Genomic DNA, 72,089 nt, shown 5'->3' with positions numbered 1-72,089 from the left:
CATCGACGACATACTTATTTATTCCAAAAGCCAAAAAGAACATTGTGAACACTTACACGTTCTCTTAACTCTGTTAAGAAAAGAAAGGCTTTATGCCAAATTCTCAAAATGTGAATTTTGGCTGCAAGAAGTACAATTCTTAGGTCATGTGGTAAATCATGAAGGTATCCATGTAGATCCTGCTAAGATAGAAGCCATTACAAAATGGAAAGTTCCACAAACAGCTATGGAGATAAGAAGTTTTCTAGGCTTAGCTGGATACTATAGACGATTTATCAAAGATTTTTCTAAGATAGCCGTACCTTTAACTAAGTTAACCTGTAAAGCTGCTAAGTTTGAATGGGGACCTAGACAAGAAGAAGCCTTTAAGATTTTAAAGCATAAATTGACGAATGCACCAATCTTAGCTTTACCCGAAGGAACAGAAGACTTTGAAGTATATTGTGATGCTTCAAAATTAGGATATGGATGTGTGTTAATGCAACGCAATAGGGTAATTGCGTATGCTTCTAGGCAACTGAAAAAGCACGAAGAAAATTATACGACTCATGATCTAGAACTAGGAGCCATAATTTTTGCCCTTAAGATATGGAGACATTATCTGTATGGAAGTAAGTTTACTGTTTATACAGATCATAAGAGTTTAAGATATATATTTGGGCAAAAAGAGTTAAACATGAGGCAAAGAAGATGGATGGAGATGCTAAGCGATTACGACTGTGATATCCAATATCACGAAGGAAAAGCAAATGTAGTTGCAGATGCCTTAAGTCGTAAGTATCATGAGAAACATAAACGAGTCCGTGCTTTGAGATTAAATCTCCAGATAGATTTAATGGCACAAATCAAAGAAGTTCAGAAAACAGCAATCAAAGACGATGCCGAAGGAATGAAAGGTTACCTAAAAGAACTAGAACAAGGAAATGATGGAATTTGGAAATTCCATAAGAAACGAATTTGGGTACCTAAACAAGGAGAGTTAAGAAATAGAATCTTAGTAGAAGCTCATAAATCTAGGTATACCATGCACCCAGGAAACAATAAGATGTACCAAGATTTAAGAAATCATTTTTGGTGGATAGGAATGAAAAAGGATATAGCTGAATACGTATCCAAGTGTTTAACTTGTTCACAAGTTAAGGCAGAACACCAGAAACCTTCAGGATTACTTCAACAACTAGAAATGCCTGTATGGAAATGGGAACTCATAACAATGGATTTTGTTACTAAGTTACCCAAAACCAAAAGAGGTAATGATGCGATTTGGGTAATTGTAGACCGATTAACCAAGTCAGCTCATTTCTTACCAATAAAAGAAACCTTTAGCATGGAAAGGTTAGCACAACTGTACGTGGACGAAGTAGTATCCCTACATGGAGTCCCACTCTCTATTGTATCAGATAGAGATAGTCGTTTTACTTCTCATTTCTGGACAAGTTTTCAGAAAGCAATGGGAATTCGACTAAATCTAAGTACTGCATATCATCCACAAACAGACGGACAGAGTGAAAGGACAATACAAACTCTAGAAGACATGCTCCGAGCATGTGTAATTGACTTTGGTGGTAATTGGGATAGCCATTTGCCATTAATAGAATTCTCCTATAACAATAGTTATCATTCAAGCATCGAAGCTGCACCATTCGAAGCACTGTACGGACGCAAATGCAGAACTCCAGTATGTTGGGCAGAAATCGGAGAAAGTCAATTATCAGGTCCTGAAATAGTACAAGAAACTACTGACAAGATAACTCAGATTAAGGAAAGATTGAAAACGGCTCGAGATCGTCAGAAGAGCTATGCAGACAATCGTCGTAAGCCTTTAGAATTTCAAGTAGGAGATAAAGTACTTTTTAAAGTTTCTCCTTGGAAAGGAGTCGTACGATTTGGTAGGAAAGGAAAACTGAGTCCAAGATATGTTGGACCATTCCCAGTGATTCAACGAATAGGACCAGTAGCTTATCGTTTACAACTACCAGAAGAGTTAGCTGGAGTACATGATGTATTTCATGTATCCAATCTCAAGAAATGTTTATCAGATGAATCCCTAGTAGTACCTCTTCAAGATATAGAGGTAAATGAAAAGCTGAAATTCGTAGAGAAACCCCTACAAATAGAAGACCGGAAGATCAAGTTTCTCAAGCACAAACGACTAGTGCTAGTAAAAGTCAAATGGGAATCCAAGAGAGGACCAGAGTACACTTGGGAACTGGAATCAGAAATGAAGCGAAAGTACCCTCATTTATTCCAATAAATCTCGAGGACGAGATTTTTCTCAAGGTGTGGAGGATGTAACAACTGCCACTAAAATCAATAATTAGAACGATAATTAGTTAATAAGAAAACCCTAGTTAAGACACCCAAGTAATTTTGCACTAACCCTAAAATTTTCATAACAAACGGAATCAGGATCAGGGCCCCTAAAACTCAGGGGGGATAAACCCTAGTTGGTAATATCTTAACGAATTTTACGTGGGAGCTAAGTTTCAGTCGAAACCAACTCAGCAGGCCTATACCCACAACAAGGCTACTCTAGGCTAGATGGGTTTCCCAGGCGAGTCGCGACAGAATCACTGTCATCTTACGCGACACGCGGGCGGGTTAAATTTTTAGTATAAATAGAAGGGGTTGGGACTTGAATTCAGACGTTCATTCGACGTTAAAACTCATAATATACACTGAGTTAGACGTAAATTACTATCAAACACACACGAATCACGAGGTACTGCCACAATCAGGGTAATAACTCGATCGCTATTACGATTCAACGTCCGATCGATTATAACTATCCAATGATAGTCCAGGTGCTGCTCAATTGAGCTTGTACTTTGATTATTCGTCGTGATTTCGACTTGAATATTTGAGTGCTGTTCGAATTCGGACTATACTCTGTTATTCGTTGTGAATCCGATTGAATTATCGAGTATTGCACTGATTAATCGTTGTGAGGGTTTAATCTCGTGAATTGACGTAACTGCTGTATTAGTTATTAACCTGTCTGTGTGTGCATTGTGTTAAACTAGGTGTAATCAAGGCTAATCAGTAGGCTTATATCTATTTGCTCGTTAATCTGCAAAGTGAGTCATTCTCCTTTTTAAATTGTTTTCTCACAGTTTGTGAGTAAGTATTACAATACCTCAAATTATTTTCAAGGTTATAATTACAGGGATTAAGTCTTTGTAATCACCAAATTACAGCTGGTATGTGGGGTATTGTGCACATTACTATTTTTATCACTCTATGTGAGTGAGTATTACTCTATGTGAGTTAAACGTCACTATTTGGGGCGACGGGACCCAATAGTGGTATGACCACAGTCACAGATCCGGTCGAGTGACAAATACCCATTCTTGATAATTGGTTGATAAAAACATTGTAATTCCCCTTAATACTGTAATTTATAACTAACAGGTCGTTTTGGAAAATGGAATGATTCACTCAGTATTTCCCCGCTGACAAAACCTTTTTCAAACATGTTTCAGGTGATCTGTGTGATCCAGGAAAAGTGCAGTAAAGCACTATCAAGCTCAGAGAAGTGGCTCAGTGTAAATAAACCAATAAAACGTGTTTTGAAAAATAAAGATTTCTGTGTGAAATCAACTTATTGTAAACTATGGGATTCATCCCTTAAAACTTTGTGTAATATATTAAACGAGCAATTTACGGTGAAAAGATCCGGTAATAAAAGACTTCCGCTGCCGCATAAATTAAATACCACAGGTATCACTGAAATCTGCCCGCGGCCCCCGACTCCGTCCAGGGTAGGGTCGGGAGCCGTGACATAGGAGCTTATCCAGGGTTAGATCCTCAAGATCCCTACAACATTAGTGATGTATACGTTAGGGAAATTTTAGAGAATCCATACCCGTACCAGGCCCCTATGCCTCCGTATCAGGAACCCGTACCTCAGTTTCCAAACCCAGTCCTAGAACCTGCACCCCCAATGAGTGCAGAAAATGTCTAGGAATTTAGGACTTTTGGGGAGGAAATTTTAGAAAGCAGTGATCGTATGCGACAGGTGGGAGAACGCCTCGTATGGAAATACGATGAGCGTAATATGGATTTTTGGATGAATCCATATCAGTGAAGGTGATGGCAGAAACGGTAGTAGTAATAATAATAATAATAAAATAATATATGTGTGTATGTGTTAAAAAAAAACTACGGATGCTTATTATTAGTATTGTAGCTTTACATTTCAGCCGGTATTGTAATTTAAATTTCAGTACTAGTGTGTAATGATGCATACTATATAAATAGAGTAAAAGTCGCAATGCTCGACGTTTTTGGTTAAACGTGCATGTCATGTAATTGGCTATACTCAAATATTAATTGTGATATTAATATTTGGTAAATTGTTTAAAATTCAGATGGCCGACGAAGGAAATCAAGATAATCTGAATAACGATAACCAGAGTAACATTAACATGGTTAATGAGAATCCGGACAACAATAACAATGGAAACCAAATGGATAATAGTGCCGTTCAACATATAGTGGCACAAGGAATTATAGATGCAATGCCATTTATTATTCAAACGGTTCAAGAAGCGAATAATAAAAGTAAGCATAGTAGTAAGCGACCAAGTGAACCGGAACACAGCGTGAACAATGGACCCGTACTTCAAGCGCCCATTCCCAAAAGAAGAAGAACCATGTCATATGGTTGTTCTTACAAGGAATTCTGGTCCTGTAAACCAATAGAATTCTCGGGCAATGAAGGACCCATTGCAGCTCTACGCTGGATGGAGAAAACTGAGGCCGTTTTAAAAATAAGCAAATGTGCTGAAGAAGATAAGATAATGTTTGCTTCAAATCTGTTTAAAAACGCAGCCTTAGAATGGTGGAACACTATCCTCCAGTCAAGAGGAAGTGATAGGATTTATAACATGGAATGGGAGGAATTTAAGAATATGATAGAAAGGAAATTTTGCCCTCCCAGTGAAAAGGAACAAATAGCAAATAAGTTTCTGAATCTAAGAATGACCGGAGTAGACAGTAAGGGTTACACTACCACATTCTTTGAATATGCTAGGATAGTACCTACCCTTGCATCACCTGAACCGGTATTAATCTCCCGTTATATCTGGGGATTAATTGGAGAGATTAGACATGTAGTCAAGGCAGCTAGACCCCAAACCATAGAGGAAACTGTAGAACTAGCCAATACCTTGACAGATGAGTTAATCCGTACTAGAGAAGAAGACCAGAGGAGAAACCTAACCCAAAGGCTTACCCAAGAATTCCGTTCTGGGAATTCCAATCGTAGGAATGTAGGTTCTACCTCTGCACCCTACTGCAAGGCCTGCAGAAAGAAGCATTCTGGAAGATGCTCTACTTACTGTAATTTTTGCAAGGCCCCAGGACACAAGGAAGAGAATTGCAAGAAGAAATCCAGTAATGGAATGTGTTTCAATTGTGGAGAAAAAGGGCACATTAGGACAAACTGTCCGAAATTGGCTCCAGCTGCAACCAACAAAAATCCTAAAAATGCTAGAGCATTCGTGCTAACTGCAGACGAGGCTAGACTAATTCCGGACGTCATTGCTGGTACGTTTTTAGTTAATGATATTTTTGCTAAAGTATTATTTGACTCTGGTGCCAACCAAAGTTTTATTAATACTTCATTTTGCAAACTCCTAAATCAATCATTAACTAAACTACCACAAGAATGTCTAGTAGAAACAGCAAATGGAGAAACCATTAAGATTTCTGAAATCTTGCAAGGAGCAAGAATAGAAAATTTTAATCAAAAATTTATTGCAAACCTTTACCCAATGAATTTGGTAGGATTTGATGTCGTATTAGGAATGGATTGGTTAATAGCCAATAAAGCCAATATCTTATGTGATCAAAAGTCAATACAGATAAAATCACCAAGAGGTGAAAAGATCACAATTAAAGGAGATAAATCATCTAGATCCACTAAATTCATCTCTGTAATGAAAACTGCAAGTTGTATAAGGAAAGGATCTATAGTGTATTTGATTTCTATAATCACTAACACTAAAGGAAAAGAATTAAAAGACATTCCAGTAGTGTCCCAATTTTCAGATGTCTTTCCAGAAGAATTGCCAGGACTACCGCCAGACAGGGAAGTTGAATTCAGAATTCATCTGTTACCAGGAACAGCACCGATTGCCAAAGCACCTTACCGTTTGGCACCCGCTGAAATGCAAGAACTAAAGAAACAATTAGACGAATTGTTGGAGAAAGGATTTATACAGCCAAGTTCATCGCCATGGGGAGCGCCGATTTTATTTGTTAAAAAGAAGGACGGATCAATGCGTATGTGCATTGACTACCGTGAATTGAACAAAGTCACAATTAAGAATCGGTATCCATTACCGAGGATCGATAATTTGTTTGATCAACTTCAAGGAGCTCGATTTTTCTCTAAAATCGATTTAAGATCAGGATATCATCAATTAAAGGTACAGGAAGAGGATATTCCTAAAACCGCATTCAGAACAAGGTATGGTCATTATGAATTTACTGTCATGCCATTTGGTTTAACCAATGCCCCAGCCGCATTTATGGACATGATGAACCGAATATGTAAGTCATATTTGGATAAATTCATAATTGTTTGCATAGATGATATTCTAATTTACTCTAAAAGTAAAGAAGAGCATGCAAAGCACTTGCATTTACTTTTAAGTCTATTGAGAAAGGAAAAGCTTTATGCTAAATTTTCAAAGTGTGAGTTTTGGTTAGAACAAGTACAATTCCTCGGACATTTAGTTAACCATGAAGGAATTCATGTAGATCCAACAAAGATCGAGGCAATTACCAAATGGAAAACCCCAGAGTCACCAACTGAAGTTAGAAGTTTCTTAGGATTGGCCGGTTATTATAGAAGATTTATTCAAAATTTTTCTAGAATAGCCATTCCTTTAACTAAGTTAACCTGTAAATCTGTTAAGTTTGAATGGGGACCAAAACAAGAAGAAGCCTTTAGAATCCTTAAGCAAAAATTAACCCATACACTCATACTAGCGTTACCAAAAGGAACTGAAGACTTTGTAGTCTTTTGTGATGCTTCTAAGTTAGGTTATGGATGCGTATTGATGCAACGTCAAAAGGTTATAGCTTATGCATCTAGACAGCTTAAGAGTCATGAAGGAAATTATTCGACCCATGATTTGGAATTAGGAGCCATAATTTTTGCCCTTAAGATTTGGAGACATTATCTTTATGGTAGTAAGTTTACCATATTCACGGATCATAAGAGTTTAAGATATGTCTTCGGGCAAAAAGAATTGAATATGAGACAGAGACGCTGGATGGAATTACTTAGTGATTATGATTGTGATATCCAGTATCATGCAGGAAAAGCCAATGTGGTGGCTGATGCTTTAAGTCGAAAATATCACGAAAAGCCAAAAAGGGTCCGTTCTCTTAAATTAAATCTACAAGTAGATTTAAACAATCAAATTAGAAAAGCACAAAAATCAGTAATCAAGGAGGATACTGAAAAATTAAAAGGAATGATTAAGGAATTAGAACAAGGAACAGATGGAATTTGGAGGTTCCATAAAAAGAGAATGTGGATACCTAAATTAGGAAATTTACGTCACCGTATATTAGAAGAAGCCCATAAGTCTAAATATACGATGCATCCAGGAAGTGATAAAATGTACCAGGATTTAAGGAAAAATTTCTGGTGGATAGAAATGAAAAAGGATGTAGCAGCTTATGTTTCTAAATGTTTAACTTGCTCACAAGTTAAAGCTGAACATCAGAAACCCTCAGGATTGTTACAACAATTAGAAATACCAGTTTGGAAATGGGAATTGATAACAATGGATTTTGTTACCAAATTGCCTAAAACAAGGAAAGGTAATGATACAATCTGGGTGATTGTAGATAGATTAACCAAGTCAGCTCATTTCTTACCAATGAAGGAAACCTTTAGTATGGAACAATTAGCCAAATTGTATGTAAATGAAATTGTTTCATTACATGGCATTCCTTTATCAATTGTTTCTGATAGGGATAGCCGTTTTACCTCTCATTTTTGGTCAAGTTTCCAAAAAGCAATGGGAACCAGGTTAAATCTAAGCACAACTTATCATCCTCAAACGGACGGACAAAGTGAAAGGACAATTCAGACAATGGAGGACATGCTTAGAGCTTGTGTAATTGATTTTGGAGGTAATTGGGACGAACACTTACCTTTAATAGAATTTTCTTATAATAACAGTTATCACACAAGTATCAATGCTGCACCATTCGAAGCACTTTATGGACGAAAGTGCAGAACCCCAGTCTGTTGGGCAGAAATTGGGGAAAAACAATTATCTGGACCTGAAGTAGTACAAGAAACAACTGACAAAATCATTCAAGTCAAGGAACGACTGAAAGCAGCACGTGATCGACAAAAGAGTTATGCCGATAACAGACGCAAACCATTAGAATTTCAAGTAGGAGATAAAGTATTATTGAAAGTCTCTCCCTGGAAAGGAGTGGTAAGATTCATCAAGAGAGGAAAGCTAAGTCCTAGGTATATTGGACCTTTCAAAATTCTTAAAAGAATAGGACCTGTAGCCTATCAGCTACAACTGCCAGAGGAAATGGCAGGAATACATGATGTATTTCATGTATCTAATCTCAAAAAGTGTTTAGCTAATGAATCACTCGTAGTACCTCTCAAGGATATAGAGGTTAATGAACAACTCAAATTTGTAGAGAAGCCTCTACAGATTGAAGATAGAAAAATTAAAAATCTCAAGCATAAGAGATTAGTTCTGGTCAAAGTGAAATGGGACTCCAAAAGAGGACCTGAGTACACGTGGGAACTGGAATCAGAAATGCAAAAGAAATATCCACACTTGTTCCAGTAGATCTCGAGGAGGAGCTCTAAAACAAGGTGGGGAGGATATAACAACCCTCGATAAAACCGACGCCCTCATAATATTTCTAAACACCCTAATATATCCTTAAATATCTCAATATGTCTTTATATGTGCCCCGTATGTGAAAACCGAGCCCAAAATACAAAATAACATATAAAATAAATTAAAAACAATAACTATTAAGTTGAGGCGGGCCGCATAGACCCACCCCAACATCTAACGCGGGCCGCGTGAGGATATAGCCAGACTTCGCCAAAACCATAAGTTAAGGCGGGCCGCGTACAAGACTGCTTAAGTCCATGCGGGCCGCGAGCGTCCTGAATTGTGGCGCAACCTTGGGCCGCCATGTGGCCCAACACGCGTTGAACCTAGGTGGTGACCCGGATCAGCTAGCCTAGACCCCTAGGCCATGCGGGCCGCGTAAAGCCCAGCCCATATCCCACGCGGGCCGCGAGAGGACCAGTTTTCAGCCCTATATAAGGAAGCCTCGGGATTTCATTTCCTATCGCTCACTTCTTTCTTTCTTAAGCAAATTTCTATAGTGGCGTTATTATACCCGGGTATTATACCCCCTAAAATAGCGAGGTTCTGCTACGATGTAAGTATTATAACCCCTGGAGACGTATTAGATACGCTGCCCGATTGATCTAGGGTTCCGTAACGGCTGTCGTGGTTCTGCCCGACGTAGTCGTTGGAATGCCGTCTCGGGAGGGTATTACTAATGTTAAAATGGGTTATTATACTAACACACGTGCATTTGTGTAATTTATAGATTATCTCCAGGAAACCCTTACGAAAAACCTAAAACAGCAATGTGAGTTGATCCTTCTTTTTATGAACTCATTTTTGTGAGTTGATCCTTCTTTTTATGAACTCATTTTTGTGAGTTGATTCACTTTTTGTAAACCTTTTTGTTTACTGTTTTTACAAAACCTCACTTAATTAAATACATACCAAGCAGTTATTGAGTATTTGTAAAGAATACAATTATAGTGGGTATGTTGGGGTTTTGTATACAAAATTGGTTACTGGCGTGGTAACATCCCATATGTTGAGTATGACCGTACCACTAATGTTAATTGTGATATCTTGGATACAAATGTAATTGTGGATGTGCCCTCAATACTGCAAATTGGTTTTTACTTAAACTTAATTAAACTGGAAATCACTCACCAGTATTTCCCACTGACAAAATGTTTTTAAAACGCGTTTCAGGTAACAAAATGTGAAAGCCAAATAGAAGCCAGCTGGACAGCACTGGAGGCTTGGAAAAGTGGCAATAAAGTTACCTAATAATAAAATGGATGTTTTTATTCAAATAAATAGGATTTATTCCTATGAAACGTGTGTATTGAAAACTTGGGTTTTACCCATATGTTTAATGTTATAAAACATGGTGGTTTACTCTGATTAAAATATTTCCTAACTACGGTCCTGATGAAAATTTCCGCTGCCAAATTGGATAAATAAATGTGATACCACCGAAACTGGCTCACGGCCGCCCGGTCCCAGGAACTAGGGATTGGGGGCTGTGACATATATTATATTTTATATATAATATATTATAATCTAGTCCATCATGTATAATCATATAAATCATGTAAGTCAAGCATGGAGGTAGGATGATTAACATCCATTAAACCTCTTTGTATGAATTAACCAAAGCACAAGTTATCAACATAGTTGATAACCCAGTTAGTCATAAATAAGAATAAAATACAACTAACTAGTTTGCCAAGTAGCCAAGTAAGATCAACCTGGGTGTTCCATACCCATCATGGTAAATGTTGGAGGTGCGACGGGGTTGTGTTACTTTGAGTCTTGGAAGCTACTTGGATGAACATAGTAAAACATCAAGTGAGGTGGTGGAACAAGTTTGGAAAGCCAAGACTTCCATGGTTCACACCTTCACCAAAACACAAGTCTCACCATATGAACTATGGTGAGCTTGGATGGTTTCAACACTTGTAGGTTGTTTAAACCTTGTCAAAACAGAAAGTTTAGAGGTTCTTGGACCTTAAACTTGATGGAGAACGACCACACACAAGCCCCACAATCATGGGTTTGATTGAGGACAAGGTGGGTACAAGTTCTTCACTAGAAATGAACTAAAAGATGAACATCTAATAAAGTTCAGTGAAAGCAGAAAATTAAACCCATTTTGGACACCAAAATAGGAGTTATACCACCTTGTTACACCTTAGTGAACATTGGGTAACAAACCTTGATGTTGTCCAAGTGTATTGAAGCAAGAAAACTCAAAGAATAAGTAGTAAAAGTGAGTTAGAACTCACTTTGAACTCCAAAGATATTCTACCAAAAAATCAGAATTTATGGATGATTTTGAAGTGTTTTGGGAGTGATTAAGTGTTTGGAAAGTGTTTAGGAGGGTATGGAGGCTCCTAGTTATCATGGGGTTGATTAGGGTTGGAGTTAAATGAGTTAGGAGGTGACTGGAGGTGTAAAAGGTGACAAAAATGGACCAACTCGCGAGCTGGCAGCGTTCTGCTGCGGATCGACCTTCCTGGCGCGTTGCTGGAGGATCCAGGGATTCTCCCGCGTGGTGCTAGGGAGCACTCTCTGAAACTTTTCATTTTTGGCCCCTGAACTTTGTAATTAGGTTATTTAATGCCGTAAGTTCAGGTTTTAACTTGTTTTCAAGCATAAAATGTGTTTGTAAGTGTCGTGTGAGTATCATGCAACGTATAAATGATAAATCAAGCGTGTAATAAGTCTCGGTTTGTACGTAAATGTGTACCTAAAGTTTGATTGTGTATAAGATAAATATACCAAGTATAAAGTGAACTTCCATTACGATCGAAGTCTCGGATTACAAGTATGGAATAGAAATACGAATATGATACGGTTACAAGTTTCCAAAAATAGAAATACGAATTACACTTTCTAAATAAGGAAAGCAAAATAATGCAAAGCGTTACATTTACCATGAAGTTGGGTTAAGGATAAATTCTTGAATTCAGGAGTTGTTCTTATGATTATTGCATAAGTGTATCATTTCACAGGCAAAGATTTGAGAAATCTATGGTCGAATGCACTATTAGTGTATGTTTGTTCAACCAATTTTAACTCACTGATTAAACAGTTTAACCTCTCAAACCATTAAGTTAATGATTCTCCCTTAACATGACTAAATGTCCTATATTGTTGATTCAAAATCTCCTTGTGATTTTCAATTACTTCAGTTGTCCCCCTAAATTGTTCCTTAAAGGCATCTCATAACTCATTTGTATTAGAACAATGTAACAATCCAACATATATCTTGTTTGGTAAAACCATAACAAGCATTGTGAATGCTTTGGAATCAAGTTCAAACTTCTTGAAATCTTATTCACGGTAATTTATGGGATCCTTAGTCCCTTGCACAATTGGTCTATTTGTGTCAGGTGAAGTTGGAACATAAGGCCTATACATCACAAATCTCCAACATCAAGTGTTGTGATGTGGCAAAAAATGACTGATCTGACATTGCCATATGTTATATTCAAGGGAATGAGCATCAGAGATTTTGTTGATGATCCAGTGTGTGGATTGTGAGGAATTGACATGTTTACTGAGTTTTATGTAAACCTCAGAAAAATGAGCTCAAATAAGCTGTTAATAGCTAAGTGACAATTTCTCATAAACTTGAACCACATCCGTATTTATATCAATAATTGAGCTTAGAATTTTTGTTCTAAATTGATTGTGAAATCAAATTTAGAGATCTAGCATTGATACCAATTGTTAGGATCTGAGGGTCTATGTGTGTTTTTTATGAATCAATCAAACCGTAAATTAGTTTTTGCAGTGTATTAATTAGATCAATTTACACAAAACAACTCAATGATAAAGATGAAGCCATCACAGATTCTATTCATAAAATTGACGTTACAAAGTACAAATAGAATAACCCCCTCCCTCACATATGCTCTCATTTTCCTTCTCTCACTAAAACAGTACTCTCCTTGAATTGTCAAGAGTGACGGATTGTTCCACACAAAGAACGATCTATTTATGCACAAATGAGAACAGCGGGTGACGTCAGTCTGATAGTGATATCAAACTAGGCTAACAAAATTGATTCCCAACAATTAACGGAACTACTGGGGAATATACAAACTACCGGATAAAAGAAAAAAAAAACTGGAAAACAACCGGAAAAGAAAACAACTGAAAAAACACAACTGCTGGGTTGTGTGCATCCAGCTTTTCTAGATTGCTCTTTGACATTGTATAGACAACAACTCTTTAGATTAGCAGTGTCAGATGGGCTATACTTGGGAAGAGGCAGTAGTCTATACAGTGGCGGACCCATGAATTTTTTCATGGGGGTGCGAAAAATTTTTAAAAATTATAGGCCCCAAGGTATATAAGTAAAAAAAATTGGTTCGTATCGGGTCGGTTCGAGTCGGGTCGGGTCAAGTAAAACAAAAGAACATCAAACTAAATGGTTGATATGGTCCTCTTAGTAGATATGCCCTTCTAATCTCATCTCGTTGATTCACATTATATGATTCAATCGGCTTGCGATTATAAGGATCCGAAGGAAGAGTATCCACATCAACGAATTCGGAATATGTATCAACTTTCCTCTTGAGAAATCGCGCCATAACGTCCCTACTCATGGTTCCTATCGGCTATCACAAACAAATTGATCTATAAGTTCATGGCTCCATAACATATTACATAATGTATCAAGTATTCAAACACTAGAAATCATAATGTAAATCACACTAAAAATCATCTAAACATCATATACACCATTAAAAAAAACCCAAACATCAGGTCTGATCGTATATAACTCACCACAAAAAAGACAAAATATCACCATCATCACTAACAAAATATAAATATATAACCCACCACAAAATAAAATATCATCACAAACAAGAAGCATATGACTCCTGCCATCAAAAAATCACGTCCGGTGGCTACCGGTTTCATCCCACCCCACCAAAAATCAACCAAAAAATCAATCAAAAATCATCAAAAATAACAAAGAAAACTACATGTGTTCGGTCGGCGGTGGTATGATGGCTGATTAAGGTGGTATGCGGCTGCTGTTGTCGCTGATGTTCCGATCGCTGGCGTGCGTGCAGGGATGATAGAGAGCGAGAGAGAATATGTAAGGGTTTTGGGCTTTTTTATTTATTTTAGTTTGAAATATTGTTGATTTGTTGGGTTTGTTTATTGCGCTAAAATTTAGTAGTGGGTTAGCTAAAGTATTGGGTATTTGAGTTTAGGTATTTATGTATTAAAAGTTATATAATTTAGGTAGTGGTTTTAAAAAAATAATAGTTTACTAAAAAAATTTAAAATATAAATTGATAACACTTTTTACCTAAGGGGTGCGGACGGAAAATTCCAAGGGGTGCGGACGGAATTTTCGACGGAACTTAGCACTAAATTTTTTTTCTCGGAGGTATGCCCGCTCACCTTGGACAACCCTTAAGTCCACCCCTGAGTCTATATCTTTGCAAAGTTAACTTTTATTCTTCTTTAAAATTTAAAATGTTGGTCAGGCCTGGAGTTTTGGTTATGTTGTATACAGTTGTTTTTGGTCTCTTGCGCCAAGGACCAAAGTTCGAGTTATCCTCCCCATTTCTTTGTTATTTTTTTGTTCTCCACGATTTGATTTATGTATATACAACTGTTTACATGATTCAGTGATAATAAGAATAGTAAGAATAAACATTAATGTTTTATTTTGTAAAACAATTACTGCTACTATTATTAAATTTATATTTGACGACAAATAAAGTAATAAATAAATTCCGGCCTAACAATATTGAAAACAAAGTTGTATACAAAATATAGCGTTTTGTTATATCGTAAACAATACACTATACCGGTGATGTGAATAACCAAACTAATTCTTACCGCACAACATCGGTACCGGTGCCTGTCTTATCGAAACCGCTAACAATATTTGTTTTTAGGCAAATTGGATTTAAATAATCCCAACTTACTGTTATTGGCCAATAATATTCCCAACTCATTTAATCACCAATAATAATTCGAACTATTCACTTTTGTTTATAAAATACTCCCAGTTAAAAAAACACTAACTAGGTTAAAAATTTGCTGATGTGGCTTGCCACATCACCTGCCACATCAGGTGCCACGTAATCGAAAAACGCCACGTAGACTGCCACATCAGCTGCCACGTCATCAAAAAGCCACATAGACTGCCACATCAGCTGCCACGTCATCAAAAAATGCCACATCAACTGCCACATCATATGACACATCAGCTAAAAGGGCCACATCAGATGCCACATCAGCAAATTTTTAACCTAGTTAGTGTTTTTTTAACTGGGAGTATTTTACAAACAAAAGTGAATAGTTTGAATTATTATTGGTGATTAAATGAGTTGGGATTATTATTGGCCAATAACAGTGAGTTGGGATTATTTAAATCAAATTTACCCTGTTTTTATGATTTTTTATGGATACAAAACACGTGTGGTTTTGGTTCATGATTGACGTAAAACACATGTCAACATCTGTCTAGGCATAATAACTTTATTTTTCCAGTATTTTTTTAGTTGTTATATCAAGTACCGATACCAATACTGTACTCACACCGTATTATTTCTCTAGTTAAATAAATTGATACCGACTGAATTTCCGCAATAATAACTAATACTTTGAAATAAAAAGAGGATCCTACAAGATATTATTACAAAATTCATAAGAATTTGTTAAGCCGACGTGGTGTATTTCCAGTCCCGACTTTCTCCTATCTAATTCTCCCGGCGAGGCGATTATCTCCGCCACCACCACAACCGGATGTCTAGGTTTCTCACCACCTCCGTCCACATCTCCGCCGCTATCCTCACCAAATCCCGCTCTCCTCTTTACCTACCTCCCTCTTCTTTCTCCCCTCCGCATTTCACTTCCACTTACCACCGTCATCTTCCTAAACCTCACCGCTCCATTTCAATCCGAGCCGTTGATTCCTCATCGGATACCAAAAGTGAGGATGTTTCGTCGGAGGATAGGACCGAGTTGAAGTCGGAATTGGATAGTAATGGCAGTTTGAGAGGCGATGGTGATTATCCTAGCGGTGAATTTGAATTTGAAACGCCAGGCGCGTGGAAAAGCTTCGTGGTGAAGCTGCGGATGCTAATTGCTTATCCCTGGCAACGTGTTCGTAAAGGCAGTGTTCTCAATTTGAAATTGCGTGGACAGGTTTGGTGGTTTTTTCTTATCGTTTGTGCATAAATAATACTTGTTGTTACATTGATGATTCCGTGAATTTGAGAGTTTTTCTTTGTATATTTTAAACTAGGTTAGGAAACAGAAAACTAGTTGAATAAATGAAATGTTAATAGTGATGAAGATTTAAGGAATTATAAAATGATTTTTAGATGACATATGATATGATTGACTTTTTTTTAAGTTAAGAAATAGAATACCATGACACAAATAGTTACTTATTTCTCAGGTATAGATTCATATGCTTGTAGTTATGCCCATTTTGGTGTTTGATGTACTAGGAGGCATTGATTCAAACCTTTTTTTTTTGGAATTTTTGTATAACTAGAATTAAGCACCCCCGCGTTGCGGCAGGGGCGCAAAACTATGTCAAATAACATCAATGTCACACCATCGCTAGCGACCACCAACATTGAAATTGCGGCGTGTTAATGCGAAAAAATAAGATCGAAACATATAACATATAAAAAATAACTACGTCAATCTAGGACCTGCGCGTTGCGACGAACTGCCAAATGGGAAAAATAGACGTAAAAACCTTAAACCACACACGAACGTCTCGTTGTGTTAACTTGCAAAATTTTGAACGAAACGTAAAAACGTTGAACCACACACACATGTTGCGTCGTGTTAACTCACATAATTTAGTACGAAACGTAAAATGAAAATTTGCGAAAGATCAAAAGTGTAGGGGAACAAAGTTGAAAGTAAACAGTTGTGATTTTAAATTATAAAAAATGAAAAGTTTTTAGTTATAAGTAAAAAAAATCAATTTTGTGAGGTTGAAATTGCAAGAAATGAAAAGTTTTGGACTAAAAATAAAACTTTTTTTTTTGAAAACTACCAAAGCATGTGGTATAACACACTATGCATACAAAAGTTACTAATTAATGGTATATAAATAGCAAAGGATGAAACAGGTTTCTGGATGCTACCATTAAACTTTTAATTTTAATGTATAACTTTTATGCAGTTATAATAACAAATACATGTGCAATATAGTTGTTGGTTTTAAGAACTTGTTAATATTGGTGTCACCAATGTTAAGTATAAATTTAAATAATTATATGTATTGAAATTGAGTCTTGGATGATTGCCAATTTCAGATATCGGATCAGGTGAAGACCCGATTCTCTTCGGGGTTATCCCTGCCTCAAATCTGTGAAAACTTGATAAAGGCAGCATACGATCCTCGTATATCTGGTGTTTATCTTCATATCGAAACCCTGAACTGTGGGTGGGCTAAGATTGAAGAAATTAGAAGACACATATTGGATTTTAGAAAGTCAGGTAGTTTTGTCATTATCTTTTATAAAACTTTTTTAAGTAATTTACATGGTGTATAGTAAGTTTAATACATCTTTGCTGTTATAAATTAATTCAGGAAAGTTCATTATTGGTTACGCACCTCTCTGGGGTGAAAAGGAGTATTACCTTGGTTGTGCCTGTGAAGAACTGTACGCCCCTCCAAGTGCGTATTTTTCATTATACGGTTTAACTGCTCAAGCACAATTTCTTGGAGGTTAGTCAACATATTACGTTTCAGCTCAAGTTGTTGTTCTAAGTCTAACCAGAGTTATGTGCATAAAGGTGTACTTGAGAAAGTAGGCGTGGAACCACAAGTGCAGAGAATCGGTAAATATAAAAGTGCTGGTGATCAGTTAACTCGCAAGAATATATCTGAAGAAAACCGTGAGGTGCTTAATACATTGCTTGATAATATCTATGGAAATTGGGTTGATAAGATTTCTCAAGCCAAAGGTAAAGTTCCTTTGTAATTTCTTTATTTATTTTGATATATCAAAGTAAAATAGTAAATAATCTGATTTTTTTTTCATTTACAGGAAAGAAAAAGGAAGAAATCGAGAGTTTTATCAATGAAGGAGTTTACCAAATAGATAAGTTGAAAGAAGATGGATGGATTACAGATATTAAATATGATGATGAGGTATTCTCATGAAAAAAAAAAAAAAAAAACGATCAACTTTCTATTTCAGGAATAAGACATATTTTTTTCTAACTTTTTACATTTAATAGAATACGGAGTTCATAATGTTTAAAAAGCTTGATTATTGATGATTGTAGTTTGCACTTTCATCTATTTCAAAGGTAGTTTTAGTGCATAATAGACCTCATTCTCGTTTCCTTTTATGGTAAATATACCATTTCAGATATGTTGCGGTAATGTGTAACCTTTTCAGGTTACATCTATGTTGAAAAAAAAATTGGGCATTGCAGAAGAGAAAAAACTCCCGATTGTTGATTACAAGTAATGAGCTCTCTTTTATAGTTGTTACTTTACAGTTTACACCAATATTATGACACCATATACCTAATATGGAAGACGCGAGAGGGGACTTGAGAGCGCTATTGTATCATCTCTGTTGAATGCTTGCACAAAATAACTTAGGAAAAATTACAAGTTTTGTCCTTTATCTTTATACTATTTTTCAGGCGGTGTCCTTTTTAACAAATGTTGACAGGCGGTGTCCTTTACTAGGTATTTTGTTGCAAGTTTAGTCCTTTGCACCCAACCCAGTTAAAAAACCCTGTTAATTGTTGGGTGTAAAGGACTAAACTTGCAACAAAATACTTAGGTAAAGGACTAAACTTGCAACAAAATACCTAGTAAAGGACACCGCTTGTCAACAATTAACAGGGTTTTTTAACTGGGTTGGGTGTAAAGGACTAAACTTGCAGCAAAATACCTAGTAAAGGACACCGCCTGTCAACATTCGTTAAAAAGGACACCGCCTGAAAAGTGGTATAAAGATAAAGGGCAAAACTTGTAATTTTTCCAATAACTTATGGACTCCTTTATTTCCAGGAAATACTCAAAAGTTAAGAAATGGACTGTGGGGTTATCTGGTGGCAAGGATAAAATTGCGGTAATTAGAGCTTCCGGTAGCATCAGTCGTGTACGGGGACCATTTAGTTCACCTAGTTCAGGCATTATTGCTGAGCAATTCATTGAGAAGATTCGCAGCGTACGAGGTACGTAAAAAATATATATAGTTAGTCTGATCTTGGATACGTATATCATGAAGGAACAAAATAAAGTACTAGAGGTGGCAAATTGGCAATTTGGGTGGGTTGCGCATCAGGGCAATATGATTTTGGGCTAAAAACAGGTATTTTGTTTGTACGGGTAAGGTTGGGTTGGGTTGGCTCAAAACACTTTTTGCTCAAAAAATGTATTTTTATAAGAATTTTATGCTCGTATTTGGATTTTGTTGCTGCTTTTTTTATGTTTATGGACCTCTGTTATATATCTTCAGAGTCAAAAAGGTACAAGGCTGTTATCATCCGGATTGACAGCCCTGGAGGTGATGCTCTTGCTTCTGACTTGTAAGTGTATGAGCGTTTTCGGACAAGAAAGAATATCTAAGAGAATATGTTGCTAGACTCTATGTTGTCAAAAGCGCAAAAAGCGCGCGCCTAGGCGCTCGGGCGCAGCGAGGCGCACCTATAGCGCCTGGTGGTAGCCTAGGCGCAAAAACGAGTTTTTTTTTGGAAAAACGGTGCTGAGGCGCAAAAAGGCGTGCGCCTAGGCGCAAAAACGGTGCTGAGGCGCAGCGCATAAGCAGAAAACAAAAGGTAACGCGCAAAAAAGCCTAACATATTTTTTAAAAGCATAACATATTTTTTATATTTTTTCAAACCATATGTGGAATCTTATTTATTTTCAAAGCATAACATATTTTTTATATTTTTTTCTCTACGTGCGCTTTTCTTAAAAAAAGCCCGCGCTTTTTTTGCGCCTTGCGCCTGGGCTCCGGGCGAGGCCGATACGCCTCGCCTGCGCCTTGCGTCTTTGACAACATAGGCTAGACTATTTGATTTCTAATATGGTTAGGTTAATACTATTTTTTTGTGTAGGATGTGGAGGGAAATCAGACTACTGGCTGAATCTAAGCCTGTAGTTGCATCAATGGTTGATGTGGCAGCTAGTGGAGGATACTATATGGCCATGGCAGCACAAACTATACTCTCGGAGAACCTTACTTTGACTGGTTCAATTGGCGTTGTTACAGGTCAATTACACTTTTTAAAGTTACATCATCCTGTGAACTTTCTCTTTGACATGTTCAATTTGAAACGCTTGAACAAAATGAACGATCCATGATGGTTTTGAGCATGTTTGACTTTTCAAGGCTGTATGTTTAATCACTGTATCGGTTTTAGGTAAGTTCAATTTGGGGAAACTTTACGAAAGGATCGGTTTCAACAAGGAAGTTATTTCAAGGGGACGATTTGCTGAGTTGACTGCTGCTGACCAGCGGCCATTCAGGTGAGTGGATCCTTTATTTGTTAGATGTTCAAAATTAGAATCCCTCATCCTGTAAACGGTCAATTTGGGTTTTATTTCATCTTATCTTTTTAAGAATTATATATATATAACAATTGTGGTATGATTATTCACTATAGCGAATTTCAAATCGAGCTACAGTGGTTTTGTCTTTTGGTTTTTGGTTTTTTTTCTTATTCTTTTGTTTTTTGTCTTTTTGTACCTCAACTTTCAGCATTGGCAGTTATACCCCCTCACCTTTCTAAAATCTTTATAAAATATCATTTTGACCTTCTCGGGTTTTACTTGCTTATTTTTATATACGTGAGTTAAATATAATACGTTTTCGTGCTTATTTTTATGTACATTTTCGGATGGTCTACCATAGTTGTTAATAGCGGCTATAGCGACCGCTATAGCGCGCTACGTAGCCATGCGACCAAGTGTCGCTATATGGGTCTTAGCGATGTATAGCGACAGGTTGTTTTTTTTTTTTTTGGTTTCAGGCTGTATTTCACACCTCTTGCCTGGACCATTTAAAAAATGTAAACGAAGGTTAAATGGTGCAAAAACTGCCCCGGGGTTTTTGGAGCTGCATTCGTGTCCGCAGGATGCGGGCACGCACGAGTTCAATTAAATTCCAGTTCAAAAACTTATTTTTTGCTACTAACTATTAGTTTTTGTTAAATATACATGTAAAATAGCATATATACAAGGGTATTTTGATGTAATATACATATAAAAATTTTCAAAATTCTTTTTCTAGTGTAATCGCTATTTATAAAATAGCCGTCGCTATTTGCTACGTAGGCTATAGGTGCCTTGTTGCTATCGCTATTCGCTATCGACAACTATGTGGTCTACGTTTTGACATAAATTTTGCTCGGAAATCGGATCAAATATTTGACGGTATAAATGCAAGTTACTTTAAGATTCGCCGCCGCCGCAACGCGCGGCGGGTCAAAATACTTGGTAAATATTAAATACAAATAAATAAATAAGTAAACTGGCTGAAAGCATCCTATTGGGTGTCATTAAAGCACTCGGCTTTCTTAATTGAAATATTTAAGAAGTTAGATTTTACAGTAACTGATCAAGATCTAATTACTGTTGGTAATTGATTATTTTTCATGATTCTAACCACTTTGCACATCTGTTGTGTACAGACCCGATGAAGAGAAACTATTTGCGGAATCTGCTCAAAATGCTTACAAACAGTTTCGTAACAAGGCAGCATTTTCAAGATCAATGAGTGTATGTGGTCACTCAAGTTATTTTTCAAGCAGTTTTAATGAAATTAGCAGCCCGACAATGCTGATAATTGCAGGTAGATAAAATGGAGGAGTTTGCTCAAGGAAGAGTATGGAGTGGTAATGATGCCGCTTCACGGGGTTTAGTTGATGCAATTGGCGGCTTTTCACGGGCTGTCGCTATAGCCAAACACAAGGCCAACATACCTCAGGACAAACAGGTCGGTTCCTTGTGCTCAAACATAACCAAAGTTGACTCATTCAGTCATTCATAACTAAATTTGTTCAAATCTTGTTGATGATATTGCTGGTTGTGTATAGGTTACTTTGGTTGAGTTGTCAAGATCATCACCCTCTTTACCAGAAATCCTTAGTGGAATAGGGAGCTCGGTAATCGGGATAGACATGGCATTAAAGCAGCTAATGGATGGCTTAGCATCAAGCGACGGGGTGCAAGCCCGTATGGATGGAATCATGTTTCAAAGATCAGAAGGATCTTCATTTGCAAATCCTATTTTCAATCTGCTTAAAGACTACTTGAGTTCTCTTTGATCCCATGAGCTTATACTTTTCGACAAGCACCATGAAGCAAGTCAAGGCGGAAGATGGAGACCCGCGTTTTATATGTTTAAGGCCTTTTGCCAAATCCCAATTCAGAAACCAAAATATTGAAACCAAAGGACAGTAGACCATATTGGATGTAACTATAGAATTGTATATGTTCACAACAGTACAAATCAAAGTTCTTGTTTTATAGTGATGGAGATATTTAAGCCTCATTTTTATTTTTTTACCTGATAACAAAACAAAAACCTAATATGATTTTGCCTTCCTTGAAGGTCTTGCACACAGTCAAATGTGTAGACTGCATTTGACCTGATCAAATTGGTTAGCTGAGTATCTATTAAAATATATTAGTTTAAACTGTATTTAAGTGATAGATGGTTTATTTATTAAAATATATTAGTTTAAACTGTATTTAAGTGATAGATGGTCAAACATAGAGGTGACACTCGTGATCGAGTAGAGAAGGGTTTCATAACCGGTTTTAAGTGATAGATGGTCAAACATAGAGGTGACACTGGTGATCTAGTAGAGGAGGGTTCCATAACCAGTCAACAAGAATACGCGTAAAAACATGTAATTTTTTTAGTTCACATTAGGGTAGGCTGACTTTAGAGGTGTTCAAAATTTGTTTGGGATTTGAAAAATTCGAAACTTAGACTCGATTCGAATTCGATTAATAAGGCTCGAATTCAAGTTGATTCGTATTCGAGTCCAGTAATCAAATTCAAATCGAATACTATTTATGATTTTCAATTCAATTTGATTCAAAATTAATTAACTATCAATATGGCAAAACACCAAAAGTCGAAATGGGTAAAAAGACTAAAATACCCTTGGGTGACAAGATTTAACAAGAAAATCTAACTGGGTTAAGCCTAAAGGACAAAACGTGCAACAAAATTCCTTGTAAAGGACAAAACTTGTCAAAATTCGTTAAAAAAGACACCGCCTGATAAGTGGTATTAAGATAAAGGACAAAACTTATAATTTTTCGAAAGATATTAATATAGTTTTATTTGTACGTTTCTAACTTTTTATAATATGCAAATAGTAATGATTTGAAACTTTAATAAAGAAAGACCTTAATATGCAAATAGTAACGATTTGAAACTTTAATAAAGAAAGACCTTCACTGAGAAGTTTTGTAACTTATAAAACATCTATATAAGATAAGCTAATCCACTTTAATAAGTAACATGAAACACATGAGCGTAACTTTATATATAGAATAAGTTAGTAGGGTAAGGATAGTGTAAAAAGGGACTAAAGTGTGAGAAGTGTATTATAATACTATATATAATACTATATAACACCATATAAACACCGTATAACAGTATGTAACACCATATAATACCATATAACACTATGTAACACTATATATCATTATATAACGAATATAACACTATACATCTATCATAGACATGCTATCAGACAACCTATAGTGTTATATTTGTTATATAATGATATATAGTGTTACATAGTGTTATATGATATTATATGGTGTTACATATTGTTATACGGTGTTTATATGGTGTTATATAGTATTATATATAGTGTTATAATACACACTTCTCACACTTCTTACACTTTAAGCACTTTTTAAAGGATCCTCTAAGTTAGTACTTAGTAATACTAGCTAATAGCTACCTATTATAATATTCTTAACTTCATTTATAGACAATGTTAAAGCACTAATGTTTCAAAATTCTCTAGCAAGTACCTAGTAGACACATGACCTCCTCATGTATATTATATATATCCTTATGATCCCATGCATAATCACTAAACCCTGAAATCCAAAAAATGTCGAACCATGACCAAACGCAAAGCAGCATCGACCTGACCTCTAATGAGTCAATTATCAACTGGATTATAGGCTCCGCTACCGACCCCAATCCACCTCCCCCACCATCATCAACCGCACAAGTCCGCAGTGTTCCAAGCATTTTGCGTGAGAAACACGAGTACGACAAGTACTTTGTTCCTCAGGCTGTCTCCATCGGTCCCTACCATTTCGGGGAACCCAAACTCCAGTTGTTGGAGAAACGCAAGCCAGATTTCGCTATGAAGCTCTTTTCTAACGACATGGAGGCCTTAGCAAGTTTGTACATAAAGCTTGGTGATGCATCAATGCTGAAAGAGTTAAGAAGCTTCTATGAAGAAAACACAACATCAACGTATTCGGATAAGGTATTCACTCGGATGATGTTGCTAGATTCTTGTTTTATCTTGTATTTCATAAGTTCGGTTTTTAATGAAAACTCTTTTAATTTTCGGGAGATAAAATCCGACCAGATCTTCTTGGTCAGTGAAGATTTATTCATGTTCGAAAACCAAATTCCTTATAAACTCCTAAGTTTGGTGACGAGTTTGGCGAAACTACAAGTAAAAAAAGAGATCCTTTGGCACATCCGTCGTGCGAGTATGTTGGGATCTTTGAAGCCGAAAAGAAACTCTGAGTTATTCGAAAATGAACCGGATCATCTTCTCCATCTTCTACATCGCAATCATACACCTGATAAAAATGTAAGGGTTCCCATGAATGAATCGGATAAAAAATACAAGTACCAAGGGAGTAACTTCCCGAATGTTAACCAGCTTTTGGATGTAGGGATTCGTTTCAGGCCATGTGACCCTATTTCCTTAGAGAATGTTGCCTTCTCTAGAGGCTGGTACTGTGAGTTTTCAGCGGCTGTACGACTCCCTCCAGTAGCCGTGGATTATTCCACCAAGCTTGTTTTGTTAAACTTGATAGCGTATGAAATGCGCACAGTTGATAGTAATGCGCCGTTTATGGGCTACGTGTGTCTTCTTCAGTTAATGATTATTAACCATGAGGACGTTAAGGTTCTTAGAGATGCTGGGGTGCTTGAAAGCTACTTGGGGACTGATAACGATGTCGTGGATCTCTTCAATGAAGTAGCCAGTGATTTAGTTCCACACAATCCAGATTATAGTTCAGTTAAGGAAATGATACAACGACATCATGAAAATTGGAGTAACACACCTATTTCGTTAGTTATGCACGAATATCGCAAGAGCCCGTGGAAGTTTATTTCACTGCTTGGAGCTTTAATAGCTCTTTTTCTTACTGGTGTTCAAACTTATTTCACTGTCTGGAGTCTCAAATGACCGGCATGTTTTTGAAGGTGTGTGTTGTGTTTGATTTGAGTGTTGCAAGTATGTTTGGTTTTTTCTTAAATAAGATCATAAAGGTGTGTTGTGTTTGGTTTGAGTGTTGCAAGTAGTTTTATTCATATTTGGTTTCTCTTAATAAGATCATATTGTTGCTTGCTAGTCATGTGAAAAAAAAAGTATGCTATTTATGTATGTGTGTGTTCTATGATTGGTAAAATAATGGAAATATGTTATTATTGTACGATGGATTTTGAATTCCCTATGATTTCCTTTCTATTAATTAAGACTAGTGGGTATGGGGGCCGGCTAGGACCGGCGCCGGTCCCCCACACCACCCCCCTCAGGTCCGGCCCGGCAAGTTCGGCTTCCCACAGCCGGTGTAGCCGTGCCTCCTCCTCTCTCCTAACACACACACACACCTATACATACATACATATATATATATATATATATATATATATATATAAAGGGGTTCATCCCCCACCCCCTAGGTCCATCCCCTCCAAGCCAAGCCTACGTGGCGCTGACATGGCGGCCCATCCTCTTGAGGATGGGGCTCTCCATACCCTCTAGTCTAAGAAGTTTTTCTTTGTGAGAAGCTATAGGTATAAGTATATAAGGCACATATTTCTTTCACTTGCCACCTCATTACCACCATTTTCATCCCATTATGTCACATTGGCTGCTCCTACAGACAACTTTGATCCGACGGTACCAATGACAAATTTTCTAGTTCAAATGCTCTCCGGTCTCTTGGTCGGACGTCTCCGTCTGCAACGGAGGTCAAAACAAATTAACACTCCCGTGGGACGTTGGTCATTTTGAGGATCAATCAACAATGCTATCATCCAAACTCCGTGAACACCATCAAAATCTGTTTAATGGGTTCACTGGATCTTTCACATCCAATCAAACCCCACAATAAGTGGGAGATTTGCGGTTGTCTCCATTCCTCATCAGTCTACAACTCATCTAAACAGAAGTAGAGGTAGAGAAATAGGGGGATGATATAGAAGAAGAGGTGAAGTAGAGAAAGCAAGATAGGGAGGGGGAGAGAGAGAGTGTGTGTCTCGACCATGGAAATTATATAGAAGAGCAAGAATTGTCAGGTGACGAGATGATGAGTTCGCTTCGTTGATTCGTAGCATGGATATCGATAAACAAGATATTCTATCACATGGGAATGATCGGAATCCTAACTTTGACTTTGACCATCTTCTTCGCATGGACGATGGGCGCCATGTCGATGGCAACTTTGAAGTGACCGAAGAAGATATGGACGACCCTGAAATGTCGACTGCTTTGCAATCTCTAGGGTGGACTGAAGATCACGATTCTGAAAAAGAGTCACTTTTAAGTGAAATACAGTCTTTAAAACGAGAAGCACTCAATGAAAAACCAGCTGGTAACACCGCAAAGGCACTTGCCTTGCTAAAAAAGGCGAAACTACTTGAAGCGAGGTTGGCAGGACCCATAACGCTCGAGAAAATAATGATGTGTCAGTTTTAAAATCGAAACATGATTTCGACCATAAACTGGCATCAAAAAGAAATTTAGAAATTCAAAGAGAGCTTCTTGCTTTGAAGAAGAAAGCACTTGCTTTAAGGAGGGGAAGGGAAAGTGGATGAGGCGGATCAAGAATTTGCGAAAGGGAAAGCTCTCGAACAATGACTTGACGAACTGGAAAGAGGCTCGAAAGTCAACATGCGTGGTAAGTATTATTACTTGCAGCCACAAAGGATAACGAATTCTAAGCCTAATTGATTAACAGTTGCGTGAAACTGTTTTTCACTCGATGTATACTCTTATAATAGGATGTTAAGGAAATTATGTATTAAACAAGTGGATGATGCTTGCAAGTTGTTTCAAAATATATGCCGAAAGGGGTATGAACGAATCAGTAGACTTATGAAAGTATGGTGCATGGATTTTTATAGAAATGGTTGGAAAACCGATTCTGAAATTTGGGTCGAGAGGATTAAGAAACAAGTCAGATCCAATCTGTCCACTTGAGCACAATACAAATAAACAAACACTCCCATATCAGCCTGATGGATATGAAAGATTGATGTGGATTTTTTTAATCAAACCTAATGACTAATGTTGTAGTTTTTTCTTGAAAACAAGTAGCAGAAGATGAACGACACGGAAATATCAACCCTACCCTTAGACCAGAAGGAGCTGTGTCACCAATACATGTGCGCGTTATACACAAATGGGATCCAGCTTTTAGAGACGACAAAACATGCTACGTGTTGGTCAACCGACAGGTACCCTTATTTGCCTCATTGTTTACACTGCACTCATTATATAATTACACCCACCAAATTAGAAAAATAAGTGTTTATTAAAACACAAGTTAATTGTGCAGTTACTCATGCTTTAATGGTAAGGAAGAGTCATTTTGGTGGATGGCAAAAAGGTCAAAGCTTCATCAATGACTTTTGAGGTCCATTAAAATAGAACTGATGGTTAAATCATAAATCACTAAGATAAACCTTAACAAGTCTAAACTTAGTCTAAACTTTTTGACAAAACAAGATTATTCTTAAGACTTTAGACAAACAGACTATAGGTACAAAAAGTGACTTAGTCAGTCACTTGAGATGAGATGCACATTTATTTATATTTATATACTATTAATTTGGAATATGTTTGTGCAATACTTGGTTGTACTTCTTGCTTAGTTATTGTTTTATGTTTGGGTTTATATACTATTAATTTGGAATATGTTTGTGCAATACTTGGTTGTACTTCTTGCTTAGTTATTGTTTTATGTTTGGGTTATTTATATTGTTTGGTTTATTTGTTGTACCTTTTGTTTCACACTAGGTTAAACAATAACATTACACACATCCCACCATCTACATACGTGTCCTCCGTTTACATTCGAGTTCCCCCACATTTACAGCTTGCGTTCATATGAAGATAATGGGCGATTAAGAGCGAGATGACAAGGAGAAAGAAACGAGGAAAGGGTTTCGTCGCCTTTCGACCGGCCACCTTGTCGTTTTGCCCTCTGATCGGCCCACGCGCCGTAACGTACGTGTGGGTTTCAACGTTTTTTTTACTATTTTTTCCCGTTTGACAGGACCATCACAACTCGTCTATTTTTCCCTGTTTGACAGGTTCGTCGCAACGCGCGTGGTCTTAGGTCGACTTAGTTATTCTTTTCTATTTTTACATTTCAGTCTAATTTCTTCGCATTAACATGCCGCAACGGGCATGCGTGGTTCGATGATTTTACGTATGCTTTTCGTTTGGTGTTATTTTTTCCTTTTTATTTATTTTGTTTTTACGAGCTTTTTCGTGCTGCTTGTCGTTGGTAGTTGTGTAGTATTAGTGCTACTTGGCACGGTCTATGCCCCCGCCGCAACGCGGGGGCCTTAATACTAGTTGACAATAAAATAGTCAATATAGGTACAAGTTTTAAAGTTACCCAGATGAAAAAACCTCGTGTTTTTAATGATAAATTCAACTTTATGTATTCGTAATATGTTTGGTATAACTGATGTTTAGTTCTTACTCTTATTTCAATTTTTTAACACTTTCGTCTACGCTTTAGATGTCGAGATGTGACCGCAATATGGCCGGCTTGGTGCCTATGTATTGCCACCATGCCACATAAGATGACACGTCCGTCGCCTTTCGCACCACGGTACTTGGATTTGGGAGACTGTGACTGCGTTTGTGATTACTGTGGTTCGTTGTCCAAGAATAGTTGCTCACAAATTGACTGATGAAGCTAGTCGCTTTGAAATGGTCTTTATCACCATTGGTGTTGTGGTAAGTACGATATACATAAAAATTTAAACATTTCGTAAAAAAAATAATAAATAAAAGTTAAACAATACATTAAAATAAAACATAAAAGTTAAACATTACATAAAATTAATTTTTTAATTTTAATATTCTATTGCTTTCAGATTCGAAGCATTATAAGTATTGATACATCCCCACTTTTTAAGTGCACATTGTTGGAATTTCGTGTAAATTTTAGAAAATAATTTTTATCAATTTGTCAAACAAACTGAACGCAGCGGAAAACATGTACACGAGGTTCGGTTCTAAACCATTTCCACCAGTGATCTCATTACAATCAAAATAGGTTATAATAAAATAAAGAATCGTGACATCCAAGAAAGACACCTTGGTTCAACGAACGATCTCGCTAGATGATCGTTGACCACGAAATCATGTTTGTTCGTTTGAAACGATTTCATACGAAACCTTATTCTAAAGAAAAATAAAGTTTAAAAACTTTACTTACCTTTTCGCGTAAACGAAGAAACAAGAAGGTTTGTTAATAATAGCCAATAAACTGTTAGTTCCTCTTCTTTTTCCTTTTGCGACACCAGTATAAAGTTACGTATCTATTTGTTCCTTCAGTTCCTTTTATGACTTTTAAAACCTAAAAAAAAACCACTTATAAGATGGAACGAGACATGTATATATATATGAAAGAGATTTCATATTTTGATTTTTTTTAAAGATATATCTAATATATCTTAATTCAAACCAAGATTAGGAGTTGTAATCTAATCACAACCCCTTCATAATTATCTCATAATTATAACAATTATCTCTCTTTTTAATTATCTAGATAATTAACAATATATATATACAATTTATTATAATTAATAAATTAATTATAATATTAAATCGGCTCTCCGTAATTATTCCAAGTAATTACCCGTTTCTTTCATTACGCTTATTATTTCGTGATCCGGTTATTAACGATTAAAACACCGTTACATGTTCGTTGCCCAAAGTGTAACTCTTTGGGTCGTACCTTGACGGCAACATTGAATTATAATCGACAATTGAACATTATATCCAACAATCTCCCACTTGGTCGATTGGCCGATTAAGTTTCAATGTAGACAATAGTGGGTGCCTAGCTGCATCATATTGCCCCCGGCAAGGTATGAAAAATTCATGTCAACTAATTCTTTGCACTAATTAGTTCTTAAATTATGCAAATACTATAGCCCCGATTATCGGCTCACTTATCCCTCTGTATTGAACACTTGTTGAACATGAGACATGGATCCAATTCATTCTCATATATTATTCAACCATTTATAATTTCGTTCCTGATTTAAAGTGGTTTATCAAACTACTACTAGTTCGAGCGTGGCCACACGTTTAACACCAGTTCAAACCAACGAAAGGCGCCAGAGTGTTCCTCTTCTAAGTATAGAAGCACAAATCCCTTTAGCTACAAACAACTCCCACTAAACTTCAGATCATTCCTAAAACTATCCTTATTACTGCCAGTTACGTACAGCGTCAGATAGAATCAAAGAGCAACCATTCATTTAAGTTAGTTCTAGTATGTACCGCAGGTCTAAGGATACAATGATCGTACCTATTCAAAACGTCTTATGACTAAGATCCATGAAGATCATTTTGAAACGAGTTACGCCCAATATGATTCAACTAATCATATCAGTGAATATGGTTCTCAACACTTTGAGTATCCATTATATGGATCAATCATCTAATTCACAATAGTCTTTTACCAGATTGGTTCTCACGAATCTGATAGACTACGGACATTTCAGAATACAATATTCATAGATACTTAACGTACTAATATTTGAACACAGATATAATAGTTTAAAAGACATTCAACCATTAAATTCAAATAAACATAAAATACTGTTTACAGTTCAAAATGCACCAAATTACTAAATTACAAAATCAGACACATTGTCTAGCATATCTAAGACCTATACTATCTGCATGCTTCTCGTGTTTCACTTGAGGTATAGGCTTAGTAAACGGGTCCGCTAGATTCTGATCAGTATCGATTTTCTCTACTACGATGTCTCCTCTTTCCAAAACTTCCCGTATGTAATGGAATTTTCTGAGAATATGCTTCGTGCTGTGATGCGACCTTGGTTCCTTTGCCTGAGCAATTGCACATGTATTGTCGCAAAATATCTCGATAGGCTTCTGTATGCTTGGTATAACTCCGAGATCAGCAATGAACTTTTTCATCCAAACAGCCTCCTTAGCAGCTTCTGAAGCCGCTATATATTCTGATTCAGTGGTCGACTGAGCCACCACGCTTTGCTTAGAACTCTTCCAAGTTATAGCACCACCATTTAAAGTAAAAACATAGCCTGTCTGAGATCGTGAATCATCACGATCCGTTTGGAAGCTTGCATCAGTGTAACACTTTACTCTCATCTCTTCTTCCAAACCGCCAAATATCAGAAACATATCCTTAGTTCTTTTTAAGTACTTTAGGATATTTTTCACAGCAATCCAGTGACTTTTACCAGGATTCTGTTGATATCTGCTAGTCAAGCTCAGAGCAAACGATACGTCCGGTCTAGTACATAACATGGCATACATGATGGAACCGATAGCAGAGGCATATGGAACCTTTTTCATATCCTCTTTATCTTTGTCCAATTTGGGACACTGATGACTATTCAGTACGGTTCCACTTGCCATTGGCAAGAGACCCTTCTTGGAATCTTGCATCGAAAAGCGCCGAATGACCTTATCGATATACGTACTTTGACTAAGTCCAAGTAGCCGCTTAGATCTATCTCTATAAATCTTTATTCCTAGAATATAAGCAGCTTCTCCAAGATCCATCATTGAGAAACATTTACCAAGCCAGGACTTAACGTCCTGCAACATCGGGATATTGTTTCCAATGAGAAGTATGTCATCTACATACAGGATTAGAAAAGTAATAGAACTCCCACTTGCCTTCTTGTAAACACACGGCTCATCTTCATTTTTTATAAAATCAAATTGTTTGATTTTCTGATCAAAACGAAGATTCCAGCTTCGAGATGCTTGTTTCAATCCATAAATGGATTTATTCAACTTGCAAACTTTCTTAGGATTCTTAGGATCTACAAAACCTTCAGGTTGCTCCATATAGACATCTTTTGTAAGGTGTCCATTTAGGAACGCGGTTTTAACATCCATTTGCCATATCTCGTAGTCATAATACGCGGCTATGGCAAGTAGAATCCTAATAGACTTAAGCATGGCTACTGGCGAGAAGGTTTCCTCATAATCAACTCCTTGAGTCTGAGTAAAACCTTTAGCAACCAAACGAGCCTTATAGGTTTGCACATTTCCATCCATGTCTGTTTTCAACTTGAAAACCCATTTACTTCCTACAGTCCAACATTCGGGAGGAAGTTCAACCAAATCCCAGACTTGGTTGTCATACATGGATTGCATCTCGACGCCCATGGCTTCGAGCCATTTTTCAGATTCATTACCTGAAATCGCAGCTTTGTAGGTTGAGGGCTCTTCTTGATCAATTATCAAGACGTACTTATCAGGTGAATACCTATCAGGTCCATGACGATCCCTCGTACTTCTGCGGCTGCCTAGTGTTACATCGGATTCCTGAATCCTCTCAGGTTCAGGTTCAACAATATTTTGTTGAGAGGCAGATTCGACTATTGGTTGATCAATTTGTGGTTCTCGAATTTCCTCAAGATCCACAAGATTATCTCCAATTCCTCGCGCCATAAGCTCATCCTCTAGGAATGTTCCTCGACGCTTAGTGAAAACTCTATTTTCAGCAGGATTATAGAAATAATAACCAACCGGATATGCATATCCAATGAAAACAACTTTTTCACCGCGAGGATCAAGTTTGTCCGAAGACTCACTGGTAACATAAGCGTTACATCCCCATATGCGAAGGTAAGAGACTTTAGGTGGTTTACCATGCCGCATCTCATATGGTGTCTTTTCTACCTTTTTAGTAGGAGCAATATTTACAAGACGTGTAGCAGTTTCAAAAGCATAACTCCAAAAGGAGTGTGGTAAGTTTGTACGACACATCATTGATCGAACCATATCTAATAAGGTTCGATTTCTCCTCTCAGACACACCATTAAGTTGTGGTGTTCCAGGTGGAGTTAGTTGGGATATAATCCCACACTTCTTGAGATGTTCATTAAACTCTTGATTAATGTATTCACCGCCTCGATCGGATCGAAGTGCCTTAATCGTTTTCCCTAGTTGATTTTGTACTTCATTTTGGAATTCTTTGAACTTTTCAAAGGTTTCATGTTTAAACTTCATAAGATAAACATATCCATATCTACTATAATCATTAGTAAATGTAACGAAGTATCTTTCCCCGTTCCTTGACATAGTCCTGAATGGACCACATACATCAGTATGTATGAGTCCTAACAGGTCTTTGGCCCTTTCACTAGTTCCAGTAAAAGGGGCCTTAGTCATCTTGCCACTTAGACAACATTCGCATAAATCATAAGTCTCTTGACCCGTGGATTCTAGAATCCCTGCGATCTGGAGCTTCCTCATGTGATTGATGTTAATATGGCCAAGACGACAATGCCAACGATATGTTTGATTAAAGCTAGTTTTAACACGTTTAGAGGAAAGAGAGCATACTATATTATTTGATCTATTGTTAGAAGTATCTATTTCATAGACACCATTGTGAGGCTTAGCCTCAAAATAGAACACACCATTTAAAAATGCAGAAATGCTACCATTAACAATATCAAAAGCATAATTAAAACCTTGTTCTCTTAAAGCAGAAACAGAAATAATATTCTTAGTCAAACTAGGAACATAAAAAAAATTGTCTAAAGAAATAAACAATCCAGAAGGTAATTCAAGAATAAATTCTCCAACTGCCTTCACAGCAACATTCTGCCCGTTCCCAACGTGCAGCTCTAAGTCACCCTGCTTCAGCTTCCTAATCCTTTTTAGTCCCTGCAAATCATTACAAATGTGAAAACCACATCCAGTGTCAAACACCCAAGATTTGCTCGAAAAGGAAAATAGATCAATAACATGTATACCTGAGGATTCTCCTATTTGCAGCTTCTTAAGCTTCAACTCAGCCACGTACTTGGGACAGTTCCTCTTCCAATGCCCGAACTCAACACAGTGAAAACACTTGGCATCTTTATGAGGCTTTGCCTTCGGAGTGGCAACCTTTTTGCCTTTGCCCTTGTCTTGCTTACTCGCCTTGCCTTTTCCCTTGGATAACTTTTTCTTGGTAATTCTTCCTTCCCTGATCGCCAACACTGGATTGCCCTTAGTTGGGATGTTTGTCTCAGCAGTTTTTAGCATCTGATGCAACTCTGGGATCGTTCTTTCCCACCCATTCATGTTATAGTTCAAAACAAACTGATGATATGAATTGGGTAGCGAGTTAAGGATCACATCTGTGGCTAACTCATTACTAAGGGGTGTGTTCAGACGCTCCAGTTGATCAACGAAAGACTTCATTTTCAGTACATGAGAACTGACCGAAGTACCTTCCTGCATGCGACATGTAATGAGAGATCTCATCACCTCAAAACGCTCATGACGAGCTTGCTGCTGAAACATGTTTTTCAGCTGCTCACTCATCTCATATGCTCCCAAGTTTTCCAGATTCTTCTGAAGTTCTGGAATCATCATAGCATTTTGGGGAACCCTATCAAAGTTTAATATAAAGAAAACTTAAATTTCCTTTAAATATTCAAAAGGAAAAGTCAAAACAAAATTTTAAATTTCCGTACAAAATTTCAATTTAATATTTTAATTTGGTATATATTAAAAATCATTATTTTAATTTATGTTTTCCTTTTTTTTATTTAACGCACGTAGCTCCAAAAGCTAATTTTGTACGCGTGTTATGTAAAAAAAAGTCTTAACCCGGATTTGCATCGTACGATCATTAAGCTAAACAAAATAGGTCAAGGCCAAGTATTTTATCAAAGAGGACTTTGACAAGTGTTCATTTTTGGCCTTAATACAAACTGGCTTATAACTATTATACGCGACAGGTTCCTATGCCAAACCTACTCGATTTTAAGCATGCAATTCTATAACTATTTTATAAAATAAACCTACTTTGATTTGTAAGGTGGCTCTGATACCACTGTTGGAATTTCGTGTAACTTTTAGAAAATAATTTTTATCAATTTGTCAAACAAACTGAACGCAGCGGAAAACATGTACACGAGGTTCGGTTCTAAACCATTTCCACCAGTGATCTCATTACAATCAAAATAGGTTATAATAAAATAAAGAATCGTGACATCCAAGAAAGACACATTGGTTCAACGAACGATCTCGCTAGATGATCGTTGACCACGAAATCATGTTTGTTCGTTTGAAACGATTTCATACGAAACCTTATTCTAAAGAAAAAGAAAGTTTAAAAACTTTACTTACCTTTTCGCGTAAACGAAGAAACAAAAAGGTTTGTTAATAATAGCCAATAAACTGTTAGTTCCTCTTCTTTTTCCTTTTGCGACACCAGTATAAAGTTACGTATCTATTTGCTCCTTCAGTTCCTTTTATGACTTCTGAAAACCTAAAAAAAACCACTTATAAGATGGAACGAGACATGTATATATATGAAAGAGATTTCATATTTTGATTTTTTTTAAAGATATATCTAATATATCTTAATTCAAACCAAGATTAGGAGTTGTAATCTAGTCACAACCCTTCATAATTATCTCATAATTATAACAATTATCTCTCTTTTTAATTATCTAGATAATTAACAATATATATATACAATTTATTATAATTAATAAATTAATTATAATATTAAATCGGCTCTCCGTAATTATTCCAAATAATTACTCGTTTCTTTCATTACGCTTATTATTTCGTGATCCGGTGATTAACGATTAAAACACCGTTACATGTTCGTTGCCCAAAGTGTAACTCTTTGGGTCGTACCTTGACGGCAACATTGAATTATAATCGACAATTGAACATTATATCCAACACACATCCCCCCCAGAGGAGGCGTATAGGGCAATAAGGGGAGTATAGAGTGTGAAAGCATTAAATGTGTCAGAAAAAGGGTTTTGATACGCCTCTCATTGCCCTATGAGAGGCGTATAAGGTTGTGGTAGTTTGAGCATTAAATCTTATACGCCTCTCATTGAGCTATACGTGGCTTATCGGCACGACTTTTGATGAATTTAAGGTATAATTACTGACATGCAGGGAGTTCAGTCTGGAAAAGCATGAAAGTGACCCCATATGACCCTTATCGACCTATACGACCCTTATCGACCAAGAATGTTTATTTACCCAAACATACATGATTTATTTGATTCAAAATTTTTCAAACTCACAAAATTGTACATTTAGGATATTCAAATCCCAAATAGGAATGATCAGATATTCAAATCCAAGATGTGGAAAGTGGAAAGGCTGTTTGAAGATATGAGGCTTTTGAATGGCTAGAACATAGGGCAAAATCTCTATGTGCTTTTTGTTTTATTTTCTTTCTTTGGTTTGGATTTGGGTAGCCATTGGCTTTGTTTGGGGTTTTTTGCTAGTTCCTCGCTAGCTTCTTTGATATAATATATCATTATTACCGTTCAAAAAACATGTTTGTCACCGTTAGGTGGGAGTGATTTTTTAAGAAATGGAACAAAGTGGCAAGGGTGGGGTCACATGCAACTTGAATGGGTTAGGATGATAACTAAAAAATAAAGGACAATTCATATATCTAATATCTTAATGATTTATAAACATAAAAAACTTATTAGTTTTATATATATATTAAAAATCATTATAAATTTATAAACATTTTATTAATGATTTATAGGGTAAAGATCCTGTAAAAAGTGCTCAAAGTGTAAGAAGTGTGAGAAGGGTATTATAACACTATATATAATACTATATAACACCATATAAACACCTATAACAATATGTAACACCATATAATACCATATAACACTATGTAACACTATATATCATTATATAACAAATATAACACTATACGTCTAATATAGACATGCTATCAGACAACCTATAGTGTTATATTTATTATATAATGATATATAGTGTTACATAGTGTTATATGGTATTATATGGTGTTACATATTGTTATACGATGTTTATATGGTGTTATATAGTATTATATATAGTGTTATAATACACTTCTCACACTTTTTACACTTTGAGCACTTTTTACCGGATCCTCTACCTGATTTATAAACATAAAAATTATATTAAAAATAATTATAAATTTATAAACATTTTATTAAAATTTTGTATTTTATATCTTATAATCTATAATTTATATTTTAAAATCTTAACTTTTACTTTTTACATTTTAAAATTTAAAAAGTTCCCTCTAATGATAAATATATTAATATTTTATTAAAATAAAAAGATTGGTAATTAAAAATATATGTAAAAGGTGATTATGATGTGGCAATATTTTTTATGTTTTTAGATATTCTTATTCGGTGAATTTTAGGTATTTTTTCTAATGTAGCTATGATTAGACAAGTTTTTAGGTGTTTTTATGCTTAGAGCATCCTCAATAACCATCCATTTTTTTGATGTTTTTGGGTTGCCATGTTGGCATTGCCCAACCAATAACAAAGTTTCTCTCTCTTGCCTCTCTCACAACCCATAAAAACACATTTTCTCTCTCTCCTCTCTCCTCTCTCTTCCTTCCCCTCTCACAAACTCATTTTTTTTCATTTTTTCACCACAAACTAATCTAACACCTTCTCTCCTCCACCTCACCACTCTCTCTCCGACATGACTTCTAAAAATGAGAAAAAATCTCTTATTGTGGATGCTCTTAGGGTAGTCGGTATGGCTTCTGGGAGGGGGGTTGTCGAGCGGGGAATGATTCCGGGTGGTGGATCGGTGAGTGTGGAGTAGGAGAGAAGGGTAGTGGGTGGTGAGTGTGAGTATTCACCGAAGTGAAGAAGAGTGATGGAGGAGAGAGAGAGGAGAGAGGAATGGACAACCAATCAAAGTGAAGAAGAGTGGGTGTTTAAACCATTCCTATTGTCTAAGTAGAAAATGAAGAGTGAAGGAGGGAAGTTGACATGGCATACGATTTGGTAGAGAAAACTTAAACACCCTAACTCAACTCAACCGTAACATCCACCCTTAGTTATTGTGGATACTCTTTTACATTTAACGGATTTTACATGGTGAATTATCCTTCAGAGTTTCATTATGTCTATGACATCACCACCACTACACGTCGGAAAACACCATACATCTCCACCTCTACTTAACTCCACCACCACCACCAACCATACCAAACTCGTCAAAACATGTCACCTTCCTCGCCAATTGAAAACCCTCACCGGAGCCTCACATTCTGACCACACACAAACAACCCTTTCAAACTCTAAACTTCCCGAACAATTGTACAACAACAACTTGTATCAATGGAACACAATCATCAGCAGACACACTAACAATGATCTATACCATGACGCCATACTCGCATTTTACCACTTCTTGCAAACTGATCATACACCTGATAATTTCACCTTACCTTGTGTGATCAAAGCCTGTGTCGGGATTTCAAATTTCAAATCTGGATTGGTGGTTCAGGGAATGGCAGTGAAGATGGGTTTGATTTCGGATGTTTATGTCGGTAATTCATTGGTTGCAATGTATGGGAAATTCGGGATCGTTGAGGATGCAGTTAAGGTGTTTGATATAATGCCTCAAAGAAATTTGGTCACTTGGAATTCTTTGATTTCCGTGTTTTCGGATAATGGATGGTTTCGAGAAAGTATTGATTTGTTCATGGAGTTGTTGGTCAGTGGAGATGAGTTGATTGTACCGGATGTTGCTACGTTGGTAACCTTGCTGCCGGTTTGTGCTGCTGAAAAAGATGTTTGGTTTGGGAGAATGATACACTCTTTGAGTGTTAAGTTGGGGTTGTATCAGGATTTGAAGGTGCAGAATGCTTTGATGGATATGTATTTGAAATGCGGATACATGTTAGAAGCCGGAAAGGTTCTTGATAGAAACGAAAACAAGAATGTTGTTACTTGGAATTCGGTTATCTTGGGTTGTTCTAGAGAAGGTGATGCTCAACAAGCGTTTCAACTTTTGCATGATATGCAAATCGGAAGTGATAGTGTAAAGCCTGATCGGGTCACCATTTTAAACGTGTTAAAAGTTTGTTTACATCGTTCACAGCTACTGAGAGTGAAGGAGCTTCACGGGTATTCGATTCGACACGGGATTGAAGCTGATCAGTTAGTTGCAAATGCGTTCGTTGCAGCTTATGCAAAATGCGAATGCGGGTCATCGTTGCGTTTGGCTGAGAATGTTTTCAAGATGATGAACAATATGCCTTTAAGTTCTTGGAATTCACTGATCAGTGGCTTTGCACAAAACGGTAACCCTTTAAAGGCGATGGATTCATTTGTAAAAATGACGTCTTTGGGGTTTAAGCCTGACTGGTACAGCATTGGTAGCCTGCTTTTAGCTTGTACCGAGCTCAAGTCGCTGCAATACGGCAAAGAAGCTCACGGGTTTGTGATTAGAAACGGGTTAGAAACCGATTTACATATCGGCAATTCAATACTTTCATTTTACACTCAATGTGATAAACCCTTATCTGCAAAGATCATTTTTGATGGGTTAGAAAACAAGAATTTGGTATCATGGAATGCAATGATCACTGGTTACTCACAGAAAAAACAACCACTTGAGGCGTTAAATCTCTTCCGTACGATGGTTTATAGCGGGATCCAACCGTATGAGATTGCAGTTACGAGTGTATTAAATGCTTGTACACAGTTGTCGGCTTTAAGGCTAGGACAATCAGTCCATTGTTATACGATAAAGAAAAACCTCACGAGGGACGTATACGTAAACTCTTCAATCATAGACATGTACTCGAAAACCGGTTGCGTAAACGCGTCTCAAAAAGTTTTTAACCAATCAGATAAAAACCATATCGGACTCTGGACGGTTCTGATTACCGCCTATGGGATTCATGGGGATGGAAAGGAGGCAATGAAACTATTCTATGAAATGCAAGATTCGAACATGAGCATGAAACCGGACGACTTTACATTCATTGGCATCTTAATGGCATGTAATCATGGTGGATTAGTCAAAGAGGGTCTTCGGTTCTTCAATGAGATGCAAACCGTTCACGGAGTAAAGCCAAAACTGGAACACTATGCTTGTTTAATCGACATGCTTGGTCGTGCAAGACGGTTTGACGATGCTATGACGCTCATTAACGAGATGCCCGAGGAACCCGATGCTAGAATATGGAGTTCATTGTTAAGTTCATGTAGAGTTCATGGTAATATGGAGTTAGGAAAGAAAGTTGCAGATAAGCTATTACAACTCGAACCGTATAAAGCGGAAAACTATGTGTTGTCATCAAATCTGTTTGCAAGTTTCGGAAGATGGGACGATGTTAGAATAATGAGGCAACGAATGAAGAAACGCGGGCTTAAGAAGGAAGTCGGTTGTAGTTGGATTGAACTTGAAGGAAAAGCGTATAACTTCTTTGCGGGCGATAATATTCTTCCAGATATTCATGACATGTGGAGAAAACTGGAGAATGATATCACCCGTTACGGGTATAAACCCGATACTAAATGTGTGCTTCATGAACTTACAGAAGATGAGAAAGTTGATATCTTAAGGGGTCACAGCGAGAAACTTGCTGTTTCTTTCGGCTTGTTAAGAGCATGTAAAGGTATAACGTTAAGAATTTACAAGAATTTGCGTATTTGTGAAGATTGTCACAATGCTATCAAGTTGGTGTCGAAAGCTGTCGACAGGGAGATTATTGTACGCGACAACAAGCGGTTTCATCGTTTTAGACATGGGCGTTGCTCATGTGCAGATTACTGGTAAATAGCTAAGGTGATTACTTAAACCCATGTATATGCTTGTGTATATGAATCAAGAATTGTTGAGCATATGTCTATTTCAATTAAAAAATCAAAAAAATTAAACAAACCCACATAAAAGATCACTTGTATCATTATAATCATTGTTCTACAGAACTCAATAAGAAGAAAATTCAACTTCTCTCAATAACAATATCAATATCTACATTTCAAGGACTGATACTAAAACTTCAAAAACCGCAGAAACTAACCTTGTCGCTTTTCAAATACGACTAGCAGCCCTTTCGGCTTTCCTACGTTCATAACCAGGATCATCAGTCGGCAACTCATGGCGACAAACCGGACAGGTGTTTCGTATACGCAACCAAGGAACAATGCAATCCCCGTGATAATGATGAGTGCACGGAAGTTGTTTAGCCATTTCCCCTACACCAATTTCATCCTTGCAGACAGCACAATGCGCGTTGTTATCTTCATGATCTTTAATAGTCATCGTCACAGACAAAAGATCATCAACCGCCCTTTTGGAAGCAGGCGGTTGAACCAAAGCCGAATCAACATTATCCGCAAACTGCCCAAATAACATGTCGTGCTCCGCATCATTGTAGTCGTCAAACTGATCTTCTAAATCGGGGTTTCCTTCAAGATCACCAACATTCAAGAAAACTTCCCACCCCACATCGTTCGCAGGATTTGTTTCAAGATTGTGGGAATTCAAGAAAACCTCCCAGTTATCAGCCTCCGGTTCTGCATCAGGCGACACATTCAAAACTTCGCGTACATCACCATCTACTTCTTCCCACTCAAACTGTTGGCGCGCAGGTACATCCCATTCGATACGATGATCATCATAATCATCATCCTCTAGATGAAAAGCATCCCAACAAAGCGTAAGCGTGGCTTCATCATCATCATCAATATCATCATCACAGCATACATTAATATCAAAATCATCCTCCACACCGATAACCTCATGATCCTCGGGATCCTCATCCGAATCAACCAAACTAATTCCACCCATAAAATATGTTTCGGACCGATCACCGTTGCCGGACACAATAAACTCATCACCACAATCAGCAACCATAAATCCACAATCATCATCATCATCATCACCATCATAATTACGTTCTTCCATAGCAAAACCTAACCCTAACCCTAACTCAAAGTCCATCTCTAAATCATTTAAATCAATATTTTCACCACCCCTTTCACAAACCCTAACCCTAAGATCAGAATCAATCAAATCATTATCCACAATTACACGTGCATGCTCAGAGCGATGATTAACCGTATCGAATACGAAATTCACCTGATTATCTTGATGATCATCGATTATATTGGACGCACGAATCCGGATCGGATTCCAATCTGAAGGAGAAAGATCGAAACCGTCGAGATCTGGAGAAAAGGAGTGTCGGTGTTCATCGTCTGGGTGGAGATGGAGGTAGGAAGCCTCCGCCATTGATGAAGAAGGAATGTGTAATGGTAAAGGTTAATTTGTTGAGCATTGCAAGCGTGGGGATTTGATTTCTTTCAGGTATTCGTCCGGACGTAATCCGTTTCAGATAGGTGGGTGGGTGTAGAGGTGCATAACCCGGGTTTTTTCTAATACCGGGTTCGGGTATATACCGGGTTCGGGTAAGACCGGATTTTAACTTTTCAGGTATTGGTCATACCTGGGTCGGGCTCGGGTTCGGGTTTTGGCCAGAAAATCTATACTCTGTGTACCCGGGTTCGGGTTCGGGTTTTCAATACCCGGGTATTAGAATACCCTATTTGCGGGTCCGGGTAGGTTCGGGTATTGATCAGGTATGGTTCGGGTTCAGGTATAGATCGGGTTTTCGATTTATTTTTTTGGCATAAAACATAGAAATATAATGGAAGCCTTTATGTTTACATATTGTATGCCTTGAAATTATGCCCAAAAAAGCCTCACACAAACTCTGAACGTTCAAAAAAAGGTTGTTGTACACCACGGATCCAGGTATTACGAAAACCCGGTTATGGGTATTATGAAAACCCGGGTACATGTTTTAAGGAAAATCGGGTATGCTGAAAACCCGGGTACAAAACAGGTACGAAAAAACCTGGTTTCGGGTTCGGGTATTGAACAAAATATGCATACCCGGTCCCTACCCAGCTACCCTACGGGTAGGGTTGGGTTCAAGTTTAAAAAAACCAGGTTTTTCTAATACCTGGGTTCGGGTTTTTTTTTCGGGTTCGAGTTTTTTGTGCACCTCTAGGTGGGTGGACACATTAGGATGTTAAAAATATCTGGATCCGAAACCGAATCCGAAATATCCGAAAATCCATATCCGAAATGTCCGAAATTTCTGATATCCGATAATCCGAATTTCGGATTCGGATTTGAATTTCAAAATTTTTGGATAATCCAATTATCCGATATCTGAAAACTAATATTTTTCTAATATATATACACACACACACACACACACACACATAGGGATATGTTAAAATGAGAACCACTTTGAGTTGTAAGAACCGTCAGAACTAGGCCATCCAAAAGGTTTTTTACGTATATATAATACACATATGAATGTAAGAAACATAAAATTTAAGAAATACGAACCTTAAATCCCAAAATTTAGTGATTTAGAGTTGTTCTTTTTGTTCTGCAATAATTAGTGTTCTGTAATGATCCTTATCATATATATATATATATATATATATAGGGTTAGGATCATGAGTGAACAACATCCATATTTGTGAACAGAGTGAACTCATCTCAACCATCCATTTAATTAGTTGATGTAAAGGTTATGATTGTAATTTTACATTTATTTATTTTTTAAAAATTTCATTTTCTGTTATCATTTAGCAGTTACATGCCCTATAATTTTGGAAACCAGAAGATTTCATATGATTTTTTCAAAGATTAAAAAAAATGGCGACAGTCCCCTTCTTCTTTCAATCGACAACCCCTTTTTTCTGGCGAATCGTTCTTCTTCAACCATTCAGACAATGATTAAATATTCTGGCTACATACTGAAGGTACCAATGTCTTTATATATTGGTTTTTTTCCTCCTGTATATGTTATTCGATTGTGTCGATTCAAGCTTTTGTTCCAAAATTAGTTTGATATTCTATACCTTTTTCCCAGATCCAAGTTCATCGTTCCTCTTCTTCTTTTTCATCCAATCAATATGTTAATCAAAAGTTCCAGTTTACAAAAGTTTCTTCCAGCGGCGATTGATTATTCCGACGAGTTCTTGGAGGTAACTTACTGGTTTTCATCCATTTCTTTACACTTCGCTTTTATTTGATTTGTGTAGACTTATAATCTTGTTTGTTCATCTAAAAAGCCAGTTCATCACTTTCATATTTCATCGGAAGCTACACTATTCTCGCTGACATTTGTATGGTCGCCGTTAGTTGATTGGGTATTGTACTGGTATTCCGGTGAACGTTAATCGGAGACGGCTTGGATTCCAACGAATATTAATCGAAAAAGGCAGTTGATTTTTTAAACTCAGGTGTGTATCGTTAGTTGCTTGGGTATTGTACTTGTATTTCGATGAACATTAATCGGAGAAGGCTTGGATTCCGGTGAACATTTAATCGGAAAAGGTTGTTGTTTTTTTAAACCCAGGTGTGTATATGTTGATCATTGATTTCCATTGATTGATTTTGTTTTCTTTGTGTTTTCATTATGATGATGATATCGATGTATAGATTAATGTTTGTTTGGTTTTTTCATTATGTACAGGTTGTTGTCATTCAATAGAAGAAATATATAGATAACATCTTTATACACATGTATATATTATATGATGACCTTCTTTTACTAGTAAGCTATGTGTATATGCACAAGTGTTTAGTGAAAATTTTTATTAAAGTTTGTGGTTTTATGTTTCCCCTGAGTGATACATAGATGTATAGATCATGTATGTTTTAGTTGTTTTATGTATATTGTATATACAGATGTGTACAATGCATTTTGCTTTTAGTTTATCCTTCACTAGTTTACATGTATATTTAATTTATTGAGTATTATAAATGTCTAGAATCGGTTGCTAGTAATGTAAACGAAAGTCCCAATGGTACTAGGTATTGGACACCAACTGTACCACCCGGTTTCAAACCATTTATCAGAGCAAGATTTAGTACAAAATACCCACAATATGCAACACACACACAATACTTCGATAAACAAAGAAAATACGAATTTTAACAAACGTCTAAAGCCTTTTAAACAAAGTTCATAGTGAAATTTCAAAAACCAGCCACTTTGGCTACCAAACAAAAGTCTATGTATGCTTTTTATGGTCTGCCATGCAGTCAACTAAACAAAAGTCTTGTTCGCCTTGTCAAATGCAGCCACTTAGGCCATTATTCGATCATAATGCTTGTTTGCCTTTGAAAAAACCCACTTCACAACATATTTTTTCTGTAACCGTGTCAAACACGCCTTCTAAATCCTTCTGATCTTTTCCATACATTCAGCATCGTCATATCCAGTGTTACATAACAAATCGTCGGCCTGCATCAAAGGTACCACAAAACAGGCATACTAGTCACTTTTATTTGTATATACATTTAGCGTATACCTCAATTAAATTTAGCATACTACTCACAAAACAATCCGTATGACAGAAAAGGCGTGGCTATGTTCCCTTAGTTCTATTAACTTTATCAAAGTTAAACATAGAAGCAAAGCAATTGACAACCGCAGCCCCAATCCACACACTTGTTTCTAAATCCTTCATTTGAAAATGCATCAGCCCTATTCCACCTTTGGTTTCAAACACATTTCCCCTGCACATGCTCCATAAAATTAAACACTTGTAATGTCACAATAATACTTATGGATAAGACAGTTTGTACTTCGGTGGTACACTGGTATGTTCACCAGTGTACAACAATCTGTACACATGTGCACAACAATGCATTACATAAGTGTACACTATCCTTTACACCTTATGTACAGTATTATATTAAACAAAAGTTAAATTGTATTTTTTTTCTAAAACCGCATCCTAGTGTTCAACAAATCATTACAGGTAACAATTACTTAATGTTATGTTAACATAACGATGCTCTGACCAAATAATATATGAGTTATTTCATCATAGACATAAAAACAACATACTTTTTTCTTAACCGGGTCAAACACATCTTCATTCTATATTAAGTGTACAAGTAACCAGCTTTATGTTAATGTTATTTTCTACACATATATTAATAAATTGTAAAAATAAACTAAATAAAATACTTACAAAACAAATTGTGTGGCAGAAAAGTTGCGAACTTGTTTCGTTTGTTCTATTACCCTCTTCATAATTAAGCATCGAAGCAAAGCAGTTTGATAATCGCATCTCACATCCACACATTAGACCTATTCCGGACTATGTTAGGAACACCATTTTCCTGCACATTACCCGCAAACTTAAATGACCGAACAGTCTTAATATCACCGATGTGTATTCCAGGTTGCAGACAAATAAACGACCTTCTGTACACCTGTGAATCTACTGCTTATACACATGTGTACACAGTGTATTAATAAACCTTCATACCTCTGTACATCGACGTATACATATGTGTACACAGTGTATTAATAAATATTCATACCCCAGTGTGTTAATAAAAAATACCATGTATATATGTGTACAACCCAGTGTAAAATCTTCATAATTTTTCCCCCAATTCAATATCAATCAGTATAATACACAAGTGTACATTAACGACTTTACACAATCAATACACACAACCTTATGACATATCACAAAACCTGCTATAATACATATGTGTACAGCAAATGAACAGCCTAACATCGCATAAAAAACAGAGCAGTATCGCATAAAACAGAGCAGCATCGCATAAAACAGAGCAAAATCCACTAATTTGTTAAATCAACACTATAATTAAAAAAAATTAAAGATGTATTGATGAAATCAGAACTATCTTGCTCAAAACCCACAAATGGAACACTATCTTTTGATTACAACAACTATTATACACACAGTCAACGAAGCCCTAGCTTTTGATTACATATAATCCAACAAAATATAACTTATACAGAAGCGGCAAAGAAGGTATACACTAATGACACATACCTTTGCTGGGATTCCGGTGAATGAAAACGCTGATATAGCACACTTTATCAATCAACGGTGGAAGCTATTAATCGCCAGTCGGATTAATAGCGAGAGAGAAGAATTGACGGTGGAAGTTATTAATCGCCGGTGGGATTAAAAAGGAGAGACAATAATCGACGATGGAAGCTATTAATCGCCGGTGGGATTAAAATGGAGAGAGAAAAATTCACTTATTATTAAGAGATTTCATATGATTTCCTATAAACTGAAAGGTGCGGTGATTAAGGAATATGCCTCCAGTTTCCCAGATTCTAATGTTGCATTTGATAGAAATTTACTCTAATACCCTTGTTGAAACTTTTTGCTACGAAAAAAATAATACAATAATTACAAAAATGCCATTAGTATTAAATCTCATCATCTACTAATCAAATGGACAAGATCTGTTCACTCAGTTCACAAATTAACCATTGTTCACTCTAGAACCTTACCCTATATATATATAGGGTAGGGTTCTAGAACCCTACCCTATATATATATAGGGTAGGGCTCTAGAACCCTACCCTATATATATATATATATATATATATATATATATATAAACGGGATCAGGAGAAAACGGCAAAAAGTGGGAGAACAGTGAGAAAGCATCCTAGCCGAACACGTGGCGTGGGGCATGATCAGGGTCCGAGGGGTTTTTTTGTCTTTTTAGTATTCTTCTCCTTTCACGATTTTCGCGTTTGACATGCTTCTTTATTTTTTGCGTGCGAGATAATTTTGGCGTTTTGTAGATTTATTAATTATTTGGCGTTTATTGTTTTTTCTCAGATTTCTTCTCTTTGAGTTAATTCTTTTTGTGTCACATAGTTAATATTTTGGCGTTATGGCTTTTTTCCATGTCATTTTTGGCGTTTTGTATCTTTTTGTTAATAATTCATTACCATAGACTAATATTTTAAAAAATTACAATAACTCGAAAATCAAAATAATCTAATAGTCTTCCGTAGGTGGGATTACAACAGAGATGTACCCATCGCTTTGTTTTTCACTTTCTTCAGATTCTTCATCATCAAATTTCATTTTTGCGTATAACGTCATTAGCTCGTCTCTTCTTTGCTGCAAGCTATTCATGAATATCACTGCATCCTTGGTTTTTGGATCGTTTGTAAGGACTGCCAAAAATGTCCCTAAACGACCCGTGAGTAAAAACCCGGACCCTTGAAACCTTAACGTACATGAAAAACCAAGAAAACAAGAAATTTGACCTTCAGGCTGGCCGCGTAAAGGTTAAGCATGGCCTTACGCGGGCCGCATCAACTTAAGATTTGACCGGATAAGCATCCGGGCCACGTGTTGTCCATCTGGCACACCTACTCGTGACACCCTAGCCCTACACGTAGACTAGGTGGCCACGCGGGCCACGTAAGTGTTAAGTATGGGTTTACGCGGGCCGCGTAAAACCCATATTTCAGCTATAAATTGCTTGGGTCATGAGCAGTTCACTGGTGTCAAAAACTTTGATCGAAAACGAAGTTATACTGCTCAAATTTACACTTTCACATAGGGAGACGCTGCCATGATACCGGGTATTAACTCGATCGCTGCTATGATTCAATGTCCGATCGATTGGAACTATCCAATGGATGTTTAAGTGCCGCCCACATTAGGGCTATACTTTGTCATTCGTCGTGAATTCGATGGATGTTTAAGTATTGCACCTTGTCATTCGTTGTGAGGGTTTGTATCTCGTGAGTTATCGTAAATGTTGTATTAGTTACTAACCTAGTTCGTGTGCATTGTTGTTTAAACTAGGTTATCAGGCTTATCAGTAGGCTAAACTCTGCCCCCGTTTAAACTTGCAATGTGAGTCATTCTCTTTTATCAAAAGTATTTTACAATACCTCAAATTATTTTCAAAAGTTATAATTACAGGGATTAAGTCATGGTTATCTTGAATCACTGGCTAGTGGGGTATTGTGCACATTACTAATTTCTCACGATTAGGCTAATAAATCCTAACAGTGATAATCATCACTACTTGGGTGAAAGGACCCAATAGTTGTATGACCATCGTCACCAGGGTGTGACACGGCGCCAGATAAAAATAAGATAAAAGCCATTGTAATCTCTCTTATGCTATAATTAATAGCTAGGTGTCATTTTGTTAACCTTGAGTGACTCACCAATATTTCACCGCTGACAAAAATATTTTTAAAACATGTTTCAGGAAACCTCATGTGAATCAAAGAAAAGTGCTACGAAGCACTAATCAAGCTTGAAGGGTGGCTCAGTTAAATAAATAAACATGTTTTGGTAAATCAGGGAATTTTCTCGTGAAATTCCTCTATTGTAAATTACGGGGTTCGTCCCAAGTTATGAAATAAAATTATCGGGCATTTTCAAAGTTTAAAAGATCCTGTTAAAACTTCCGCTGTCAAATCAGATAATAAATACCACGGGTTTTCTGTCCCGCGACTCCTGGACCGGGTCAAACCGGGACGGGGGCCGTGACAGAAAAAGGTGGTATCAGAGCCACTGATTTAAGCCAATTAAGTATTTAAAAATACTTAATTTTTCTGATTGCCATTCTGGGATTCTGTGAAATTTTAGTTTACAAAATTTTAACTTAGAATTTTGTGTGTTTCTTCATGTATGCTAACAACATGAATGAACTATCAGAAACCCTTCAAAACTTTACTATCCATACTACAGATATGGATACTACCACGGGCTATCAGGCTGATGTTGAGGAGCCAATAGTATTCCGGGCCCAACCTGAGGATAAACCAAAGGCGAAAAAGAGAAGAAGGTTTGTAGGCTGGAGGCGTGTGCGTAGGAAAAGACCAACGATATCAAAGGCGAAAGTTAAAAAGGTTGAGGATCCCAAGGATAAGGGAAAAGGAATAGAGATTGGGAAAAGTTCTGGGCAAGCCTAGGAAATGCCACCCTGGGAGGAGTTAGATCATAAACTGGCACTTAGTGACCTCATCGGACCTGCCGATGAAGACTTTTTCTATTACCCAGTTGAATTCCAACTCCTATTAGATTTGGAGCCTGCTATCCCATATCCCATTGTCAACCCCCAAACTCTACCAGCAGAACTGGAAGAATGGTGGACCACCGACTGGCAATTTCAGAACCTTTTGAATAACCCTAACACCTTTTTTCCTCAGTTCGACCCGGAGCCTGCACCAAACCCACCAATGAGCAATGAGAACTTGGCTGAACTCCGCCACTATGGCGAGGAGCTGGTAGATGCAGGGAATAGAATCCGGGAAGTGGGAGAACAGATCTCCTGGAAATACGACGATAGGGAACGTCGTTTATGAAGTGCCAGCTGACGGGGATAGTATGTGGTGATGTGGTGTGTTTGTTTAATAATAATAAAATAATTAATAATATAATCTTGTAAAATAACTTAGAATAAAACTTTTGTAAGATCATGTGAGTGGTGGGTACAACACTTAAGGCCATTAATCCTCGTCGTAGGACCAAGGGACATGAGTGATAGATCTATTTGCGTGTAGCGAGCCCACACCCATGAGGCCAGGGTGGCCCATAGTGGTGACTATGTCTTCCAGCCGGAAGCCCGGTACAACTCCGCTAGGTTTGAGTTTTCCTGCATCACTTCACACATACCAGTGGCTTTGCAACCCATTGGTGATCTCTTTTTCCTTATTGCTACATACCAGGGACTTTCATACAAACATACTTTAACGGTTTATAATTACACATGAACTCGCTCAACTTTTGTTGATTTTTCAAACTACATGTATTTCAGGGAATTGATCGGATCTGGCAAGTGTCTGCATATGTGTCAAGCTGCGTACTAAATAAAGATGTCATCCAGGGTTATTGGGTTTGGGAGGTGTAACCCTTTCCTGGACGGGTCACACATCTCCAAACCTCGTTATATTTAAAGTCTTTTGTTGAGTCTTTGAGAACTCATTTTAAACAAGTCATGGTTGTAACTTATTTTGGGTCGATGTTTCAAGACAAGTATGTTATGGTATTTTCTAAACTATATTAATGGATGCACATCTTGTATTTTTATCATATAGCATTGTTATGATTGTTGCTATGGTATTAAGAAGTCACACCAAAATAATCCACGCTTCCGCAAAAGCCAGGGTGTGACAGCTTGGTATCAGAGCCTCGATCATAGCGAACTAGGGTTCTTTCTCGAGTCTAGACTATGATCATCAGGGCTCTCACGAAAACATTTTTACATTGCATACACTAAACGTCCAGATCCAGGGAACAAACATTTTTACAAACAAAAAGGCACAAATACACATTTCAAAATTTATATTCAGTCTTAGAGACTGAGGGAGTTCAGCCTTAGAGGCTGGGGAGGTTCAGTCTTAGATACGGAGGGGTTCAATCTTAGAGATTGGGGAAAAATTTAGTTTTAGAGACTGGGAAGGTTTGGTCTTAGAGGCCAGGGAGTTAGTCTGAGAGACTAGGGAGTTCAGTCTGAGAGACTGGGAGGGATAGTCTGGGGAAGACTAGGATGACTACTTGCATACATTGTCCTGACTTACATGCTTATTTGATTTCATGTTGATATATGTGCACATGTGTGGTTGTGTTACAGACACTATGTCTTCTTCTTCCGATACTGGAGTGTCAGACACGCTGGATCCCATGGCGATTGTATCGGACAACGAGATTCTACCTGAGAGCGAGATTTATACATCAGACACTACGAGTACTGTTGAGGACGACTTCCAGCCATTTGCCCTACCAGACTTTGGGGATGATGTACCTTTAGCTGATGGTCCTTTCGACGGGGATCTACCTCTCGTTTCGATCCCTGCTCCTATCCCCCTCGCTGCATTTCCCTTGTAGGATTTACCTCTCAACGCGTTATCAAATGACGATATCGACCTATTCATTGAGGGTCCCCCGGAGGGTGACCAGGATGGTGGGGCCCCTATGGATGGCGATATTCCGGTTGACGACCCTGTTGTTACTATTGTTGAGATACCTGATCGGAATGTCGCGCTCCGGTCAAAGATAAAATTTATATACCCTAATTACCCTTAACAAATAGCTAGTGGCAGTGAGGGGTCGAACCACGAAGAGTATGTGGTTTGCGAATGGACTTTGAATGAAATGTAGAAATTGTCACTTTTATGAAGCTTGCTATCTTGTTTTCGTATATTTTTATTTGATTGAAAGATGCGATTTAAAATTACTAAAGTAAATTGTTTGATAACTACTAAAAACTAGCAATTGCAATAATGTAAATAAAGGTTTTGACAAGATAGAGAAAACAAGGTTCACACCCGGTTCGGTAATTGCAATCCTAGGATTTCTACACGTTTTAGATTTGATTCAATTGCAAAAGTGACTAACGAATTTAGTGTTACAAGGCTTAGGTGCCAATAGCTATCAACGTTACAGAGAACGGACAAAAATGCACTTCATTACCAAGAACATGTAAACTCTAACCAAGACAAGGCATAATTGCACATAAACATTTCATAAAGTCAAATTTAATCTTCACTCGACAATTTATGAATTCAATACAAATGCAAGACAATTGTCATAAGCTTCAAAATCAAATAGCAATTTGTCACAAAATCAAACCAAGAACAATGTTAAAACCCTAGACTTACAAAAACCTACACCAGGGTGAAACCTCCAGGAAACTAGCCGCTCATGATAGAAGGAACTTGATCACCGGATGTTGAGAACTTGAATATCATCATCTTGAAGCTTTGAAGAGGATGAGATGGTGGTTAGGGTTTGGAATGGTTGGTGGTGATGAATGGATTGAAGGATGAATGATGATTAGGGTTATGGAATGAAGATTGGATGGTGAAATCGAATGATTGTGGATGATTGATTCGGTGTTCTTGATGATTGGGGAATGGAATGATGATAGGTTGTGGCTCCAAGAAGTGGTTTCAAACTCCCATAAAGTGTAACTCCCCGAATTGGGTCAAAATTCCACTTATAACTCGCCAAAACAAGCAACAAACAAGAAAAACACGTCAGAGAGCAGGGGTCCGCGTCGCCGACGCCCCCCCTGCGTCGCTGACGCCGCCTAGATCTTCCATTTTTCTGCTGACGCAATTTCATGCTGTCTACGCCATTTTTTAGCGACGCAACGCATCGCCGACGCCCATAGTGCGTCGCCGACGCCCCCTCTAGGGTGTTTTTTCATTGTTTCTTTATTTCACATGTTTCCGGTTGATCCCGCTCGCTCCCGGTACTCCAAATAGCTCCCGAATAGCTCCTTAAACTCTATAAGACCTGCAAAACACAATCCTCATTAAAAGTAGGCTATCCGTGATTAAAAGTCACATAAAAACATGAACTTAAACAATAACGAACACCGGTTTTCGACCACGTATCACATCCCCACACTTGTCTTTTGCTTGCCCTCAAGAAAATCTGTTTTTCATTTTCACATGGGTCGAACAAAGAATACACTCCCCATTCCCGAGACGAAGGTTAAGGTCAATTGTCATACAAAAGTTCAAACTCTTTACAATTGTCAAGATATTTAACGGTAAAGTGAATCATCACATATAAAATGGTTATCCAAGACTAACCCGCCCGTGAACCGGACAAATCATGCATATACCTCACAATGTTCTCTCCACTCGGTTTAACATTGGCTAATAGTTGATGTATTAACACTTTTGAAATAATCACTCAAACCGATTAGAACATGTACCCGCATAGGCTTGAAGCTCAATCGTTCTCCACCACTAAACACGAATACTAAGCACAAGTCATAAGGTCTTTGTAAGGGTTGTAATGGGGCTAGGCTAAGGGTAGGAAATAGGATATTTTAAAGTGGCTAAGGTGATGAAAATTCGATTTTTTTATTACAAAACAACTATTCTAAACAAAACTAAACTATACGTCAACTTCGAGGCAATGATGTTCGCCTTTTATTTCTCAAACTAAGAACATATATTTTTGTTCTTTTCTCAACAACTTTCTATTTCTTTTCGTAACATTTTCTGATTTTTCTCTTTTTTTTTGTAATGCAAACAAGCAATTCACAACTATACAAACTTGACTCCTATAATCGAATTTCCATCACACGGGTTTAAAAGAAAAAGGTTTAAGGTTATGGGCTATAGGGTGGTCAAACGAAAGGATTAGGCTCAAAATTGGCGACTAAGGGATAAATTTTTGGGTAGGGATATATAAATGGTGTAAAAGGAAAAGGTTTACCTAATGCCTCAATCATTCTTGTGCTTGTATTCGGTCTATGGTCTCAAACGTATCAAAAGATGCAAGTTCTACAATACATGACTAATGGTCCACTCAAACAAAGAAACATAGTATGTAATCTATGATATAAAAGTGGCTCAAAAACTCACATATCTAAAGGGTATGGTATGTGACATGCATAAATTACTAGTTTCTTAGGCGAATTATTCCCAAATAACTACCCGCTAAATATCCGTCATGTTATTAATTTGAACTTGACCATGACAAAAGACCAAATGGGTTGTGACATCCCTCGTTGACTTAGTTACTTGTGCTTTAAGATCGCTTTCGAAACAACACATTTTTGAAAAATTTTTGAAATTTTCCCCCATCCCCACACTTGAGGTAAACATTGTCCTCAATGTGTAGTATTTAAATGAACGGGTCAAAATCGAAAACTTTTACTACTCCCCCATCCCCACACTTGAGGTAAACATTGTCCTCAATGTGTAAGAACTAGAGTTTTAAAACGCATAAGGGATGTGACACAGCTAACTTCCCAAAAATTCCACCCCGAAAGTAATAAACAATTACAGTCCACTTATTACTAATCTAAGAATCAAAGTAAAAAGGAAACGCATGCACCTGATATTTGTCGCTAGATGCTCATGTCTTCTTCTTCTCTTCACAAAAATGGTTGTCCCGCGAACAAGGTGTACCTACAAATCTAAACCCTTGTATATAAGTATGCTTCTCACAACCATTGAAATTTGTTAGGTTCTTAGTTCTACCATTTTTATGAAAGTTTTACCAAATCATGCGTTAATTTACCTTGAATTTTTTTTTTGTGGAAAATAATTTACAACAATAACAATCCTAACTCACTTTCGTAGGAATCACGGTTGCATTTAGCTTATGCAACAAGCCCTTTTAAACCCCCCAATAGCTTGGGAGGACGAGAGGTCTCGTGAGGGTTATATAGGGAACACACCCACAACGTTCATTTATCTAAAAAGAAAAAAATACTAACGAATTAAAAATAAAGAAACCCAAAATATACAACAACAAAAACAAAACACATACCTCGCCTCACCGCTGATATCTCTCGTCCGGGTCAACTGGCGGGTTCGGCTGGTATGGGTGACCAATGAGGGCCTCGAACATCTCATTTCGTTGTTTCTCTTCCCTTTCCTCCCATGCCCGTCTTCGGGTCGTCTCTTCCTCCTGCATTTGTATCAATCGCTCCATTTGGGATCTTTGGAGCGCTTGTTGTATCTGCAGCTCTTCCATATGTTTTTCCACCCTTGCCCGGTGGGCGGCTTCGACATTCCACTGATTTTGTTGTTGGGTGAAGAAATCATGCTCCCATTGATGTCTCTTCTCATGAAGCTCACGGTTTTCCCCCATAACCGCGGAAACGTTATCATATGTATCCTGTGTCCCAAGAGGGTAGCTAGAGTAGGCTGCTCTTCGTCGATTGTTGATGAACTGCGCCACCGTGTGTGACGATTCATTATGTCGCCTCGCAAACCTTTGCCTAGGGGGCCTTCGCCCCATATCTTCTTCCTCGTCTGCCTCTTCTTCTTCGTCATCTCCTTCATCACCTTCTCCCATTTCTTCATCCTCATTCCTCTGCACATACTCAAACTGAAAACCAGTCTTTCGATCCACCACCTTAGCCTTCTTATTCAGCACCTCCACATATATGTTTACGCCTGATCTTAGCTGGGCAAAATCGATCGTATCAATACCCTTGAGTATCCATAGTGAGTTATCTTTCAAACGGTTCTGCTGAAAAATCATAGCACTGATCAGGCGAACACAGGGAATCATCTTCCTCCTGTACTGATTCCTCGTGTCCCAAATGTTCATCATGGTTATATGACGCCATGACAATTTGGGTGTCCCGACAAGTAGTGCGTGTAATATGCGGAGATCCCAAATTCGCAGCTTCCCACGATCTCCCAATCTAACCATGATGTTTCATAAGGAGATATTCTGCAAAATTTTCCCTTCACAGGACAGATGGTTTCGGTCGTATCTACCAGTGGTATAATTGGGTAGAGTAATCTTCAGTAGACCGACTGGATCCGCTTGAACCAATTCGCTAGACCAGAATGTGTTGGTTGAATAATAGAAGTAATTATCTACCCCCAAAGAGTCAAAATTTGCAATTTGGTTCATAGTTTCAAAGCTCATCGTCATGGAACCTTTTCCAGTATCACCTACCAATCGCCACTGACTAGGATGCTCATCCTCATTCTCTAACCGTAATGAGGCGTACCAATTTGTTACCGTCGAAAACCGGTGCTTGTAATTGTTTAATTTGATGTTTTTACACAAGTTTTAGTTTCGAATTGCCTACTCTTGATTAGATATGTGTTTTGCAGGTCTACCGGAGTTTAAGGAGCTTTTCGGGAGCTTTACGAGTCATCGGAGCGAAAACGGGACCACCGGGAAGCGAAACGGGTCAACCGGACTCAAGAAATGGACGAAAAAGAAAATCAAACATCTGGGCACCGTCGCCGACGCCCATAAGGGCCGTCACCGACGGTTTGTACAAAACACCGTCGCCAAGAATGCACCGTAGACAGCGTGTTTAGCCGTAGGGTGAAACTGAAGAAGCACACACCGTCGCCGACGGGGCTTCAGGCCGTCGGCGACGGTCCCTCTATGTTGCATCCGTGTTTGTTTGACTTTTTGTGTTGTTTTGACGAATTAAAGGGGATGGTCACCAACCAAAACGGGAGTTACACAATTCTTGGAGGTTTGAACTTCACCTTGGAGCCATGATTGATCTTTCTTCACCTACCATTCCATCTATCATCCTCTCTACAACCCGAATCAAGAAGAATTCATCATCATCTTCTTGATTCGAAACCCTAGCTCCATGAATTCCCCAATCCATCAATTCACTCTTCCATTCACCATCACCAATCATCCAAATCCCTAACCTTCATCCATCAATCCATCTTCAAGCTTCACAATGATCCAATTCATGCTTCTAACATCCGGTGATCAAGTTTCTTCGATCATGCTTAGCTAATTTCTTGGAGGTTTTACCCCGGTGTAGACTTTTGTAAGGTTTAGGGTTTATTATGTTTTGTTAATTGTTTTGTGACAACTTGAATTGCGTTTGAATCTTAGACAATTGTCCTACGTTGGTATTGAATTTGCAAACTGTCGAGTGAATGATTAAATTTGACTTTGTGAAATGAGTACACGTATTTATGCCTTGTCTTTTGGTAGGATTTGCTAGTCCAAAGTAACGAAGTGTATCATGGTCCGTTGTTTACGACGTTGATAGCGATTGACACCTAAGCTTTGTGATTGTGATCCGTTAATGAATTATTTCAAGTGAAACTAATTAAAATACATAGTAACCCTAAGTATTGCAATTGTTGAAACCGGGTGTGAACCTTGTTTTCTCATTATTGTTCAAACAATCATTTTCAATTCTTGCATTTAGTAATCTCGAGTAGTTAATTTAATTAATCATTTTAGTAATTCTAATTCACATCTTCCAATCAAACAAAAACACAAAAATATATCTTAGCAATCTTCATAATTGTGACAACTTCATAATTCAATCAAATCCGTACACAAACCACATACTCTTCGTGGTTCGACCCCTCACTACCACTAGCTATTTGTTAAGGGTAATTAGGGTATATAAATATTATCTTTGACCGGAGCGCGACACTCCGATCAAAATGGCGCCGTTGTCGGGGAGCTAGTGCGCTTAGTGTTATATCTTTTATTTGATTTTTTATTTATTTATTTTTTTTTTCAGTACTACTTTTAGTTTGTTACTTGTGCAGCAACTATGGAATGGGATTATGATGTTGAAGCATGCTCATGTTGCGGGAGTCACAATCACTGGGCTCAAGATTGTCCACGTTCTTACCACCCGGATCATGGCTCCAGAGGATATCAAAATTACAATCAATCCGATAAAGGCGGTAACGAGCAGAATCGAAACGCAATTGAGGAAGATAAGATTTTAGAGTTATTCAAAACCCTCCTCAAGCATGTAGAGGAACTCACCCAGTCTCTCAAGGAACAGCAAAATATTAATGAATCACTTAACCAGCGAATTGAACAACTAACTAATCAGTTTGACAATTTTGCAGAAAGAAAAGCTACAGTTAGCCTGGTTGAGGATGCTGGATCAGAGACAGATAGAGATCCAGGGGAACCGCTCATCCCAATTCAACTTGGGGATCTCAAGACAGATAACGCTTTATTGAATTTTGGAGTTAGTATGAGTGTTCTTCCCGAGTATATTTATGACAGGTATGATTTGGGCCCATTGCAACAGGTTAATGATCCTATGGTTTTAGCTGAATACTCACGAGGAAGGCCCCGAGGGATTTTGAAGGGATTGACTGTAAAGGTAGGTGACTTTTATTATCCTGAAGATTTTGTTGTCTTAGATCCATATACAGAGAAGGAACAACTGAGGGTGATACTTGGCAGACCATTCTTGGCCACTGCAGATGCTCAAATCTGTTGCTGGAAAGGTACAGTTGATATGACATACGGGAGCCGTAAGCTTTCTATTGACTTCCTTTCACATTCTTTTGACTATTCATTTATAAATACTTGTTCATGGGATTTTGTTACTAACACGAGTTATTCTCGAGTGTGTGACGATGGCCCGAAAGAGAGTGTTGTTATGATTGACAGGTCTAAAGATGACAAGATCGTGAAGGATAAAGAGGCCAAGTCACCTTGGTGGCTCAAATTGAGAATTAAAAAGCAATTAGCCAAGCGAAAAAAGATGCCGCCAAAGGAAGCAACCAAATCCAAGAAGAATCCCATAGAGACACGTACGGGCGAGTTATTATATTCTTTCGATGATACAGATCCAGATAACCTGGATCATTGGGATGCCATAAGAGATGATGGATGGATGTGGGATGATAACCATGTGTGTCATACACAGGGGATACTATATGAACCACCATGAGCTTAACCAGATACGGTCTGGCTGAAGACTATAAACTTAGCGCTCTCGGGAGGCAGCCCGAGGATGTAGAGTAGTGTATTTTTTTTCTGTTTTGCGTGATTATTGTTGCAGGTTACTAGGTTAATAATTTCTACGGATGCAATGGTCCAAGTGTGGGGATGTTTGGTGAAATCCCAATACGTACTAGTTGCAGTGGCGGACAATGCACGGATTAGAGTCAGTCAAAACTGTCCATACTCAATTTCCATTTGGACGGGGATGATCTGAACACTAATTGTAGAGATTGACCCGAGTACTTGTTGGACACGGCCGCGAATGAAATGCTATACGGTCGTGGTGGAACATGACGCATGAGGATTCTACGCTTTAAACCAGGGGAGTCTGTTCCACTTTTATTATTGCATTTTTATTTTTGTTTTTGGTGGTGTTGAACTATTTATGTTTAGGGAATGTGTTTATGTCTTTTGTGTTAGGAACAGTCGCTCATGGGATGGTTTGGTTGTATTCCCGGGTTTTGTTTTAGAAGCACTTTACATTGGGGACAATGTCGCCCAAGTGTGGGGATATGGAAACCCGGGAAAGGAAAGGTTTGGATAAGAGTTTGAAAGAGGTTGAAAGTGATTGAAAACGATGAAAAACGAAAAAAATTGAAAATTTTGAAAATTTTAAAGAATTTCATCGCCTTAAGTGAACTAAATGGATACGAAAACCGAATATTTCGATCACTAATAGGTTCCTTGCCGGTAGTAAACTAGTTTAGATCCCTAGTCATGGTTGTCCCTTTAAGTTTCATGAGAGTATTTCTGACAGGTTTTTTTTAAAGAATAATTGAGAAGAGATGTCTAACTAGGGGTAACATGCTTTAGGAATTACACATGCTACGTGTCAGCAACCCATATTCCTTTTATTCGGCGAGATATTTGAGCCTACTTAGTGATAGTTGAATTTGCAATAAATGTTCAATTGATGAGTGTAGGCCATATGTTGCTTTGTGTTAGAACTTGTGTGGTTTGATACGTGCCGAGACTGTGCTTTAGCGTTTACACATAGATGATAAAGGCATTAGGATCCGTTCATTGTTCTATTTGTTGATTGTTTATCCACCCACCTTAGTAAACCATGTTGAGCCTTTTACCCTTCGTTTGATACACCGTGTTTGACCCGTTTGCTTATCAACCATGAATGACAAGTTTATGTTAGATGTTTGTTGAAAAAAAAAGAAAAAAAATGAAATGAAAAGAAAAAAAAGAAAAAGAAAATAAAAAAGAAAGAAAAAAAATCATTATTATGTTCGTGTTAGTGAAAATCACCAGGTGTTAGTGTTATTGTGAATAAGTTGTCATGGTTTGGTATGTTCATTTGTGCTCGCCAAAAAAATATAAAAGGCCAAAAATATTTCCTTACCTTTACCCTTAACCCAAAACCCGTAAGTCCTTTTGATATGTGTTACGTTATTTGATACAGTGGAGGTGTGATTGCTATACAAGCTTATGATTGCAAGGTAGCTTATTTGGTTTTGAGCGAATTATATACTAGCATATTACACGCTAGTCTTGATTAAGCCGAGAGGAGTGACTATTGTGAGGGGCGTGTGGCATGTGTGTAGTAATATAAGCATGTTAGTTTTAGTTAGGTAAGTCTTAAGTTGTTTTAAATGCGTATCACTTCCTTGTCAGATTATCAACCTCGATTGTGTCAATCTATGGGACGGGTATGACTTGGGATCTTAAATTTCTAATTCGGTAAGGGATTCAATGGTGATGTGTTCATAAGGTGAGTAATGTTGTAATGGTTGCTTGAGGACACTCAACGTTAAGTGTGGGGATGTGATGGAGTGTGTAAAACCCGGATACTAAAGTGTATTATAACAAGTGTTTTATTGTCGTGAAGTTGATTATATGTGTCGAATGTGATATCTACGAGAGTTTGTGATGTTACAGGTTATGGATGGTTAACCAGGACCCTTCACAATATTCCGGCGGAGCTATTTCCAGATTGGCCCCACCCTGATTGTTGAACTAAAAAAATTTGGACCATTTCTCGATTTGTGCGTGTCATCCTTGCGCAGGGGCCATGCTAATCTTCTCTGTATCGTTCCAATTTTATCGGATGTCCCCGGGGACATCCGATAAAATTGGAACGATACAGAGAAGATTAGCATGGCCCCTGCGCAAGGATGACACGCACAAATCGAGAAATGGTCCAAATTTTTTTAGTTCAACAATCAGGGTGGGGCCAATTTGGAAATAGCTCCGCCGGAATATTGTGAAGGGTCCTGGTTAACCATCCATAACCAGTTGCACCGTTCTCCCTATCTCGGCCGGAGTTTCTTCCTACGTTCTGTGGTGACATTTCTGTTTTCATACCTGCTAGCAGTTTCTTTCTCCTGGCCTCCATTCCCACAGAGTGCGTACGGTCTCCCGGAGGGCTTAGCGGGTCTGATACCGGTCGCGGCTATCTGAGTATAGTTAAGCTAGACCGGTTCGAATCCCATTAACACCTCTAGGGCTGTTCTTATTCTGTTCATTTGTTTTATCGGAGAAGCCATGGAGAGAGAGGAAGGTGAAATTGAACCGGAGAGTGGCGGGAATAGTAACAATAACTACACAGATGAAGTAAGGAAGGAGAAGGCAGTAACGTTTTATGTCCCAAATTTACATCCTCATGTAACAGACGGAGAACTATGGTTGGAATGCAAGAATTATGGGCACGTTGTGGACGTATACATAGCAAGGAAACTCGATAAGAAAGGTCAGAGGTTCGGGTTTCTCAGATTTGTTGAAGTGAAAGACACAGAAAAGATGATAAAGGCGCTTAACCAGATGAACTTTTACGGGTGGAAGATAAAAACAAACGTGGCGAGATTCGTAAAAGTTGTAAAGAAACCAGAGCATAAACAAAGGAAGATATGGGTTAAAAGAACAGACAACTACACACCGGGAGTTAATACCAAAACCAAGGAACAAGGCAATGCCTACGTCAGACAAGGGATGACATGGGCTGATGTGGCGAAAGGGAAAAGAACACAGGAGGAGGATGAGAAGATTTTAACATTTGCAAATGAATCTAAACCATATACCAAGTGGAAAGGGTTATCAGTGCTGGGGGAAGTTAAAAGGATCGAACATTTCAAGGAAATAGGCATGATAAAAAAACAACTGGGTCTACAGAATGGTCAGGTTAGATACATGGGGGGTCTGAATATCTTAATCATTTTCGATTCAGTAGAAAGTATGAGAGAAACATTAACAAAGAAGGATGAAGAATGGAAAAGGTGGTTCAAAGATGTTAAAATATGGACTGGCGAAGATATCCCATTCCAAAGGATTGCATGGCTTAGAATCAGAGGAGTTCCAATTCAGTTATGGATTGATGGGGTTTTTAATTGCATAGGTGAAAGATTCGGGAAAGTTGTAAAACCGTCTGAGGCCGATGAATATGACATTAATTTTAATTGTGATGCAGTTGGTGTCTTGGTAAACCATGGAGAAACGATAAATGAAAAGGTGAAAATTAGATGGAAACACATAATGTATGAAGTATGGGTGACAGAAGAATTCCAATTCTGGGCACCAAACCTGGGTGTTGAACCAGATCCTGACCCAGAACATGAACCACCCACACCAGTTGATCAGGATAAAACCTTTGGGAAACACATGCAGGGTGACATCGGTAACATGAACGATAATCATAACGAGCCAGTGGCAAATTCGGAAGAGGCGGACTCGCCGGAAGTTGAGTCTCCGGCGGCAAAAGAATACGAAAAGTCAGCAGATACACCTATGGGCAAGGTGGGAAACGTTTCAGTTAACGAGGGAGAACAAAACGAGGTTACATCGAGAGGAGGAGAACCTAGGAGGCCACAAGAAGTCAACCAATTGTCAGAAGGAGGAAATGAAGAGTCACATGAAACAAACACGTTCAACAATCAGGGTGGGGCCAATCTGGAAAATGGGCCAGTAAGTGCGGCCCAGAAAAAAAGGAAAAGAACCAACCTTGTTGAAGCCCGCTTAGAAAGTCTAAAGCCCAACTCATGTGTGGGTAAAGGGAAGCTTCCAGACCTTAACGTGGAATACTCGGACGAATCTAAACGCAGATCCAAAAAAAGAATAGTGTGTAAAAAAGGAAAAACAAAAAGGAGGAGGAATAAGGTGAAGATAAGAATATCGGAGGAAGTTATCGATAGTTTCGATCACCAAGGTGACAGCGTAGAGGACGAACTAGAATCGGATTGGGAAGAGGTCTCAGAGTTGGAAGAAAATCAAGCCAACGAAAACGCATCGGATACTCAGGTCAGTTCCCCTATCTTTAATCTTAACGAACAAGAAATCGGCGAAGAATGCGAGGCAACGGAAGAATTGGGAAGGAAACTGGGGGTTGACTTGACAGGTAAAGAATCGCTTGTCAAGGAAGCTGTAATTGAAGACCAGGCGGATGTAGGGCTCCAATGAATTTTGGATCTTTGAATATTAAAGGTGCAGGAGGGGTTGGTAAGGCCTCGGAGGTTAAGGAATTACGAAGAAAATTTAACCTTTCATTCATAGCTATTCAGGAAACACAGTTTAGAGACTTGCCAGTTAGCAAAATCAGAAGGTTTTGGGATAATTCAGATTTCGAGTTTTCAAAGGTGGATGCCGACGGCAGATCAGGGGGTTTACTGTCACTATGGAACTCAGGTGTATTTAAGAAAGAGATGGAAGTAAAGAACCAAAACTTCCTTCTTATTAAAGGCCGTATTGTTGGGGATAATGAAGATCTAGTAATCGTCAATGTGTATGGGTCCACAAATCAAGCAAACAGAAGAAGGCTTTGGGAAGAATTGTTGGCGGCAAAGAATTCAATTAATGGGAACTGGATTATGCTGGGAGACTTTAACGAGGTGCGAGTCCCCGAAGATAGGTTAAACTCCCATTTTGACGCAAATGGTGCATTATGCTTTAATAACTTCATTGGCAGCGGTGGGTTTCAAGAATACAACATGGGGGGAATGAAATATACATTTTTATCGGGTGACGGTTCCAATCTCAGTAAAATAGATCGTGTATTGGTGTGTGGCAACTTCATGGGAAGGTGGCCAAATGCTTCCTTACTAGCTCTAAATAGGAGTATATCTGATCATAGCCCATTAATATTAACAACTGTTAACAATAGTTTTGGTCCTTCACCATTCAGAGTTTTTAGTAGTTGGTTTGAGTTGGAGGGATTCGATGAAGCAGTAAAAAAAGGAATTATGGTAACGTGTGATTCGAATTTTAAGGATGAAGTGGTAGCTGTAAAACTAAAAGCAATCAAGGAGGAGTTGAAGAAATGGAGAAAAGAAAAAAGAGAACAGGACGAAAAGGCGTTGACTGAAGCTCAAAACAAGCTGAAGGAGTTGGACATACTGGTAGAAAATAGGGCATTATCGAATGAGGAATTATCAATATGGCATGAAAGCAAGAGAAAGATAAAGGAGTGGAAAGATACGGCTGCTATGGATGTGCAACAAAAATCCCGCATACGTTGGATAGGTCTCGGAGATGAAAACACAAGTTACTTTCATGCGATTGTTAATAGCCACATTGCAAGGAATAAAATAAGTGGCTTGTGGATTGGAGGAATTTGGGTGACGGATCCGGGTACCATAAAAGCTCATTTTCTGGAAACATTCAGAACAAAGTTTAAAGAACCAGTGGACTCTCGGCCCAGCCTGGGCCCAGGAGACTTCAAAAAACTAAGCACGGAACAAGCTACTAGGCTGGTGATGGAATTCTCAACGGATGAAGTAAAAGAAGCAATATGGGAGTGTGGCACGAACAAAGCACCGGGGCCGGATGGCATCACTTTCAACCTTATCAAGACATTCTGGGAAGATCTAAAAACACACATTATGCAGGTTATGAATCAGTTCTATATCCACGGATCAATCCATCATACTTGCAGTGCATCATTTATTGCGCTTATCCCAAAGGTAACTGATCCATTGTCTTGCTCCGATTTTAGACCTATATCACTTATTGGGGTGGTGAACAAGATCATCTCAAAAGTGCTAGCAAATAGAATAAAAGCTGTGATTAAAAGTGTAGTCTCTAATGTCCAATCGGCTTTTGTTTCGGAGAGAAATATTGTAGATGGGCCTCTAATAGTTAATGAAGTGGTGGGTTGGGCGAAAAAATCAAAGAAGAATATCTTCGTGTTCAAAGCCGATTTAGAAAAAGCCTACGACACATTGAACTGGAAATTTTTAATTTCCATCTTAACTCACATGGGTTTCCCGTCGAGATGGCGAAACTGGGTCATGGGCATCCTTTTTGCGGGTAGAGGTTCGATTTTGGTGAATGGGTCACCAACCGGTGAGTTCCAATACCAAAGAGGATTAAGACAAGGCGATCCTCTATCGCCCTTCCTCTTCATCATAGGAATGGAAGCTTTGCATATTATGATGGAACGGGCAAAATACATAAATGCATTTATCGGAGTAAAATTACCATACGAAGGTCCCTATCTAACCCACATGCTATTCGCGGATGACGCTATATTTGTGGGAGAATGGGAAGTGGAAAATGTTAAAAGCCTTAAGAGGATTCTTAGATTGTTCTATTTGATATCGGGGTTGAAAGTTAACCCAAGGAAAAGTCAACTATATGGTGTTGGTGTGTCGAATGGGGAAATTGATAACATGGCATCTACCTTCCGGTGTAAAGCTGGGAAATTCCCATTCAGTTACCTTGGCTTAAAGGTCGGGGCAAACATGAATAGAATATCCCAATGGAGAGAGGTCATTGATACGTTTAATAAAAGATTATCATCTTGGAAGTCTAGGAACTTATCTTTTGCAGGAAGAGTAACCCTAATCAAAGCAGTACTGGGCAGTCTTCCGAACTACTATTTATCACTTTACAAGTGTCCTGTGGCTGTCTTAAAAACTTTGGAGGGCATACGAAGAAAATTCCTTTGGGGTGGCTTTAATACAAATAACAAAATACGTTGGGTCAAGTGGGAAAAAGTGGTGGCAGCCAAGGATTTTGGGGGTCTAGGTATCGGTAATATTCGAGATTTAAACCTAGCTCTAATACTAAAGTGGTGGTGGAGATTAAAGATGGAGCCGGAGAGTTTATGGGTTAAAGTTGTAAAGTCGATTCATCATAACCAAAGGAAATCGGAATCTATTCCTGTCAAAAAATCAATACCTGGGGTCTGGAAGAATATTGGGAGTATAGACAAGGAATTTCGGAAGTGTAATATTGAAGTCAGCAGCAAACTAATAAGTAAGGTAGGCATGGGGGATAAAACTTTGTTTTGGTCAGATTCGTGGATAGGCAACGGTCCATTAAAATCTCAGTTCCCAGCTTTGTTTCAAATTGCGGGCAGGAAGAAATCTCTGGTAAAAGATTGTTATCGGCAAATAAACGGAGGATGCATTTGGGATTGGCCGTGGGTTAGAACTCCGAGTAGCGACATTGAGAAGCAGGAAATGGAAAATCTGATTGGGCTTTTGCAAGACACACAACCTACAGGTAGAAGTGATGTATGGTACTGGAAAGATTCAGAGCAGAAGGAATTTACGGTAAAAGACGTTCGGAAGTCGCTGAGCTCAGCTTTGGATCTCAACATCACAGCTGACGATTTCGACTGGAACAGTTGGGCTACGAGCAAAAGTATCATGTTCGTTTGGCGAGCGATTCAAGATAAAATACCATCTGCGGCTGCGTTAAAATATAGAGGAGTCAACATACCGGATGTCACTTGTAAAATCTGTGGTGCAGCGGAAGAAACAACGGACCACATACTTGTGAATTGCAATTATGCAATAAGAACATGGGAGAGGATAACAAACTGGGTCAAAGTACCAATGATCAACTCGGATGGGAATGTGAAAGATGTGCTAAAGGAGATGAACGAGATTCATAGAAATAGGAAAGTCAAGAAAGCAATTCATGCCATTACAATACAAACAATGTGGTCATTGTGGAGAGCAAGAAATGATAAGGTCTTTAAAGGTAAACATGGACCAGTACAAATAATGGTGGAAGACATAAAAGAAAATTCGTACCAAAGATTGAAGATGAAATCCAAATTTAGTAGGTTTACGAAACAAGATTGGTGGGACTTTAATATAACTATGTAAATTATTGTCTTTGTAGTTGTACTTGTATGACCTTCCCAACTTCTGGCTGGGGGTCTGTTTTTTGTTTAATGAAATGCTTGCGTTGCTATTCAAAAAAAAAAAGAATAAAAGAAAGCCATATTCACGTGGCTTTGGGAGGTGAACAAGAGTTAATAAAATCATCATCATCACAGACGAATATAGGAGCCACCTCACGTGAATTATAGGATATTCATCATTCCTCAACATTAATTGCACATCATCATCAATAGATGATACCTTGGCAGCCATATATGGAATTGAGAGACAATTTTTTGGGCGGCACATCTAGGATAAAAGATCAACAACAAACATCATTAAAAGTCACGTGGACTAGGCTTGATGCACATGGGCCGACTTGTGGGACATGATTGGGCCAATTCATCAACGCACACAAAGAGGAGGCCGCCATTTAGGTTGAGTAGTCAACATCTCTCATCATCAATGTTCTTTGGTTCTTTTTGGAGGATCACGTGGCATGCAGATTGTAGTGTAAGGGGTTATTTTTTTATTACTTTTCATCAACACAATTGAAGAGCATTATCAATATACACACACATATTGGGCCGAATAGTGGACAAATGTGAGGGGGCTTTAAGGCTTTGACGGCAGTCTTGGGCTTTTGGGGCTACACACGTGCATCTTTAGACAAAAGAAGACAAGACAATACTTTTGGGGCTTGACTTGTGAAGAACTTTGATGTGTTCTTTTGGATTGGGCCGCCACACAAAGAAACGTTATCAATCATGTGGGCTGCAGCTATTGGACTTCTTTTTTACGGTGGTTAGAGGTAGGGGTGTGCAAAAAACCGAATTAACCGAACCATAACCAAATTAACCGACAAAACTGAACCGAAAAACCGAACCAACTAAAAAACCGGTGGGTTGGTTAATGGTTTTTTTGAAAACCGAAAGTAGCGGGTCGGTTATGGTTATCATTTTTTCCATACCCACCATAACCGAACCGAACCGACATGTAATAAATCTTTGTAAGATCTAGGACTTTTCACTATATTTTTAATATTTGATTTTTTGACTGAAGATTTTTAGTACTTATCGGTTTTTCATATCATTTTGTGGTTCTGGTTGAATGTTTATTTGAATTTATAGAATGTATCATATCACTTTATTTGAATATTCGATATAATTGGTATTAATATTTTAGATTATATGTATTTTTTAATACTATGAAATATACTAATATATACAAATATGCAATAACAATTTATTTCAAGTTAAAAAACTTATGCTATTTTTAGCTAAGCTAAATACACGGTTAACCACCCATAACCGACCCGCTATAACTATCAAAACCGAATAACCATAACCACCATAACCGATCGGTTGTGGTTATGGTTATCCAATAACCGACATCACGGTTATGGTTATGGTTTTTGGTCAAAACCGACCCAAACCGACCCATGCACACCCCTAGTTAGAGGATATATTGATTTTGTTTTGGATTTTCCATGAAAAAAACACATCATCGTCGACGGCAGTAGAGGGGAGAAAAAGGAAGCTTTCAACCGCGTATCCGGTTTTTGAAGATCGACCAACCATTATGAGCGGCTAAATCTTTCGTGAACACTTCGGGTGAATAATTCTTGTGAGACACTTTTAATTCTAGTTCTGTTTGTATTGAGATTTGGATTTGTAGTCGGGTGACAGCCGACTATTTACATGATTATATTATTTGTGTGACAGACAAATCCTGAGTGACAGTCAGAGTTATAATTACGTGTTGAATCCAATTATGCTTTTGTTGATTGAATGATTTCTATGTATGTTTGTTTTAATATTTATCTGATCAATTAATATTAAGATTTTGAACTGCATAGGTAATTGGTAGATGTGACAGGTTTACTATTCAATCAATAGCATCCAATAAAATCAGAACTAGGTTATTAGTAATTACAGAATCTGAACCCCGGAGTGATCACCTTTTCTCATCATTGTTTATTACAACTCAATCTCTTTCTTAATTGCAACTTGTTTCATGTGTTTTTAATTCTATATCAGTTTTACAATCATCAATTAGTTTAGTAAAATTTACAAACAAAACGTGTAACACTAACCACATGCTCCTCGTGGATTCGACACCCGACTTACCCTGTCTATAGGTAAAGTTAGGTTATTTTTTTTGAGTGGCCCACGACAGCCTCATCAAGATCGGAGTGTCGCGCTCCGGTCAAAGATAATATTTATATACCCTAATTACCCTTAACAAATAGCTAGTGGTAGTGAGGGGTCGAACCACGAAGAGTATGTGGTTTGTGTACGGATTTGATTGAATTATGAAGTTGTCACAATTATGAAGATTGCTAAGATATATTTTTGTGTTTTTGTTTGATTGGAAGATGTGAATTAGAATTACTAAAATGATTAATTAAATTAACTATTCGAGATTACTAAATGCAAGAAATGAAAATGATTGTTTGAACAATAATGACAAAACAAGGTTCACACCCGGTTTCAACAATTGCAAGACTTAGGGTTACTATGTATTTTAATTAGTTTCACTTGAAATAGTTCATTAACGGATCACAATCACAAAGCTTAGGTGTCAATCGCTATCAACGTCGTAAACAACGGACCATGATACACTTCGTTACTTTGGACTAGCAAATCCTACCAAAAGACAAGGCATAAATACGTGTACTCATTTCACAAAGTCAAATTTAATCATTCACTCTATAGTTTGCAAATTCAATACCAACGTAGGACAATTGTCTAAGATTCAAACGCAATTCAAGTTGTCACAAAACAATTAACAAAACATAATAAACCCTAAACCTTACAAAAGTCTACACCGGGGTGAAACCTCCAAGAAATTAGCCAAGCATGATCGAAGAAACTTGATCACCGGATGTTGGAAGCATGAATTGGATCATTGTGAAGCTTGAAGATGGATTGATGGATGAAGGTTAGGGATTTGGATGATTGGTGATGGTGAATGGATGAGTGAATTGATGGATTGGGGAATTCGTGGAGCTAGGGTTTCGAATCAAGAAGATGATGATGAATTCTTCTTGATTCGGGTTGTGGAGAGGATGATAGATGGAATGGTAGGTGAAGAAAGATCAATCATGGCTCCAAGGTGAAGTTCAAACCTCCAAGAATTGTGTAACTCCCGTTTTGGTTGGTGACCATCCCCTTTAATTCGTCAAAACAACACAAAAAGTCAAACAAACACGGATGCAACATAGAGGGACCGTCGCCGACGGCCTGAAGCCCCGTCGGCGACGGTGTGTGCTTCTTCAGTTTCACCCTACGGCTAAACACGCTGTCTACGGTGCATACTTGGTGACGGTGTTTTGTACAAACCGTCGGCGACGGCCCTTATGGGCGTCGGCGACGGTGCCCTGATGTTTGATTTTCTTTTTCGTCCATTTTTTGAGTCCGGTTGACCCGTTTCGCTTCCCGGTGGTCCCGTTTTCGCTCCGATGACTCGTAAAGCTCCCGAAAAGCTCCTTAAACTCCGGTAGACCTGCAAAACACATATCTAATCAAGAGTAGGCAATTCGAAACTAAAACTTGTGTAAAAACATCAAATTAAACAATTACAAGCACCGGTTTTCGACCACGTATCACATCCCCACACTTGTCTTTTGCTTGTCCTCAAGCAAATCTGTTTTTCACTTTCACGTGGGTCGAACAACGAATACACATCCCATTCCCGAGATAAAGGTTAAGGTCTATTGTCATACAAAAGTTCAAACTCTTTACAAATTTTCACATATTTACCGGTTAAGTGAATAATCACATATCCTAATGGTTATCCAAGATTAACCCGCCCGTAAAACTAACAACTCATGCATATCCCTCACAATGTGCTCTCCACTCGGCTTAAAATTGGCTAACGTGTATAATGTATTAGCACTTCAACAATTAATCGCTCAAAACCGATTAGAACACGTACCCGTATAGGCTTGCAACTCAATCATTCTCCACCACCGATCACGAATACTAAGCACAAGTCAAAAGGTCTTTGAAGGGTTGTAACGGGGCTAGGCTAAGGGTAAATATGTGTAATCTATAAACATCAACTATGAGGCAATGATTTTCACCTTTTATTCAACAACTACTAACTTCATATTTTTGTATTTTTCTCAACATTTTCTCTCTCTCTTTTTTTTCGCAAGATGTAAAGCACAACTGTACAAATACATAGACCTACAATTGAATTTTCATCACACGGATTTAAAAGAAAAAGTTTAAGGCAATGGGCAAAAGGGGTTGACAAACGAAAGGATTAGGCTCAAAGTGGGCTACTAGGGGATTCATTTGGGTAAGGATAGATAAATGGTGTAAAAGAAAAAGGTTTACCTAATGCCTTAATCATTCTCGTGCTTGTATTCGGTCTATGGTCTCGAACGTATCAAAAGTTGCAAGTTCTACAATACATGACTAATGGTCCACTCAAACAAAGAAACATACATATGTACTTCTATGATGTAAAAGTGGCTCAAAACCTCACATATATAAAGGGTATGGTATGTGACATGCATAATATGCTAGTTTCTTAGGCGGATTATTCCTAAATAACCACCCGCTAAATACACGTCATGTTATTAATTTGAACTTGACCATGACAAAAGACCAACTAGGTTGTGACATCCCTCGTTGACTTAGTTATTTGTGCTTTAAGATCGCTTTTGAAACAAGACATTTTTGAAAAAAATTTTTGAAATTTTCCCCCATCCCCACACTTGAGGTAAACATTGTCCTCAATGTGTAGTGTTTAAATGAACGGGTCAAAATCGAAAATTTTTACTACTCCCCCATCCCCAC

General features: G+C 37.8%; 4 protein-coding genes, 1 long non-coding RNA gene and 2 other non-coding genes across 7 annotated transcripts; 5 read left to right on the top strand and 2 right to left on the bottom strand.

The window, feature by feature from the left end:
- Positions 1 to 15,544: 15,544 nt before the first annotated feature.
- Positions 15,545 to 22,406, top strand: LOC110941948 (serine protease SPPA, chloroplastic). The gene is made up of 13 exons (XM_022183647.2): positions 15,545 to 16,052; positions 17,186 to 17,369; positions 17,464 to 17,601; positions 17,670 to 17,840; positions 17,924 to 18,027; positions 18,281 to 18,348; positions 18,907 to 19,073; positions 19,358 to 19,427; positions 19,959 to 20,113; positions 20,265 to 20,370; positions 21,534 to 21,621; positions 21,695 to 21,838; positions 21,939 to 22,406. The coding sequence occupies exons 1-13, from the start codon at positions 15,651 to 15,653 to the stop codon at positions 22,167 to 22,169; spliced, it is 2,028 nt and encodes a 675-aa protein (XP_022039339.1). The 5' UTR covers positions 15,545 to 15,650; the 3' UTR covers positions 22,170 to 22,406.
- A 1,581-nt stretch (positions 22,407 to 23,987) lies between these two features.
- On the top strand, positions 23,988 to 25,316 carry LOC110943995 (UPF0481 protein At3g47200). Its single transcript, XM_022185723.1, has one exon. It carries the CDS (start codon positions 23,988 to 23,990, stop codon positions 25,314 to 25,316), a length of 1,329 nt encoding a protein of 442 aa, XP_022041415.1.
- A 12,904-nt stretch (positions 25,317 to 38,220) lies between these two features.
- On the top strand, positions 38,221 to 41,029 carry LOC110941949 (pentatricopeptide repeat-containing protein At1g18485). Its single transcript, XM_022183648.2, has one exon. The coding sequence runs from the start codon at positions 38,295 to 38,297 to the stop codon at positions 40,962 to 40,964; it is 2,670 nt and encodes an 889-aa protein (XP_022039340.1). The 5' UTR covers positions 38,221 to 38,294; the 3' UTR covers positions 40,965 to 41,029.
- Positions 41,030 to 41,067: 38 nt separating this feature from the next.
- Positions 41,068 to 42,535, bottom strand: LOC110941950 (E3 ubiquitin-protein ligase CIP8). The gene has a single exon (XM_022183649.2). The coding sequence runs from the start codon at positions 42,423 to 42,425 to the stop codon at positions 41,223 to 41,225; it is 1,203 nt and encodes a 400-aa protein (XP_022039341.1). The 5' UTR covers positions 42,426 to 42,535; the 3' UTR covers positions 41,068 to 41,222.
- Positions 42,536 to 43,808: 1,273 nt separating this feature from the next.
- LOC110939410 lies at positions 43,809 to 44,891 on the top strand. Its single transcript, XR_002592238.2, has 4 exons — positions 43,809 to 43,975; positions 44,086 to 44,200; positions 44,288 to 44,574; positions 44,692 to 44,891. It is a non-coding gene; the product is annotated as an uncharacterized LOC110939410 (long non-coding RNA).
- Positions 44,892 to 61,196: 16,305 nt separating this feature from the next.
- On the bottom strand, positions 61,197 to 61,297 carry LOC118492590. Its single transcript, XR_004894597.1, has one exon. It is a non-coding gene; the product is annotated as a U6 spliceosomal RNA (small nuclear RNA).
- Positions 61,286 to 61,386, top strand: LOC118492591. Its single transcript, XR_004894598.1, has one exon. It is a non-coding gene; the product is annotated as a U6 spliceosomal RNA (small nuclear RNA).
- Positions 61,387 to 72,089: the final 10,703 nt, after the last annotated feature.

This window comes from Helianthus annuus, chromosome 5, assembly GCF_002127325.2.
Source record: "Helianthus annuus cultivar XRQ/B chromosome 5, HanXRQr2.0-SUNRISE, whole genome shotgun sequence".
Classification (NCBI taxonomy): domain Eukaryota; kingdom Viridiplantae; phylum Streptophyta; class Magnoliopsida; order Asterales; family Asteraceae; genus Helianthus; species Helianthus annuus.
The sequence above is the reverse complement of the archived record's forward strand: the minus strand, read 5'-3'. Positions and strand labels throughout refer to the sequence as shown.

Coding starts and splice junctions, on each gene's coding strand:
- LOC110943995 (XM_022185723.1), top strand. CDS start 23,988: ATGTCGAACCATGACCAAACGCAAAGCAGCATCGACCTGACCTCTAAT.
- LOC110941950 (XM_022183649.2), bottom strand. CDS start 42,425: ATGGCGGAGGCTTCCTACCTCCATCTCCACCCAGACGATGAACACCGA.
- LOC110941948 (XM_022183647.2), top strand. CDS start 15,651: ATGTCTAGGTTTCTCACCACCTCCGTCCACATCTCCGCCGCTATCCTC. Junction 19,428..19,958: donor GATGCTCTTGCTTCTGACTT/GTAAGTGTATGA, acceptor TTTTTTGTGTAG/GATGTGGAGGGAAATCAGAC. Junction 20,371..21,533: donor GCTGACCAGCGGCCATTCAG/GTGAGTGGATCC, acceptor TGTTGTGTACAG/ACCCGATGAAGAGAAACTAT.
- LOC110941949 (XM_022183648.2), top strand. CDS start 38,295: ATGTCTATGACATCACCACCACTACACGTCGGAAAACACCATACATCT.